The sequence below is a fragment of the Mytilus trossulus genome, chromosome 4, assembly GCF_036588685.1.
Source record: "Mytilus trossulus isolate FHL-02 chromosome 4, PNRI_Mtr1.1.1.hap1, whole genome shotgun sequence".
Lineage (NCBI taxonomy): Eukaryota > Metazoa > Mollusca > Bivalvia > Mytilida > Mytilidae > Mytilus > Mytilus trossulus.
This window is the reverse complement of record NC_086376.1, coordinates 53,484,884-53,556,972: the sequence shown is the minus strand read 5'-3', so window position 1 is coordinate 53,556,972 and position 72,089 is coordinate 53,484,884. Positions and strand designations below refer to the sequence as shown.

The following is a 72,089-nucleotide window of genomic DNA, read 5'->3' as shown; positions in this document are numbered from 1 at the left end:
AGAATCGCAGGTATGTTTTCTGTTAAGACCTTTGTGTATGTCTAATGATGCCTTTTTCTTTTTTTTCCTTTAGGTCGTGTGGCCTTCAGGACATTTGAGGGTATGTTTTCTGTTAAGACCTTTGTGTATGTCTAATGATGCCTTTTTCTTTTTTTCTGGCAGGGCGCGTCGCTGATGGAATCGCAGGTATGTTTTCTGTTAAGACCTTTGTGTATGTCTAATGATGCTTTTTTCTTTTTTTCTGGCAGGGCGCGTCGCTGATGGAATCGCAGGTATGTTTTCTGTTAAGACCTTTGTGTATGTCTAATGATGCTTTTTTCTTTTTTTCTGGCAGGGCGCGTCGCTGATGGAATCGCAGGTATGTTTTCTGTTAAGACCTTTGTGTATGTCTAATGATGCCTTTTTCTTTTTTTCTGGCAGGGCGCGTCGCTGATGGAATCGCAGGTATGTTTTCTGTTAAGACCTTTGTGTATGTCTAATGATGCCTTTTTCTTTTTTTCTGGCAGGGCGCGTCGCTGATGGAATCGCAGGTATGTTTTCTGTAAGAACTTTGTGTATGTCTAATGATGCCTTTTTCTTTTTTTCTGGCAGGGCGCGATGCTGATGGAATCGCAGGTATGTTTTCTGTTAAGACCTTTGTGTATGTCTAATGATGCCTTTTTCTTTTTTTCTGGCAGGGCGCGTCGCTGATGGAATCGCAGGTATGTTTTCTGTTAAGACCTTTGTGTATGTCTTATGATGCCTTTTTCTTTTTTTCTGGCAGGGCGCGTCGCTGATGGAATCGCAGGTATGTTTTCTGTTAAGACCTTTGTGTATGTCTAATGATGCCTTTTTCTTTTTTTCTGGCAGGGCGCGTCGCTGATGGAATCGCAGGTATGTTTTCTGTTAAGACCTTTGTGTATGTCTAATGATGCCTTTTTCTTTTTTTCTGGCAGGGCGCGTCGCTGATGGAATCGCAGGTATGTTTTCTGTTAAGACCTTTGTGTATGTCTAATGATGCCTTTTTCTTTTTTTCTGGCAGGGCGCGTCGCTGATGGAATCGCAGGTATGTTTTCTGTTAAGACCTTTGTGTATGTCTAATGTCATGTTTTCTTTTTTTCTGGCAGGGCGCGTCGCTGATGGAATCGCAGGTATGTTTTCTGTTAAGACCTTTGTGTATGTCTAATGATGCCTTTTTCTTTTTTCTGGCAGGGCGCGTCGCTGATGGAATCGCAGGTATGTTTTCTGTTAAGACCTTTGTGTATGTCTAATGATGCCTTTTTCTTTTTTTCTGGCAGGGCGCGTCGCTGATGGAATCGCAGGTATGTTTTCTGTTAAGACCTTTGTGTATGTCTAATGATGCCTTTTTCTTTATTTTACTTTAGGTCGTGTGGCCTACAGGACATTTGAGGGTATGTTTTCTGTTAAGACCTTTGTGTATGTCTAATGATGTCTTTTTCTTTTTTTCTGGCAAGGCGCGTCGCTGATGGAATCGCAGGTATGTTTTCTGTTAAGACCTTTGTGTATGTCTAATGATGCTTTTTTCTTTTTTTCTGGCAGGGCGCGTCGCTGATGGAATCGCAGGTATGTTTTCTGTTAAGACCTTTGTGTATGTCTAATGATGCTTTTTTCTTTTTTTCTGGCAGGGCGCGTCGCTGATGGAATCGCAGGTATGTTTTCTGTTAAGACCTTTGTGTATGTCTAATGATGCCTTTTTCTTTTTTTCTGGCAGGGCGCGTCGCTGATGGAATCGCAGGTATGTTTTCTGTTAAGACCTTTGTGTATGTCTAATGATGCCTTTTTCTTTTTTTCTGGCAGGGCGCGTCGCTGATGGAATCGCAGGTATGTTTTCTGTAAGAACTTTGTGTATGTCTAATGATGCCTTTTTCTTTTTTTCTGGCAGGGCGCAATGCTGATGGAATCGCAGGTATGTTTTCTGTTAAGACCTTTGTGTATGTCTAATGATGCCTTTTTCTTTTTTTCTGGCAGGGCGCGTCGCTGATGGAATCGCAGGTATGTTTTCTGTTAAGACCTTTGTGTATGTCTTATGATGCCTTTTTCTTTTTTTCTGGCAGGGCGCGTCGCTGATGGAATCGCAGGTATGTTTTCTGTTAAGACCTTTGTGTATGTCTAATGATGCCTTTTTCTTTTTTTCTGGCAGGGCGCGTCGCTGATGGAATCGCAGGTATGTTTTCTGTTAAGACCTTTGTGTATGTCTAATGATGCCTTTTTCTTTTTTTCTGGCAGGGCGCGTCGCTGATGGAATCGCAGGTATGTTTTCTGTTAAGACCTTTGTGTATGTCTAATGATGCCTTTTTCTTTTTTTCTGGCAGGGCGCGTCGCTGATGGAATCGCAGGTATGTTTTCTGTTAAGACCTTTGTGTATGTCTAATGTCATGTTTTCTTTTTTTCTGGCAGGGCGCGTCGCTGATGGAATCGCAGGTATGTTTTCTGTTAAGACCTTTGTGTATGTCTAATGATGCCTTTTTCTTTTTTCTGGCAGGGCGCGTCGCTGATGGAATCGCAGGTATGTTTTCTGTTAAGACCTTTGTGTATGTCTAATGATGCCTTTTTCTTTTTTTCTGGCAGGGCGCGTCGCTGATGGAATCGCAGGTATGTTTTCTGTTAAGACCTTTGTGTATGTCTAATGATGCCTTTTTCTTTATTTTACTTTAGGTCGTGTGGCCTACAGGACATTTGAGGGTATGTTTTCTGTTAAGACCTTTGTGTATGTCTAATGATGTCTTTTTCTTTTTTTCTGGCAAGGCGCGTCGCTGATGGAATCGCAGGTATGTTTTCTGTTAAGACCTTTGTGTATGTCTAATGATGCCTTTTTCTTTTTTTCTGGCAGGGCGCGTCGCTGATGGAATCGCAGGTATGTTTTCTGTTAAGACCTTTGTGTATGTCTAATGTCATGTTTTCTTTTTTTCTGGCAGGGCGCGTCGCTGATGGAATCGCAGGTATGTTTTCTGTTAAGACCTTTGTGTATGTCTAATGATGCCTTTTTCTTTTTTTCTGGCAGGGCGCGTCGCTGATGGAATCGCAGGTATGTTTTCTGTTAAGACCTTTGTGTATGTCTAATGATGCCTTTTTCTTTTTTTCTGGCAGGGCGCGTCGCTGATGGAATCGCAGGTATGTTTTCTGTTAAGACCTTTGTGTATGTCTAATGATGCCTTTTTCTTTTTTTCTGGCAGGGCGCGTCGCTGATGGAATCGCAGGTATGTTTTCTGTTAAGACCTTTGTGTATGTCTAATGATGCCTTTTTCTTTTTTTCTGGCAGGGCGCGTCGCTGATGGAATCGCAGGTATGTTTTCTGTTAAGACCTTTGTGTATGTCTAATGATGCCTTTTTCTTTTTTTCTGGCAGGTCGCGTCGCTGATGGAATCGCAGGTATGTTTTCTGTTAAGACCTTTGTGTATGTCTAATGATGCCTTTTTCTTTTTTTCTGGCAGGGCGCGTCGCTGATGGAATCGCAGGTATGTTTTCTGTTAAGATCTTTGTGTATGTCTAATGATGCCTTTTTCTTTTTTTCTGGCAGGGCGCGTCGCTGATGGAATCGCAGGTATGTTTTCTGTTAAGACCTTTGTGTATGTCTAATGATGCCTTTTTCTTTTTTTCTGGCAGGGCGCCTCGCTGATGGAATCGCAGGTATGTTTTCTGTTAAGACCTTTGTGTATGTCTAATGATGCCTTTTTCTTTTTTTCTGGCAGGGCGCGTCGCTGATGGAATCGCAGGTATGTTTTCTGTTAAGACCTTTGTGTATGTCTAATGTCATGTTTTCTTTTTTTCTGGCAGGGCGCGTCGCTGATGGAATCGCAGGTATGTTTTCTGTTAAGACCTTTGTGTATGTCTAATGATGCCTTTTTCTTTTTTTCTGGCAGGGCGCGTTGCTGATGGAATCGCAGGTATGTTTTCTGTTAAGACCTTTGTGTATGTCTAATGATGCCTTTTTCTTTTTTTCTGGCAGGGCGCGTCGCTGATGGAATCGCAGGTATGTTTTCTGTTAAGACCTTTGTGTATGTCTAATGATGCCTTTTTCTTTTTTTCTGGCAGGGCGCGTCGCTGATGGAATCGCAGGTATGTTTTCTGATAAGACCTTTGTGTATGTCTAATGATGCCTTTTTCTTTTTTTTACTTTAGGTCGTGTGGCCTACAGGACATTTGAGGGTATGTTTTCTGTTAAGACCTTTGTGTATGTCTAATGATGTCTTTTTCTTTTTTTCTGGCAGGGCGCGTCGCTGATGGAATGGCAGGTATGTTTTCTGTTAAGACCTTTGTGTATGTCTAATGATGCCTTTTTCTTTTTTTCTGGCAGGGCGCGTCGCTGATGGAATCGCAGGTATGTTTTCTGTTAAGACCTTTGTGTATGTCTAATGATGCCTTTTTCTTTTTTTTCTGGCAGGGCGCGTCGCTGATGGAATCGCAGGTATGTTTTCTGTTAAGACCTTTGTGTATGTCTAATGATGCCTTTTTCTTTTTTTCTGGCAGGGCGCGTCGCTGATGGAATCGCAGGTATGTTTTCTGTTAAGACCTTTGTGTGTGTCTAATGATGCCTTTTTCTTTTTTTCTGGCAGGGCGCGTCGCTGATGGAATCGCAGGTATGTTTTCTGTTAAGACCTTTGTGTATGTCTAATGATGCCTTTTTCTTTTTTTCTGGCAGGGCGCGTCGCTGATGGAATCGCAGGTATGTTTTCTGTTAAGACCTTTGTGTATGTCTAATGTCATGTTTTCTTTTTTTCTGGCAGGGCGCGTCGCTGATGGAATCGCAGGTATGTTTTCTGTTAAGACCTTTGTGTATGTCTAATGATGCCTTTTTCTTTTTTTCTGGCAGGGCGCGTTGCTGATGGAATCGCAGGTATGTTTTCTGTTAAGACCTTTGTGTATGTCTAATGATGCCTTTTTCTTTTTTTCTGGCAGGGCGCGTCGCTGATGGAATCGCAGGTATGTTTTCTGTTAAGACCTTTGTGTATGTCTAATGATGCCTTTTTCTTTTTTTCTGGCAGGGCGCGTCGCTGATGGAATCGCAGGTATGTTTTCTGTTAAGACCTTTGTGTATGTCTAATGATGCCTTTTTCTTTTTTTTACTTTAGGTCGTGTGGCCTACAGGACATTTGAGGGTATGTTTTCTGTTAAGACCTTTGTGTATGTCTAATGATGTCTTTTTCTTTTTTTCTGGCAGGGCGCGTCGCTGATGGAATGGCAGGTATGTTTTCTGTTAAGACCTTTGTGTATGTCTAATGATGCCTTTTTCTTTTTTTCTGGCAGGGCGCGTCGCTGATGGAATCGCAGGTATGTTTTCTGTTAAGACCTTTGTGTATGTCTAATGATGCCTTTTTCTTTTTTTTCTGGCAGGGCGCGTCGCTGATGGAATCGCAGGTATGTTTTCTGTTAAGACCTTTGTGTATGTCTAATGATGCCTTTTTCTTTTTTTTCTGGCAGGGCGCGTCGCTGATGGAATCGCAGGTATGTTTTCTGTTAAGACCTTTGTGTATGTCTAATGATGCCTTTTTCTTTTTTTCTGGCAGGGCGCGTCGCTGATGGAATCGCAGGTATGTTTTCTGTTAAGACCTTTGTGTATGTCTAATGATGCCTTTTTCTTTTTTTCTGGCAGGGCGCGTCGCTGATGGAATCGCAGGTATGTTTTCTGTTAAGACCTTTGTGTATGTCTAATGATGCCTTTTTCTTTTTTTCTGGCAGGGCGTGTCGCTGATGGAATCGCAGGTATGTTTTCTGTTAAGACCTTTGTGTATGTCTAATGATGCCTTTTTCTTTTTTTCTGGCAGGGCGCGTCGCTGATGGAATCGCAGGTATGTTTTCTGTTAAGACCTTTGTGTATGTCTAATGTCATGTTTTCTTTTTTTCTGGCAGGGCGCGTCGCTGATGGAATCGCAGGTATGTTTTCTGTTAAGACCTTTGTGTATGTCTAATGTCATGTTTTCTTTTTTTCTGGCAGGGCGCGTCGCTGATGGAATCGCAGGTATGTTTTCTGTTAAGACCTTTGTGTATGTCTAATGATGCCTTTTTCTTTTTTTCTGGCAGGGCGCGTCGCTGATGGAATGGCAGGTATGTTTTCTGTTAAGACCTTTGTGTATGTCTAATGATGCCTTTTTCTTTTTTTCTGGCAGGGCGCGTCGCTGATGGAATGGCAGGTATGTTTTCTGTTAAGACCTTTGTGTATGTCTAATGATGCCTTTTTCTTTTTTTCTGGCAGGGCGCGTCGCTGATGGAATCGCAGGTATGTTTTCTGTTAAGACCTTTGTGTATGTCTAATGATGCCTTTTTCTTTTTTTCTGGCAGGGCGCGTCGCTGATGGAATCGCAGGTATGTTTTCTGTTAAGACCTTTGTGTATGTCTAATGATGCCTTTTTCTTTTTTTCTGGCAGGGCGAGTCGCTGATGGAATCGCAGGTATGTTTTCTGTTAAGACCTTTGTGTATGTCTAATGTCATGTTTTCTTTTTTCTGGCAGGGCGCGTCGCTGATGGAATCGCAGGTATGTTTTCTGTTAAGACCTTTGTGTATGTCTAATGATGCCTTTTTCTTTTTTTCTGGCAGGGCGAGTCGCTGATGGAATCGCAGGTATGTTTTCTGTTAAGACCTTTGTGTATGTCTAATGTCATGTTTTCTTTTTTCTGGCAGGGCGCGTCGCTGATGGAATCGCAGGTATGTTTTCTGTTAAGACCTTTGTGTATGTCTAATGATGCCTTTTTCTTTTTTTCTGGCAGGGCGCGTTGCTGATGGAATCGCAGGTATGTTTTCTGTTAAGACCTTTGTGTATGTCTAATGATGCCTTTTTCTTTTTTTCTGGCAGGGCGCGTCGCTGATGGAATCGCAGGTATGTTTTCTGTTAAGACCTTTGTGTATGTCTAATGATGCCTTTTTCTTTTTTTCTGGCAGGGCGTGTCGCTGATGGAATCGCAGGTATGTTTTCTGTTAAGACCTTTGTGTATGTCTAATGATGCCTTTTTCTTTTTTTCTGGCAGGGCGCGTCGCTGATGGAATCGCAGGTATGTTTTCTGTTAAGACCTTTGTGTATGTCTAATGATGCCTTTTTCTTTTTTTCTGGCAGGGCGCGTCGCTGATGGAATCGCAGGTATGTTTTCTGTTAAGACCTTTGTGTATGTCTAATGATGCCTTTTTCTTTTTTTTCCTTTAGGTCGTGTGGCCTTCAGGACATTTGAGGGTATGTTTTCTGTTAAGACTTTTGTGTATGTCTAATGATGCCTTTTTCTTTTTTTCTGGCAGGGCGCGTCGCTGATGGAATCGCAGGTATGTTTTCTGTTAAGACCTTTGTGTATGTCTAATGATGCTTTTTTCTTTTTTTCTGGCAGGGCGCGTCGCTGATGGAATCGAAGGTATGTTTTCTGTTAAGACCTTTGTGTATGTCTAATGATGCTTTTTTCTTTTTTTCTGGCAGGGCGCGTCGCTGATGGAATCGCAGGTATGTTTTCTGTTAAGACCTTTGTGTATGTCTAATGATGCCTTTTTCTTTTTTTCTGGCAGGGCGCGTCGCTGATGGAATCGCAGGTATGTTTTCTGTTAAGACCTTTGTGTATGTCTAATGATGCCTTTTTCTTTTTTTCTGGCAGGGCGCGTCGCTGATGGAATCGCAGGTATGTTTTCTGTAAGAACTTTGTGTATGTCTAATGATGCCTTTTTCTTTTTTTCTGGCATGGCGCGATGCTGATGGAATCGCAGGTATGTTTTCTGTTAAGACCTTTGTGTATGTCTAATGATGCCTTTTTCTTTTTTTCTGGCAGGGCGCGTCGCTGATGGAATCGCAGGTATGTTTTCTGTTAAGACCTTTGTGTATGTCTAATGATGCCTTTTTCTTTTTTTCTGGCAGGGCGCGTCGCTGATGGAATCGCAGGTATGTTTTCTGTTAAGACCTTTGTGTATGTCTTATGATGCCTTTTTCTTTTTTTCTGGCAGGGCGCGTCGCTGATGGAATCGCAGGTATGTTTTCTATTAAGACCTTTGTGTATGTCTAATGATGCCTTTTTCTTTTTTTCTGGCAGGGCGCGTCGCTGATGGAATCGCAGGTATGTTTTCTGTTAAGACCTTTGTGTATGTCTAATGATGCCTTTTTCTTTTTTTCTGGCAGGGCGCGTCGCTGATGGAATCGCAGGTATGTTTTCTGTTAAGACCTTTGTGTATGTCTAATGATGCCTTTTTCTTTTTTTCTGGCAGGGCGCGTCGCTGATGGAATCGCAGGTATGTTTTCTGTTAAGACCTTTGTGTATGTCTAATGATGCCTTTTTCTTTTTTTCTGGCAGGGCGCGTCGCTGATGGAATCGCAGGTATGTTTTCTGTTAAGACCTTTGTGTATGTCTAATGTCATGTTTTCTTTTTTTCTGGCAGGGCGCGTCGCTGATGGAATCGCAGGTATGTTTTCTGTTAAGACCTTTGTGTATGTCTAATGATGCCTTTTTCTTTTTTTCTGGCAGGGCGCGTCGCTGATGGAATCGCAGGTATGTTTTCTGTTAAGACCTTTGTGTATGTCTAATGATGCCTTTTTCTTTTTTTCTGGCAGGGCGCGTCGCTGATGGAATCGCAGGTATGTTTTCTGTTAAGACCTTTGTGTATGTCTAATGATGCCTTTTTCTTTTTTTCTGGCAGGGCGCGTCGCTGATGGAATCGCAGGTATGTTTTCTGTTAAGACCTTTGTGTATGTCTAATGATGCCTTTTTCTTTTTTTCTGGCAGGGCGCGTCGCTGATGGAATCGCAGGTATGTTTTCTGTTAAGACCTTTGTGTATGTCTAATGATGCCTTTTTCTTTTTTTCTGGCAGGGCGCGTCGCTGATGGAATCGCAGGTATGTTTTCTGTAAGAACTTTGTGTATGTCTAATGATGCCTTTTTCTTTTATTCTGGCAGGGCGCGATGCTGATGGAATCGCAGGTATGTTTTCTGTTAAGACCTTTGTGTATGTCTAATGATGCCTTTTTCTTTTTTTCTGGCAGGGCGCGTCGCTGATGGAATCGCAGGTATGTTTTCTGTTAAGACCTTTGTGTATGTCTAATGATGCCTTTTTCTTTTTTTCTGGCAGGGCGCGTCGCTGATGGAATCGCAGGTATGTTTTCTGTTAAGACCTTTGTGTATGTCTTATGATGCCTTTTTCTTTTTTTCTGGCAGGGCGCGTCGCTGATGGAATCGCAGGTATGTTTTCTATTAAGACCTTTGTGTATGTCTAATGATGCCTTTTTCTTTTTTTCTGGCAGGGCGCGTCGCTGATGGAATCGCAGGTATGTTTTCTGTTAAGACCTTTGTGTATGTCTAATGATGCCTTTTTCTTTTTTTCTGGCAGGGCGCGTCGCTGATGGAATCGCAGGTATGTTTTCTGTTAAGACCTTTGTGTATGTCTAATGATGCCTTTTTCTTTTTTTCTGGCAGGGCGCGTCGCTGATGGAATCGCAGGTATGTTTTCTGTTAAGACCTTTGTGTATGTCTAATGATGCCTTTTTCTTTTTTTCTGGCAGGGCGCGTCGCTGATGGAATCGCAGGTATGTTTTCTGTTAAGACCTTTGTGTATGTCTAATGTCATGTTTTCTTTTTTTCTGGCAGGGCGCGTCGCTGATGGAATCGCAGGTATGTTTTCTGTTAAGACCTTTGTGTATGTCTAATGATGCCTTTTTCTTTTTTTCTGGCAGGGCGCGTCGCTGATGGAATCGCAGGTATGTTTTCTGTTAAGACCTTTGTGTATGTCTAATGATGCCTTTTTCTTTTTTTCTGGCAGGGCGCGTCGCTGATGGAATCGCAGGTATGTTTTCTGTTAAGACCTTTGTGTATGTCTAATGATGCCTTTTTCTTTATTTTACTTTAGGTCGTGTGGCCTACAGGATATTTGAGGGTATGTTTTCTGTTAAGACCTTTGTGTATGTCTAATGATGTCTTTTTCTTTTTTTCTGGCAAGGCGCGTCGCTGATGGAATCGCAGGTATGTTTTCTGTTAAGACCTTTGTGTATGTCTAATGATGCCTTTTTCTTTTTTTTACTTTAGGTCGTGTGGCCTACAGGACATTTGAGGGTATGTTTTCTGTTAAGACCTTTGTGTATGTCTAATGATGTCTTTTTCTTTTTTTCTGGCAGGGCGCGTCGCTGATGGAATGGCAGGTATGTTTTCTGTTAAGACCTTTGTGTATGTCTAATGATGCCTTTTTCTTTTTTTCTGGCAGGGCGCGTCGCTGATGGAATCGCAGGTATGTTTTCTGTTAAGACCTTTGTGTATGTCTAATGATGCCTTTTTCTTTTTTTTCTGGCAGGGCGCGTCGCTGATGGAATCGCAGGTATGTTTTCTGTTAAGACCTTTGTGTATGTCTAATGATGCCTTTTTCTTTTTTTTCTGGCAGGGCGCGTCGCTGATGGAATCGCAGGTATGTTTTCTGTTAAGACCTTTGTGTATGTCTAATGATGCCTTTTTCTTTTTTTCTGGCAGGGCGCGTCGCTGATGGAATCGCAGGTATGTTTTCTGTTAAGACCTTTGTGTATGTCTAATGATGCCTTTTTCTTTTTTTCTGGCAGGGCGTGTCGCTGATGGAATCGCAGGTATGTTTTCTGTTAAGACCTTTGTGTATGTCTAATGATGCCTTTTTCTTTTTTTCTGGCAGGGCGCGTCGCTGATGGAATCGCAGGTATGTTTTCTGTTAAGACCTTTGTGTATGTCTAATGTCATGTTTTCTTTTTTTCTGGCAGGGCGCGTCGCTGATGGAATCGCAGGTATGTTTTCTGTTAAGACCTTTGTGTATGTCTAATGTCATGTTTTCTTTTTTTCTGGCAGGGCGCGTCGCTGATGGAATCGCAGGTATGTTTTCTGTTAAGACCTTTGTGTATGTCTAATGATGCCTTTTTCTTTTTTTCTGGCAGGGCGCGTTGCTGATGGAATGGCAGGTATGTTTTCTGTTAAGACCTTTGTGTATGTCTAATGATGCCTTTTTCTTTTTTTCTGGCAGGGCGCGTCGCTGATGGAATGGCAGGTATGTTTTCTGTTAAGACCTTTGTGTATGTCTAATGATGCCTTTTTCTTTTTTTCTGGCAGGGCGCGTCGCTGATGGAATCGCAGGTATGTTTTCTGTTAAGACCTTTGTGTATGTCTAATGATGCCTTTTTCTTTTTTTCTGGCAGGGCGCGTCGCTGATGGAATCGCAGGTATGTTTTCTGTTAAGACCTTTGTGTATGTCTAATGATGCCTTTTTCTTTTTTTCTGGCAGGGCGCGTCGCTGATGGAATCGCAGGTATGTTTTCTGTTAAGACCTTTGTGTATGTCTAATGATGCCTTTTTCTTTTTTTCTGGCAGGGCGCGTCGCTGATGGAATCGCAGGTATGTTTTCTGTTAAGACCTTTGTGTATGTCTAATGATGCCTTTTTCTTTTTTTCTGGCAGGGCGCGTCGCTGATGGAATCGCAGGTATGTTTTCTGTTAAGACCTTTGTGTATGTCTAATGATGCCTTTTTCTTTTTTTCTGGCAGGGCGCGTCGCTGATGGAATCGCAGGTATGTTTTCTGTTAAGACCTTTGTGTATGTCTAATGATGCCTTTTTCTTTTTTTCTGGCAGGGCGCGTCGCTGATGGAATCGCAGGTATGTTTTCTGTTAAGACCTTTGTGTATGTCTAATGATGCCTTTTTCTTTTTTTCTGGCAGGGCGAGTCGCTGATGGAATCGCAGGTATGTTTTCTGTTAAGACCTTTGTGTATGTCTAATGTCATGTTTTCTTTTTTCTGGCAGGGCGCGTCGCTGATGGAATCGCAGGTATGTTTTCTGTTAAGACCTTTGTGTATGTCTAATGATGCCTTTTTCTTTTTTTCTGGCAGGGCGAGTCGCTGATGGAATCGCAGGTATGTTTTCTGTTAAGACCTTTGTGTATGTCTAATGTCATGTTTTCTTTTTTCTGGCAGGGCGCGTCGCTGATGGAATCGCAGGTATGTTTTCTGTTAAGACCTTTGTGTATGTCTAATGATGCCTTTTTCTTTTTTTCTGGCAGGGCGAGTCGCTGATGGAATCGCAGGTATGTTTTCTGTTAAGACCTTTGTGTATGTCTAATGTCATGTTTTCTTTTTTCTGGCAGGGCGCGTCGCTGATGGAATCGCAGGTATGTTTTCTGTTAAGACCTTTGTGTATGTCTAATGATGCCTTTTTCTTTTTTTCTGGCAGGGCGCGTTGCTGATGGAATCGCAGGTATGTTTTCTGTTAAGACCTTTGTGTATGTCTAATGATGCCTTTTTCTTTTTTTCTGGCAGGGCGCGTCGCTGATGGAATCGCAGGTATGTTTTCTGTTAAGACCTTTGTGTATGTCTAATGATGCCTTTTTCTTTTTTTCTGGCAGGGCGCGTCGCTGATGGAATCGCAGGTATGTTTTCTGTTAAGACCTTTGTGTATGTCTAATGATGCCTTTTTCTTTTTTTCTGGCAGGGCGCGTCGCTGATGGAATCGCAGGTATGTTTTCTGTTAAGACCTTTGTGTATGTCTAATGATGCCTTTTTCTTTTTTTCTGGCAGGGCGCGTCGCTGATGGAATCGCAGGTATGTTTTCTGTTAAGACCTTTGTGTATGTCTAATGATGCCTTTTTCTTTTTTTTCCTTTAGGTCGTGTGGCCTTCAGGACATTTGAGGGTATGTTTTCTGTTAAGACCTTTGTGTATGTCTAATGATGCCTTTTTCTTTTTTTCTGGCAGGGCGCGTCGCTGATGGAATCGCAGGTATGTTTTCTGTTAAGACCTTTGTGTATGTCTAATGATGCCTTTTTCTTTTTTTCTGGCAGGGCGCGTCGCTGATGGAATCGCAGGTATGTTTTCTGTTAAGACCTTTGTGTATGTCTAATGTCATGTTTTCTTTTTTTCTGGCAGGGCGCGTCGCTGATGGAATCGCAGGTATGTTTTCTGTTAAGACCTTTGTGTATGTCTAATGTCATGTTTTCTTTTTTTCTGGCAGGGCGCGTCGCTGATGGAATCGCAGGTATGTTTTCTGTTAAGATCTTTGTGTATGTCTAATGATGCCTTATTCTTTTTTTCTGGCAGGGCGCGTTGCTGATGGAATCGCAGGTATGTTTTCTGTTAAGACCTTTGTGTATGTCTAATGATGCCTTTTTCTTTTTTTCTGGCAGGGCGCTTCGCTGATGGAATCGCAGGTATGTTTTCTGTTAAGACCTTTGTGTATGTCTAATGATGCCTTTTTCTTTTTTTTACTTTAGGTCGTGTGGCCTACAGGACATTTGAGGGTATGTTTTCTGTTAAGACCTTTGTGTATGTCTAATGATGTCTTTTTCTTTTTTTCTGGCAGGGCGCGTCGCTGATGGAATCGCAGGTATGTTTTCTGTTAAGACCTTTGTGTATGTCTAATGATGCCTTTTTCTTTTTTTCTGGCAGGGCGCGTCGCTGATGGAATCGCAGGTATGTTTTCTGTTAAGACCTTTGTGTATGTCTAATGATGCCTTTTTCTTTTTTTTCTGGCAGGGCGCGTCGCTGATGGAATCGCAGGTATGTTTTCTGTTAAGACCTTTGTGTATGTCTAATGATGCCTTTTTCTTTTTTTCTGGCAGGGCGCGTCGCTGATGGAATCGCAGGTATGTTTTCTGTTAAGACCTTTGTGTATGTCTAATGATGCCTTTTTCTTTTTTTTACTTTAGGTCGTGTGGCCTACAGGACATTTGAGGGTATGTTTTCTGTTAAGACCTTTGTGTATGTCTAATGATGTCTTTTTCTTTTTTTCTGGCAGGGCGCGTCGCTGATGGAATCGCAGGTATGTTTTCTGTTAAGACCTTTGTGTATGTCTAATGATGCCTTTTTCTTTTTTTCTGGCAGGGCGCGTCGCTGATGGAATCGCAGGTATGTTTTCTGTTAAGACCTTTGTGTATGTCTAATGATGCTTTTTTCTTTTTTTCTGGCAGGGCGCGTCGCTGATGGAATCGCAGGTATGTTTTCTGTTAAGACCTTTGTGTATGTCTAATGATGCCTTTTTCTTTTTTTCTGGCAGGGCGCGTCGCTGATGGAATCGCAGGTATGTTTTCTGTTAAGACCTTTGTGTATGTCTAATGATGCCTTTTTCTTTTTTTCTGGCAGGGCACGTCGCTGATGGAATCGCAGGTATGTTTTCTGTTAAGACCTTTGTGTATGTCTAATGATGCCTTTTTCTTTTTTTCTGGCAGGGCGCGTCGCTGATGGAATCGCAGGTATGTTTTCTGTTAAGACCTTTGTGTATGTCTAATGATGCCTTTTTCTTTTTTTCTGGCAGGGCGCGTCGCTGATGGAATCGCAGGTATGTTTTCTGTTAAGACCTTTGTGTATGTCTAATGATGCCTTTTTCTTTTTTTCTGGCAGGGCGCGTCGCTGATGGAATCGCAGGTATGTTTTCTGTTAAGACCTTTGTGTATGTCTAATGATGCCTTTTTCTTTTTTTCTGGCAGGGCGCGTCGCTGATGGAATTGCAGGTATGTTTTCTGTTAAGACCTTTGTGTATGTCTAATGATGCCTTTTTCTTTTTTTTCCTTTAGGTCGTGTGGCCTTCAGGACATTTGAGGGTATGTTTTCTGTTAAGACCTTTGTGTATGTCTAATGATGCCTTTTTCTTTTTTTCTGGCAGGGCGCGTCGCTGATGGAATCGCAGGTATGTTTTCTGTTAAGACCTTTGTGTATGTCTAATGATGCTTTTTTCTTTTTTTCTGGCAGGGCGCGTCGCTGATGGAATCGCAGGTATGTTTTCTGTTAAGACCTTTGTGTATGTCTAATGATGCTTTTTTCTTTTTTTCTGGCAGGGCGCGTCGCTGATGGAATCGCAGGTATGTTTTCTGTTAAGACCTTTGTGTATGTCTAATGATGCCTTTTTCTTTTTTTCTGGCAGGGCGCGTCGCTGATGGAATCGCAGGTATGTTTTCTGTTAAGACCTTTGTGTATGTCTAATGATGCCTTTTTCTTTTTTTCTGGCAGGGCGCGTCGCTGATGGAATCGCAGGTATGTTTTCTGTTAAGACCTTTGTGTATGTCTAATGATGCCTTTTTCTTTTTTTCTGGCAGGGCGCGTCGCTGATGGAATCGCAGGTATGTTTTCTGTTAAGACCTTTGTGTATGTCTTATGATGCCTTTTTCTTTTTTTCTGGCAGGGCGCGTCGCTGATGGAATCGCAGGTATGTTTTCTATTAAGACCTTTGTGTATGTCTAATGATGCCTTTTTCTTTTTTTCTGGCAGGGCGCGTCGCTGATGGAATCGCAGGTATGTTTTCTGTTAAGACCTTTGTGTATGTCTAATGATGCCTTTTTCTTTTTTTCTGGCAGGGCGCGTCGCTGATGGAATCGCAGGTATGTTTTCTGTTAAGACCTTTGTGTATGTCTAATGATGCCTTTTTCTTTTTTTCTGGCAGGGCGCGTCGCTGATGGAATCGCAGGTATGTTTTCTGTTAAGACCTTTGTGTATGTCTAATGATGCCTTTTTCTTTTTTTCTGGCAGGGCGCGTCGCTGATGGAATCGCAGGTATGTTTTCTGTTAAGACCTTTGTGTATGTCTAATGATGCCTTTTTCTTTTTTTCTGGCAGGGCGCGTTGCTGATGGAATCGCAGGTATGTTTTCTGTTAAGACCTTTGTGTATGTCTAATGATGCCTTTTTCTTTTTTTCTGGCAGAGCGCGTTGCTGATGGAATCGCAGGTATGTTTTCTGTTAAGACCTTTGTGTATGTCTAATGATGCCTTTTTCTTTTTTTTACTTTAGGTCGTGTGGCCTACAGGACATTTGAGGGTATGTTTTCTGTTAAGACCTTTGTGTATGTCTAATGATGTCTTTTTCTTTTTTTCTGGCAGGGCGCGTTGCTGATGGAATCGCAGGTATGTTTTCTGTTAAGACCTTTGTGTATGTCTAATGATGCCTTTTTCTTTTTTTCTGGCAGGGCGCGTCACTGATGGAATCGCAGGTATGTTTTCTGTTAAGACCTTTGTGTATGTCTAATGATGCCTTTTTCTTTTTTTTCTGGCAGGGCGCGTCGCTGATGGAATCGCAGGTATGTTTTCTGTTAAGACCTTTGTGTATGTCTAATGATGCCTTTTTCTTTTTTTCTGGCAGGGCGCGTCGCTGATGGAATCGCAGGTATGTTTTCTGTTAAGACCTTTGTGTATGTCTAATGATGCCTTTTTCTTTTTTTTACTTTAGGTCGTGTGGCCTACAGGACATTTGAGGGTATGTTTTCTGTTAAGACCTTTGTGTATGTCTAATGATGTCTTTTTCTTTTTTTCTGGCAGGGCGCGTCGCTAATGGAATCGCAGGTATGTTTTCTGTTAAGACCTTTGTGTATGTCTAATGATGCCTTTTTCTTTTTTTCTGGCAGGGCGCGTCGCTGATGGAATCGCAGGTATGTTTTCTGTTAAGACCTTTGTGTATGTCTAATGATGCCTTTTTCTTTTTTTTCTGGCAGGGCGCGTCGCTGATGGAATCGCAGGTATGTTTTCTGTTAAGACCTTTGTGTATGTCTAATGATGCCTTTTTCTTTTTTTCTGGCAGGGCGCGTCGCTGATGGAATCGCAGGTATGTTTTCTGTTAAGACCTTTGTGTATGTCTAATGATGCCTTTTTCTTTTTTCTGGCAGGGCGTGTCGCTGATGGAATCGCAGGTATGTTTTCTGTTAAGACCTTTGTGTATGTCTAATGATGCCTTTTTCTTTTTTTCTGGCAGGGTGCGTCGCTGATGGAATCGCAGGTATGTTTTCTGTTAAGACCTTTGTGTATGTCTAATGATGCTTTTTTCTTTTTTTCTGGCAGGGCGCGTCGCTGATGGAATCGCAGGTATGTTTTCTGTTAAGACCTTTGTGTATGTCTAATGATGCCTTTTTCTTTTTTTCGGGCAGGGCGCGTCGCTGATGGAATCGCAGGTATGTTTTCTGTTAAGACCTTTGTGTATGTCTAATGATGCCTTTTTCTTTTTTTTACTTTAGGTCGTGTGGCCTACAGGACATTTGATGGTATGTTTTCTGTTAAGACCTTTGTGTATGTCTAATGATGTCTTTTTCTTTTTTTCTGGCAGGGCGCGTCGCTAATGGAATCGCAGGTATGTTTTCTGTTAAGACCTTTGTGTATGTCTAATGATGCCTTTTTCTTTTTTTCTGGCAGGGCGCGTCGCTGATGGAATCGCAGGTATGTTTTCTGTTAAGACCTTTGTGTATGTCTAATGATGCCTTTTTCTTTTTTTTCTGGCAGGGCGCGTCGCTGATGGAATCGCAGGTATGTTTTCTGTTAAGACCTTTGTGTATGTCTAATGATGCCTTTTTCTTTTTTTCTGGCAGGGCGCGTCGCTGATGGAATCGCAGGTATGTTTTCTGTTAAGACCTTTGTGTATGTCTAATGATGCCTTTTTCTTTTTTTCTGGCAGGGCGTGTCGCTGATGGAATCGCAGGTATGTTTTCTGTTAAGACCTTTGTGTATGTCTAATGATGCCTTTTTCTTTTTTTCTGGCAGGGTGCGTCGCTGATGGAATCGCAGGTATGTTTTCTGTTAAGACCTTTGTGTATGTCTAATGATGCTTTTTTCTTTTTTTCTGGCAGGGCGCGTCGCTGATGGAATCGCAGGTATGTTTTCTGTTAAGACCTTTGTGTATGTCTAATGTCATGTTTTCTTTTTTTTGGCAGGGCGCGTTGCCGATGGAATCGTAGGTTTGTTTTCTGTTAAGACCTTTGTGTATGTCTAATGTCATGTTTTCTTTTTTTCTGGCAGGGCGCGTCGCTGATGGAATCGCAGGTATGTTTTCTGTTAAGACCTTTGTGTATGTCTAATGATGCCTTTTTCTTTTTTTCTGGCAGGGCGCGTCGCTGATGGAATCGCAGGTATGTTTTCTGTTAAGACCTTTGTGTATGTCTAATGATGCCTTTTTCTTTTTTTTTCCTTTAGGTCGTGTGGCCTACAGGACATTTGAGGGTATGTTTTCTGTTAAGACCTTTGTGTATGGTTATGTCATGTTTTCTTTTTTTCTGGCAGGGCGCGTCGCTGATGGAATCGCAGGTATGTTTTCTGTTAAGACCTTAGTGTATGTCTTATGTCATGTTTTCTTTTTTCCTGGCAGGGCGCGTCGCTGATGGAATCGCAGGTATGTTTTCTGTTAAGACCTTTGTGTATGTCTAATGATGCCTTTTTCTTTTTTCTGGCAGGGCGTGTCGCTGATGGAATCGCAGGTATGTTTTCTGTTAAGACCTTTGTGTATGTCTAATGATGCCTTTTTCTTTTTTTCTGGCAGGGTGCGTCGCTGATGGAATCGCAGGTATGTTTTCTGTTAAGACCTTTGTGTATGTCTAATGATGCTTTTTTCTTTTTTTCTGGCAGGGCGCGTCGCTGATGGAATCGCAGGTATGTTTTCTGTTAAGACCTTTGTGTATGTCTAATGTCATGTTTTCTTTTTTTTGGCAGGGCGCGTTGCCGATGGAATCGTAGGTTTGTTTTCTGTTAAGACCTTTGTGTATGTCTAATGTCATGTTTTCTTTTTTTCTGGCAGGGCGCGTCGCTGATGGAATCGCAGGTATGTTTTCTGTTAAGACCTTTGTGTATGTCTAATGATGCCTTTTTCTTTTTTTCTGGCAGGGCGCGTCGCTGATGGAATCGCAGGTATGTTTTCTGTTAAGACCTTTGTGTATGTCTAATGATGCCTTTTTCTTTTTTTTTCCTTTAGGTCGTGTGGCCTACAGGACATTTGAGGGTATGTTTTCTGTTAAGACCTTTGTGTATGGTTATGTCATGTTTTCTTTTTTTCTGGCAGGGCGCGTCGCTGATGGAATCGCAGGTATGTTTTCTGTTAAGACCTTAGTGTATGTCTTATGTCATGTTTTCTTTTTTCCTGGCAGGGCGCGTCGCTGATGGAATCGCAGGTATGTTTTCTGTTAAGACCTTTGTGTATGTCTAATGTCATGTTTTCTTTTTTTTGGCAGGGCGCGTCGCCGATGGAATCGTAGGTTTGTTTTCTGTTAAGACCTTTGTGTATGTCTAATGTCATGTTTTCTTTTTTTCTGGCAGGGCGCGTCGCTGATGGAATCGCAGGTATGTTTTCTGTTAAGACCTTTGTGAATGTCTAATGTCATGTTTTCTTTTTTTCTGGCAGGGCGCGTCGATGATGGAATCGCAGGTATGTTTTCTGTTAAGACCTTTGTGTATGTCTAATGTCGCCTTCTCTTTTTTTCTGGAAGGGCGCGTCGCAGAGGGGATTGCAGGTATGTTTTCTGTTAAGGACTTTGTGTATGTCTAATGTCGCCTTTTTTTTCCCTTTAGGTCGTGTGGCCTATGGGACATTTTAGGGTATGTTATCTGTTAAGGCCTTTGTGTATGTCTAATGTCGCCTTCTCTTTTTTTATAAGTCATGGCAGAAATCTATTGAGTGGCAGTTAGTTTGAGTGTGAAGACAACCAGCTGATAAAGTAAGCAGTACTTGTATCGAGAACACCTTTCTTACTTTTGGTACAACGTTTGATCATCTTGAACCCTGAATCACATGTTTAACGTGATTCTGTGAGATCTACAATGGTGGACTAAACCTGGTACAACGATGGACTTCAAGAACCCGAAAACACATGTTAAAAGTATTTTTTGTGAGATCAACAATTGGTGGACTATACCTGGTACAACTTGAACCATGCAGATTAGCCGTATTTACATTCCGTTTCCGTTTGAAGGACTATTTATGGATTGCTGTACATATGCTGTGTCCATTTACCGTTGGATATATATGCTATGGATTATTGTACTTTATAAACTGTGTTTACCGCCTATTCCTAGACGTTTATACCGTGTGGAACTTTCCAGATGGTTGGGCCGTGTGTTTATTTGACATTTTTGTGACATTAATTGACATTTTGTTTGCATTGTTTTATATTATTTATTGTTTTCAACACATCTATTTTAAATATTTTTTTCCCAAATATTAATTTCTTTAATATTTGTCCTAAGGGGGGAGGAATGTAATAGATGTGCCTTTATTTGCCTAGGTTAATTCCCCTTATTTTGGACAAATTAATTATTTAGTATTTAAATGTTTATTTTAAGTAAAATTTGATTTAAACATAGTAAGATAAAAGTAAGGATTGTTAATTTAACTGCTTTAGTATTTAACTTTCGATGTTTTTATAATGTTTTATGAATATTTATTTATTCAACTTTTCTTCAGTACCGTTTCAATTAAAGTTACCCTGTTTAATGACAAGTTTAGAATATCATTTGATATTCAGTCGGAGTCGACCTTGCACAGGCCTCCAAATACTCGCCGAACTGTATCAGTTCACTTGAGTTAAGAGTTAGCCACCACTTCGGTGCAGTTCGCCAGAGTTAGTCACCCCTTTATGGTGCAAATTTCTTTACTTTAAAACACAACGCGAAGCTAATTTACTTACTTTTAAGACTAACTCTGGGAACACTCTATTTTTCATTTTACCTTTGAAATTACTCTTTTTTTTAACTTCAGTTTAGAAAGATTTCTGACTCCTATTTACATCCGACTTTGTTTAATACATGCAATTATTGTACATTTGTGAATAAAATATAGTTTCGTTTGATTCATTGTCTGTTGTTTAGCCATAATCTGATATCAGGTATCCCAATGGTCGAATAGGGGCGAAGTACTGGCCGCTACACGTCCCGGAAGTGTCGTCACCGACCCCCTCCGTTACAGCGTATTAAATTATAAGCCTGGTACCTTTAATAACTATATTTATAACCTTAACTTCTTTCCCTCAAATATATAGTCTTAACAAAACAAATGCTTGAATTGTTTTACATTTGTCATTTCAAGGCCTTTTATAGCTGACTATGCGGTATGGGTTATGCTCACTGTTGAAGGCCGTACTGTGACCTATGGTTGCTACTTTCAGTATCGTTTGGTCTCTTGTTGAGAGTTGAGTCTGAATGGCAATCATACCACATCTTATTTTTATCAACAACTCAGACAGCTTGAGGGATATAGGATCTTCATATTAGTCTTCTTTCCACTAAATACATTTAACCGTTAACTCCTTAAAGAAAAACAGGACACAAACTTATGTTTGTTGACTAGCTCGAGTACAGCATATTGTGAGACAAATAATAATTATAAACATACACTATACAAAATGAATTCAATAACTTGTACCGGTACTAGAAAAATAATCTCATGTGAACCTTATGCATTTGAATAACAGTACAATACAATACAAAAAAAATTATTGCCACTATCTCATTAACAATAAATGATTAAGACCTATGGCAAAACATATAAATAAAGGCAACAGTAGTATACCGCTGTTCAAAACTCATAAATCCATGGACAAAAAACAAAATCGGGGTAACAAACCAAAACCGAGGGAAACGCATTAAATATAAGAGGAGAACAACGACACAACACCGAAACGCAACACACACAGAAACGGACCAAGCATCAGACAAAACACCACGAGAATAACAAATATAACATGAAAACCAAATACATGAATTTGGGATAGACAAGTACCGTGCCACGTCTTATCTCAATATCTCAAAAATAAGAGAAAACACAAACGACTCAACGTTGAAATGCAACACACACAGAAACGAACAATAATATAACAATGGCCATCTTCCTGACTTGGAACAGGACACTTTTAAAGGGGAATAAAAGTGGTGGGTTGAACCTGGTTTTATGGCATGCCAAACCTCGCACTTTAATGGCAAAGTTAAATATAACATTGAAATGACAACATAATATTACAGGACTACAATACAAATAAATAGGAGAACATATTAGACAAAGAAAAACATGATTAATAGATAACAAAAAGGATCAGGTTTAAAATTCAATACGCCAAAAACGCGCCTTGTCCTCACAAGACTCACCAGTGACGCCCATATATAAAAGATATAAAAAAGTACAAAGTTGTACAGCACTCAAGATCAAAAGTTGAAAAGGTTTCGCCAAATACGGCATTGTTTTTATGCCCGGGATAAGAACATTCTTATTATATAGAACAATTCATGCTATTGCACACAGTAAATTTGATCAAATGAATATGAAAGAGATATACACAAAGAAACTGAAGTATTAACTAATTACAGAAAACTAAACCCGAATACATAACGCTCAGATATAAAAGATCGAACGTGAAAAAGGTACAAAGTTGTACAGCACTGAAGATCAAAAGTTGAAAAGGTTTTGACAAAAACGGCATTGTTTTTATGGACGGGATAAGAACATCCTTATTATATAGAACACTTAATGCTATTGCAAACAGTAAATTTTAACAAATGAATATGAAAGAGATATACATAATGAAACTGAAGTATTAACAAATTACAGAAAACTTAACCCGAGTTTATCACAAAATAGACACACCCGAATCAGTCCAGGCGTCAACGTAATTAAACATGCAATTAAATAGATCAATTGAAGTTCTTATACACATGTTGTCATTCTGTAGTCTGACCATCAAACGATGTACTTGTTAATAACTTAGTTATAGAAACTGGATTGTATTATTACATAGCAAAGATATTACACATTTTGGCGACGAGGAAAAAACTGAATATTAAAATAAATGTGAATTTCTACAAGTGAAAATGCCGACTTACGGGAAATTAGACTCTTTTGATGAATCCGAAGATTGGACACAATATGTAGAACGTATGGAACATTATTTTAATGCTAATGAGATAGACGAAGAAGACCAGAAAAGGGATATTTTCTTAAGTGTATGTGGAAAAAATACTTACAAATGAATAAGGGATTTATTAGCACCAGCCAAACCAGGAACGAAATCATTGGCCGATTTAACAAAACTAGTGAAAGACCACCGAGATCCAGTACCATCAGAAATCATTCAGAGATTTAAATTTAACAGTAGAACAAGACACAGCGATGAGTCAGTGAGGACATTTATTGCAGCACTAAGAAGTCTGACAGAACACTGTAATTATGGCGACACGTTAAACGCGATGTTACGGGACAGGTTAGTCGTCGGGATAAAGAGTGACCGCATACAGAGGAGGCTGTTAGCAGAGCCGAATTTAACATTTGATAAAGCATTGGAAATTGCTACCGCTATGGAGACTGCAGAGAAGAATGCACAGGACATCCAAGCGAGTGGGACAAATGGAACATTTCAGAAACAAATCAATAAAGTTTCAAAATCATATACAAGAAACAACTCTGGAAATTCGAAACAAGGAGATTGTTACCGGTGTGGAGGAAATCACTTAGCCGCTGAATGCAGGTTTAAGGATGCAAAATGCCACAGCTGTAAAAAGAAAGGACATATCGCAAAGAAATGCCGTAGCAAATCTGACAATGGGAATTTAAGTGAAAATCACAGAGAGTTTAAATCACGTTTTAAACCACGTGCTCATTTCATGGAGCAGGATGAAACTACCGAAAGTGAAAGTGAAAATGAAGTTTACTCAGTTTTTCATTTTGGAAATAAATCTAATGAGGCATATAAAGTGCAAATCAATGTGAATGAATGTGAAATAGCCATGGAAATAGATACCGGAGCGTCCGTTTCTATCATGAGCGAGGATACTTACAAGGAATACAAGTCGAAATTCAGAATCGAACCGTCAAGTGCTAAACTCCGAACATACATGGGAGAGCAGATTCCTGTAATAGGACGTGCAATCGTCAATGTCAACTACAAGAAGGAAAGTGCAAAATTACCATTACTGATAGTGAAGCGTAAAGGTCCGAATTTACTAGGCCGAGACTGGTTGAACAAACTCCAACTGGATTGGAAGGATATTTTCTCCGTCGTTGGAAGTGACAATCAATCGAGGGATTTAAATGTGATCTTGGAAGCAAATAAAGAGGTTTTCAAAGATGAACTTGGAACTGAAAAAGGCATGAAAGCAAAAATTTATGTCGATGAGAGTGCCGTACCAAAATATTTCAAGGCTCGACCTTTGCCGTATGCGTTGAAGGATAAAGTGGAGAAGGAACTTGAACGTCTTGAGAAGGAGGGTCAGATTCAGCAAGTGGAATTTTCCGACTGGGCCGCTCCGATAGTACCCGTAGTTAAAGAGAACGGATCTATTAGAATTTGTGGTGACTACAAGGTAACCGTTAATGCCGTTTCAAAGTTAGACAATTATCCGATTCCTAAAACAGAGGATTTATACGCAACGCTTGGAGGAGGACAAGAATATACAAAATTGGATTTAAACCAAGCATATCAACAAATTGAACTTGATGAGGACAGTAAAAGGTATGTGACTTTAAACACGCACAAGGGTTTATTCAGATACAATAGACTTCCTTATGGTGTAGCGTCCAGTCCAGGTATTTTTCAAAGAACACTTGAAAATGTTGTTCAAGGTATAGCCAATGTTTTGGTTCGAGTAGATGATATACTAATAACGGGTAAAACAAGGGAGGAACATCTAAATACTCTTTCTGAGGTTTTGTCTAGATTTAAGAGAATAGGAATTCGGTTGAAGAAACAAAAGTGTGTATTCATGGCCGAAGAAGTTGTTTATTTGGGATTTAAAATAAACAAACACGGAATCTACCCAGTGGAGAGTAAAGTTGAGGCGATCGATAAAGCACCAAGTCCGACAAACGTGACAGAACTGAAAGCTTATCTTGGAATGCTGAACTATTACAATAGATTCTTAGCGAATTTGTCTCACTTGTTAAAGCCGCTACATGTACTTCTACAGAAAGACACAAAATGGAATTGGGGAAAAGAACAGGAAAAAGCATTCGCAGAGTCAAAACAGCTGTTGAAATCCGCATCAGTACTTGTACATTTCGATCCGAAAAAGAAATTAATCTTAGCATGTGATGCATCTCCGTATGGATTAGGCGCCGTACTTTCACATAAAATGGACGACGGCAGTGACAAACCAATAGCTTATACATCTCGAACACTTACTTCAGCAGAGAAGAATTATTCCGTTCTTGAGAAGGAGAGTCTGGCCATAATATTTGGTATCAAGAAATTTCATCAATATTTGTATGGACACCCCGTTACAATCATAACCGATCACAAGCCGCTCATAGGTTTATTTCGAGAAGATAAACCTATACCTACAATGGCCGCATCTCGAATTCAAAGGTGGGCACTGACGTTAGCTGCATATGAGTATACGATTGTATACAAAGAAGGGAGTTTGAATGGTAATGCGGATGGACTAAGTAGACTACCGCTGAAAACAAACATTGAAAAGACACCAACGCCAGGTGATACTATATTATTAATGGAACATTTAGCCACTACGCCAGTTGATGCTAAACAAATTCAAAAGTGGACACGCAAGGACACAATACTATCTATGGTGCTTAGATACATTTTGAATGGATGGCCGTCAAAATGTCCAAATGAAGAAATAAGACCGTATCATAGTAGGAAAAATGAACTCAGTAGTCAGGACGGATGCATATTGTGGGGAGGAAGAGTAATTATACCACAACCAGGACGTGAAGCCATGTTAAATGAATTACACCAAGGACATCCAGGGATTACTAGAATGAAAAGTCTAGCAAGAAGCTACATATGGTGGCCGGGAATGGACAATGACTTGGAATTGACTGTAGTTAATTGTTACAGTTGTCAGGAAAACCGCAAGTTACCAGCAGAAGCACCGTTACATCCGTGGGAATATCCGAGCCATCCGTGGTCAAGAATACACATAGACTTTGCAGGACCATTCATGAACAAATCATTTCTAATTATGGTTGATGCGTATTCAAAATGGATAGACATACACGTAATGCATTCTACAACATCCGAAGCTACGATTGCAAAACTTGAACAAACGTTTGCAACACATGGATTATGTGATCTCATTATTAGTGATAATGGAGCCGCATTTACTAGCAAGGAATTCGCCGATTATGTGAAATCAAATGGAATTGAACATCGTACTTCCGCGCCGTGGCATCAAGCTAGTAATGGTTGTGCTGAACGAGCAGTTCAGAGTTTCAAAGAAGGTATGAAGAAAATCAAAGAAGGAACTGTCCAGGAAAAGTTGAACCGTTTTCTTTTCAACTACCGTATAACGCCACAAACAACGACAGGATTGGCACCATCAGAATTGCTTATGAAAAGGAAACTCAAGTCGCGTCTAGATTTAGTTTTTCCAAATATCGAGAAGCGAGTTCAGGAGAGACAACAAAAACAAAAACATTATCACGATAAAAAATCTGTGAACAGACAAATTAATGTAGGACAGGGAGTATTTGCCCGGAATTTCGCCATTGGTTCGAAGATTAAATGGATTCCGGGAGAAGTTATAAAACAATCAGGACCACTTTCATTTCATATTAAATTGCAAGATGGACGTGTCATTCGGAGACATATTGACCACATCAGAGTACGAAACGTCGATTGCACAAACAACGAAAATGAAGAAAAAGATGACAATGACAGTGATTTGTTTGAGCTAGAAATAACTATACCGATAAGTACTCCTGAGACCGAACAACCGCAAATCGAGAAACCGTCAAACATGACTGAACAAATGGAACCACGCTATCCGAAGAGAATAAGAAAAGAACCATCGCATTTAAAGGATTTTGTGTTAAAATAAATGGTTGATTTATAAAGAGGCATAATAATCCTCACAACCGTTTGAAGTGCATTAAGTACTTCGCAGTGCATGTGTGTACATATCAATTAGTGTAAGAAATAACAACAAGACCAGTGCGAACATTTTTATTTTTATTTTCATAGTAGGACATTATAGTTTCAGTGCAGACAAACTTTAACGAATGAATCTTTGTGATCTGACATTTTTATTTGTTTTCAAACTGATATGGACTTATCAATCAGTAGCCGTGAAAAGACATTAATTTTCTGTAATTGAGTTAATTTGTTTTTAATTTGTTTTTATCTAAGGCCGGAGAAGTGTTATAAAGTTCACCTCACTTTATTACCGTATCATCTGTTACAGTAATTATAATTGACAGATCAGCAACTCTCACATGTCTGCACGTTCTTAAATAAACATGCAATTAAATAGATCAATTGAAGTTCTTATACACATGTTGTCATTCTGTAGTCTGACCATCAAACGCTGTACTTGTTAATAAATTAGTTATAGAAACTGGATTGTATTATTACATAGCAAAGATATTACAAATGTGACGTCACATACGATGGCGAAAAGGCACAAACGTTATGCCACATTTGAATTTATGAAATTTAGAAACAGCGTGACGTCACATATGAAAAACAATCATTCAAAAGTGAGATAAAATTAGGATTGAATTAAGATTGTATTAGAACTGAATACTGATAATTTATTTAAACAAAATGCATATTGCAATACTTATTAATAGCAATTAACTGTAATATATAACGTGACGGTACCCAAATTGCACCTATTTTGTCAGTTTTTACACCTACGTTTTTTTATGATCAAGAAAAAAATGTCCATACTGTGTTTATTTTGTAGCTCTATCCTTCTTGATTGTATAGGTACACCAATTTAGATTTTAATCCATATTGAGTCATTGAAAAATGGGTTTGAATCAACCTCCAAACTATCCATGATTCTGTAATGAGGAGTACCCAAATTGCATCCATGCTTAGATTCACATCGTCAAAAGTCTAATAACCGGGCTTTTGTTTAATTTCTTCAAATATTTCGAACAATTGGATATTTGTCCATGCTTACTCTTCATATTTTACGAAATGGATAGTTGTAATATATTGTATTTGCTAATTTTAAAAAGATGACGTTTTGATGACGTCGCATGGTGACGTTTTCGGACATTTTGTTTTTTCAGTAAACAGTCTATCTGTTGATAAATACTGTGAACGTTTTGTGTATATCTAAATATGTTTACCTATGTTGGGAGACGTGCATAGTATCAAATCATAAAAATACAAATTGTTTAGTCTCTAGGAAATCTTGTAAGATTTTTGTTGCTATTGTTTTCTAAATAGGTGCAATTTGGGTACTCGGTGCAATTTGGGTACCCTTACGTTATATGTCCAGTTTGTTATGAATCCAACTTCAAACGTAAATGAACGTACAAAATTTAATATAATTAAAAAATTATTATACTAAGTATTGTGCAATAGCAAGAAATTTTCAATTGCGCAGTATTCTGCAATAGCAAGAAATCTTCAATTGCACAGTATTGTTCAATAGCAAGAAATGTTCAATTGCACAGTACTGCACAAAAGCAAGACATCTCCAATTGCACAGTATTGTGCAATAGCAAGAAATTTTTAATTGCACAGTATTGCACAATAGCAAGAAATATCTAATTGCACAATATTGCGCAATAGCAAGAAATTTTCAATTGCACAGTATTGCCAATAGCCAGAAATATTCAATTGCACAGGATTGTCCCGTTTTCAAATTTGTCTACATCAAGATCCAAAGGGTCAAAATTTGAACTTTGTTTCATTTCAACAAAAATTGAATTCTTAGGATTCAAACGCATTGATCTCAGCAATTTCTTCACTGTCGTTCCCTCAATAACTGCATTAAACAGTTTCTAATCATTATTCATTCAAAACCATTTTATTATACCAATGTCTCACACACAACATATTATAGTATACTGTTGTCTATCAGTCCATCATCCACACTTCAGACAATAACTAGAAAACACTTCCCCCTACTTTCAAGAAACTTTGTTGAAATGTTTATATCTATTGACATTAGCTCCACATCGATTTTATAAATTTTAGAATTTTCATTTCCATGTTATGAAGAGAGATTTTATCCTTAAAAAAGAGAGAATTTTCCAATTTTGAACAATAACACAAAAATGCCATCACCTTTAATTAAACTTTGGGGAATTGTTTACACTATTGACCTAGGGTCCCTTTTGATTGTAATAAATTTCAGATTATACATTTCTGTGTTATGAATTTTTATATATGCTAACAAAAAGAAGGGATTTTATAGTTTTTGGACACCTATAAGTGCAGGAGTTTCTGGCTACATTGAAAACCCATTGGAGGCCTTCAGCTGTTGTCTACTCTATGGTTGGGTTGTTGTCACTTTGACACTTTCCTTATTTCCCATCTCAATTATTCACATAAACACTTTCACATCATTTTATAAAACTTGGGTGAATTGTCTATGTCTGTTGACTTCAGCTACATTTCAAAATTTAAAACAAGATTAACAACTACAGGTGCCCAAATAGCCTTCAACAATGACAAAAGCTCATACAGCACAGTCAGCTATAAAAGATCTTAAAATGACAAATATAAAACAAATGAAATGAGAAAACAAATAGACTAATAATTGTACAAAACAAAATAGTTCAACCTTTAAGCAAGCTTAAAAGGAATCAAGACATATCATGCGCTTACAGTGCAGCTATTTATTAACAAACTCCATATTCAAACACTCAAACAACTAATTCATAGAGAGGGGTGGAAGTTGAAGCCCCCTTTTTTTATCAGTCAATGCATTTGAATGAAGACATGTACACATCAACTCAATTTGTTAATACACATTTCCAGTCTAGCTTTCAATACATTTGTAACGACCATTAACCCCACTGACAATTTGCGTCTGTGTCCATACTTGTATAATTAATAAAGATCAATAATCAAGTTCACTGGGATATATGAGATATTAGTATTGGCTGAAGTATGGGTTGTTCAATGATAAAACATCATCAATATATCGGAAAGTAAAATTAAAGAATTTCGCAAGGTGTTTTTCCAAACTCAACAAATTTGTTTTTCATTTATGTTCTTAAAGAAATGCACTACGAAATAATTGTGGCCTCGGACCAACTACTGCTCATCAGATTCCTGACTTAGGACAGGTGCAAACATTAACAGCGGGATTAAAACGTTTTAATGGTACCAAACTTTCTCCCTTTTTCTGAAACAATAGCATAACATCACAACATAGAAAACCACACGATAAAATATCAATTGGAAGGCTTAACTCAATCAAAAAACGTAAATTAACACACTATGAACGAATAAATTTGATCTGCGATACCTGAATGCAAATGCACAGTTAACAAAATATTAGGCACAAACATAAAAGGCCAAAAAGCAAACAAAAAAGTCCTAACAAAACCATGGCAAAACACCACCGCGAAATATTTAACACTTCGGAAATAATCACTTTTGAAAAAAGCACGGTTTTCATAATATCTACAGGTACATGACTATGAAAAATAACTTTGTCGTTTTAGGTATACTACTTATGTGTATAAAATTCTTCCAATAATTAGGAATACTATACAATTAGAGCTAGCTCAAACTTCCCTGTACAGATTTAAGGAGAATAATTTTGATGTTCATACAAATGTAGTACGAAGAAGTGAAAATTAGAAGATATTCCAAATAATCAAAGCTGGTATATAGACAAGATCCATATTAATAAAAAAAAGTAACAATTTTTTTTTATTAAAAGTATCAACAGGTCGAATTAACAAGAAAATACGATTTGAGAGTACTCGCAGTTACTGACAGCTAGTTAAAAGCCCAAAACAATTAATAATAAAAAAATCATGCATCAGAAACTAAAATTATCTAAAACACATCCCAGGGATTTTGTATTTTAACATGAATCTCTCAATCAGTAGAACGTAGTACTTATCCGAGGAATAGACCATCTTCCGATCGCGTCGATAGGAGGGGCAGAACACGAGTTTTGCACGATGGGAAAGAGGTCTGCAATAACTATAACACGGCAAGGGGGTGTGCCAGACCGGGTTGTTCTTTAGCTCATATTTGCAGTTCTTGTTTCGCTTTTCATTCCGCCTTTAACTGCAACAAAGATACTCAAAGGAACAAATCTTCTAAAGGGTCGACTACAATCAACGAAAATACAAAATGACTAGTAACAATTCCTGTCATCGAAAATTCCCCTATCAATGTTAACTTGTTACGTGATTTATTGCAAACGCATCCAGATATAAATTTTGTTAATTATCTTTGTAGTGGTATTAACGAGGGTTTTGACACTATGATTAAATGTACTGATTTACCGACACTTGAATGTAAGAACAACTTTTCTGCTCGCTCTCAACCTTTATCTGTGCGGGAACTTATTAACAAAGAATGTGAAAAAGGTTTCTTGTCAGGTCCGTATAAAATTCCACCGTTTAACTATTATCGAGTCAGCCCTTGTCGGAAAGTACTCCGGGAAAAAGCGTCTTATATTGGATTTATCAGCCCCACATGACGATGATGATAATTGTAGTATTTACGACTTGATCAGTAAGGAAGATTGTTCAATGACGTATGTCAGAATAGATGATGCGATCAAAGTTATACGAAAATTAGGTCGTTTTTCATTGTGTTCAAAGTTCGATATAGAGGCCGCTTTCAAACAATTAGGTATAAGAAAGGACCAGCGGCATTTATTTTGCATTAAATGGTGTAAAGAATACTTTTTCTTTAATAGACTAGCGTTTGGATGTAGAAGCTCGCCAATTATTTTCGATAACTTATCCAGAGCGATTTGTTGGATTGCTACTAATATCTACAAAATTGAATATATATTTCATCTTTTAGACGATTTCTTGACTATAGATAAACCTGATTCTTGCGCAGAGAGAACTATGGCATTAATGACTACTCTTTTTAAAAGACTTAATATTCCACTGGCTAAACACAAGGTTGTAGGCCCTTGTACAGTTATCGAATATTTGGGTATTATACTTGATACGGAAAAGATGGAGACCCGCTTGCCTTTAGATAAAACAAGTCGCATACATGTAAGTGAATTTATCAAGAAGTTTTTAAACAGACAATCTTGTACTAAACGTGAACTTCTACAATTGTTAGGGCATTTAAATTTTGCTATGCGGGTTATAATTCCGGGTCGTTCTTTTGTCTCATACCAAATATCTTTATCAACAACTGTCAAGGATCTCAAAGACAAAATATATTTGACCGATGAATGTCGTACCGATTTGCGTTTTTGGTACTCGTTTTTGGTAAACTGGAATGGCATTAATATGTTTTATGATTCTGACTATACTAGTGTTAAGGATATCGAACTATATACAGATGCGACTTCTACCATTGGTTATGGTGGCTATTTCAAGGGAAAATGGTTTTGTTCTCCTTGGCCGGATGATTTAAATTCTCCATGCGAAAAGAAATTTTCCATGGCTTTTCTAGAACTCTATCCTATAGTCGTTGCAGCCATCTTATGGGGTCATTCATGGACAACTAAAAGAATCTTATTTCGATGTGACAATGAAGCCACCGGACATATTGTTAATAAAGGTCGTTCCAGATGTTTATTGATAATGAAACTTATGAGAACTCTTACTTTCTATGCCTGTATAAATATTTTTTGTTTTCGCGCCGAACACGTTCCTGGAGTTCAGAATAATATCAGTGACTCTCTTTCTCGTTTACAGCTAGAGCGGTTCAAGATACTTGCACCTTTAGCGGACAAAGTACCTCACAAGTGCCCGCCAGTCTCACGAGTAATGTGGCATTAAAGTCTACAGTATCGGATTTATGGCGACATGTGTTATCAACTAGAACATCTCAGACGTATAAAGTTGGATATCGAGCTTATACTGCATTTCTGGCTCGTAACGGGGTTGTCTGGTTAGGTAAACCTATGCCTCCGATTTCTGAGGATATTTTGATTTATTTTGTCGCACATTGTTACAAAAACTTGAGACTTTTACATACAACCATTAAATTGTATTTATGTGGAATTCGGTTTTATTATATCCAAAGTAACTGTGACCATCCATTTGATTATACAAATGAATCGACACTCCTTAGACTCAATATGATAATGCGCGCCGTCAAACGTATACAAGGAGAGCATAATTCAAAACCACGTCTTCCTATTACTTTTCAGGTACCTGGGAGAATTTGCAATTCTCTTAGAGCAGATGTTTTCTCTACCTTTACTGATTGTATGTTAGAAACGGCCTGTACAGTAGCCTTCTTTGGATTTCTTAGATGTGGTGAATTTACAGTTTCAAAACATTTTGATTCTACTGTAAATCTAAGTGTAACGGATGTTGAGATTCTCGATTCTTATGCTATTTTACACCTTAAAACCTCAAAAACAGATCCTTTTCGTAAAGGTGTCAGTATACAGCTTCACAAATCCGATCATTCCATTTGTCCTTTCTCTGCTGTCCAAAAGTATATTGCAATCAGGAAGGGTAGAGAAGCATCTTTTTGTTTTTCAGATCCATTGTTTGTCAAAGAGAATGATAACGCATTAGACCGGGACTTTTTCATCAGAAGTCTAAGACATGTACTAGATATTTGTGGGTACAACTCAAGCTTATACAATGGTCATTCCTTTAGAATTGGTGCCAGTACATCGGCAGGATCCGTTAATATTCAAGATCATCTTATCAAAACACTTGGTCGGTGGACATCAGACAGTTATTGTCGTTATATTCGTATTTCCAATGACACTATTCGAAAAACACAGAAGTCTTTGACATTGTCTAAAAATACCTGAGTGATATTTGATATGTGGACATTATCGAACTTGAATGGATTACCAAGGACAATGAACTTTAATGTGAACTTGAACTTTAATGCGAATTACTATACTTGTTATGAAGTATTCAGCCATACGAAGAGTTGCTGTTTGTCTTGCGATACACTTGGACTTATATTTGTACATTATCGTTTAGCAGAAGAAACAATGTATTTTAACTTGAAGTCTTATCTATATAGTGACAATTATTTGAATTCGAATTTACCGATTTCATAGAATATTCAGCCGTTCGAAGAGTTGCTGTTTTCATCTGATACATGTTGGATTTATATTTCACTGTGTTTACAGAACTTGTGTCATTGAGTTTTTTGCCAAAAAACGCGTATTTCAATTTAGAGCCTGCTTGGAATGTGAAAAGAAACACATGTGAACCTTATAATTTTCTTAATATTCAGCCATGTGACGAGTTGCTGTTTTATTTTTCTAGATACATTCAAACTTTACAGTTATGTTTTGTGCATCATATTTGTATATATTTATTTTGTTTCTCTCTCTCTCTCTCTAATAAATGTTTAGCACATGCGACTTGAAGGCTCCCTTTATACCCCCTTTTGAATTCCACCTCACTTAAAATCTTTTTGGGGGGATTTCTCAGCTCATATATATTTTCTTATCATTTTTCATATAATCTGAGCAATGGCCATTCATTGCATTTTTTATCACTGGTCAGGCTTTTAAATGACAATTTTTTATCCCCCAAGTTCTATCAACTTACAACTCACATTTCATTAGTTATACTACAGTTGAAAGGACAAGTCACGTCGAATTTCCTGTCAACCACTGTTTCGCAAGCATCAATAGTTCGCGCAAACTACGCTTTACAACAGCTCAGGATTCAGGGAGTTCGACGGGAAAATATTTTCATAATTAGCAAAAATATTTTCAAAATTAGCTGAGATGATTTCCCAAGGGCAATACTTATATAATTTTATTTTTTGTAATAAATTTATATATCTTTTATATTTGTCAGTTTTTCTCTGTTGAAATGTATTCGTTTCAGTCAGGTTTTTTGTCTCTGTTATAGCACCACCAGCCACTTAATTACAGACTTGGTACAGGTCATTAAGGTCAATTACAAGTGTATACCAGTTGTAACCTACAGACGGTAATCAATGAGTCCTTAAGGTTCCACTAAAGTCAAAATATAGGACACTTCATAAACATCTAAACTTTGCCTGTATTTTTCAACCTATAATGAATAAAGTCATAAACTATGAAAACATATGTTCATTAAAACATACTTTACATATACACACTGTGTAAATTGTAAATAAACTTGAAATTGTTATGTTGTGGCCAAACCGGTTCTTGGGGTGAACACTAAATTTTCAAAAAAATCTGCAGGCCTGCAAGACGACTTAATTTGCTTAAAATTGGTATGGATGAATACTATTACATGTAATGCAGGGCAAGCCATTGTTGATTTTTTATAAAATGTATTGATTTTCGAGTTTCAGTTAATTTCATGTATCTAAGTGAACGAATATGGAAGGTACAATACAGAAATTGGACAAATATGCCATTAAAACATATGTATGTGACATATCAGCATGAGCTTGCCCTGCATTACATGTTACAGTATTCATCCATACCAATTTTAAGCAAATTAAGTCGTCTTGCAGGCCTGCAGAATTTTTTGAAAATTTAGTGTTCACCCCAAGAACCGGTTTGGCCACAACATAACAATTTCAAGTTTATTTACAATTTACACAGTGTGTATATGTAAAGTATGTTTAAATGAACATATGTTTTCATAGTTTATGACTTTATTCATTATAGGTTGACAAATACAGGCAAAGTTTAGATGTTTCATCTTCGCTAGCCAAGGGTTACGATCCACTCCCGCTCTCTTCACCCTTGGCGGATTGAGATAAAATTTCGGAGACACAAGGTAAGGATTTTTATTGGTTGCAGTCAAAACTCGCTGCATCCAATCAAAATGCGCCTGTAACATGATCACGTGTAAATGTAGAAAGTGTTTGTAAACAATTGCCACGTGTTTTTTGTGCAACAAGCCTTTACTTCCCTAAACATACGACTATATTTAGTGAAAACTTGAATGTTTTTAATCAACAAATGGAAGTTCCTGTGTATGTTACATGCACAAATGCATGAATGTTGACGTATGCTTTCATTTCCGGCTTTACCAAGTGTGTAGCATCTAGACGCTACCGTGTTTTTACCTCCAAGCTGAAGAGTTCAAGTGCTACCATTGGTCAAGACTAATGTATTCGGAATTGGCGTGGTTTTTATCTTCCGATAGATGGCGCAACATTGTTATCACAAATGTTGGCTCAATCCGCCAAGGGTGAAGAGAGCGGGAGTGGATCGTAACCCTTGGCTAGCGAAGATGAGATGTTTAAGAAGTGTCCTATATTTTGACTTTAGTGGAACCTTAACTATGTCACAACGTAGTTATTTATAGTATACCTTCATGGAGAAACTTAAGAAATAATTCATGGGGGCTTGAATATATCGTGATTTTACCACGGGTTGGCCCTTTATGACAAATATTTTACCCTGAGCGATAGCGAGGGGTAAAATATCGGCATAAAGGGACAACCCGTGGTAAAATTTAGATATATTCAAGCCCCCATGAATTATTTCGATTCTTATAAGACAAATACGGCAATTCTTTTGGATCGAAGCGCTCTAGGTGTAGGCAAATATTTGCCGTTCCCATAAATTAACGCACTTTTAGATTGGCGCAAAAGAACGGAGCAAACAGAATTGGTGACATGCTCAAACTATTTACAATAACATATTCAGATAAATTTTAATGAATTTTAATGATAGTTGACGTATATATCTTGTATATATATTAAAAAAGGTCTTATACCACATTTTAGAATGTTTGTTCACATTTACCTGTTGTGATGATTTTCGGAGTCAGAAGCGTGTATTTTCCCGTAAAATGCTTAAATTATTACGTCATCATTCTATGACGTCGTGTAATTCATTCATAAACAATCATATGACGTTGGAGTACAATCGGAACAGCCCAACCAATATATTCATATTTTACCACGGGTGTGTACTCAAAGCGTTTGAAGGACGTCATGTTAGAATGTGTGGTATAAACGTCATGAACAGTCAGAGAAAACATGACTTGTGCAAGGCCAAAAAAATGTATCGATAGGTATAGTAGCATAGTGAGAAGCGACTTCTTTAGAAATAAAAAAAAATAACGTGTTTGTGTCTATATACATCTCGCCTCAAAAGAAGATACAATTTAGTTATGTTTTAATTTGCTAATGACAAAATTGATGTAAGGGCCAATGTAAACTATATTCAGAGATCTGATTACAATATTGGTACGATAACCCTTACTTATAAAAGTTTGTTTAAAGGTTCGATGAGTTTACATGGATCACATAGCGATTTCCTCGCTTTAAGTACAATATGTGAAATACCATTTTTAATAAGTTTTCTACAGTACAGCCAAATTTACTAATCAAATCTTTGTATCTGTGAAAGAATTTAGTAAAAGTGTTAAGTAATTTATGGTTTCGAAATCCCTGACACAATAATTTCCAGTGATGCATTGATTACGTTCGTTAAAATCTATGACATCAGAACACACTATATACTTACTCTATATATAGAATCATATACATGTATCTTATCTCATACTATCCCAAGTTTGTTTACTCTTTGTCAGAATAAAAGCGAGTTTAATATTTTGTAACTGCGACTGTATGTATGATGGTGCTTACAGGAAAGCTTAATTCCCTTTTGCAACAAAACTGTTATTAGCGATGCTGCTACCGAATTGCTGATGGAGAAGGAATTGGAAGAAGACATTGATCATTTTGTTTATGATGGTGTGCTTCCTTTGGAAACACAGACTGCCCTGAAACGACTGAAAATTTGGAAAAGAGCGTAAATGAGTGGCGAGAGATTGTGCGGTCTTGCAATGCTCCATATTCATCGCGATAAGGATATTAGCAGACCAAATTATCATGATTCTGAAACGATTTGACTGAACCGGCTATAGAAAAATTTGACAAACTCTACTGAATTGATGTTTGTTCTATGTACTGGCAGGAGACTCAAATCAGTGATATTTGGATGATTATCTTACATATAAATTTGAATAAAGTTGTTAAAAATTTGGTGTTTTAAATGTCTTAAAATATGAAATATTCATATATAAAGTGTCCAAATTCAAAACATTCTCAAACTCTCTATAAAGGCCTAGAATGCAGGACTTTGCATCATTCATTTTATATCCTCCCAAATTATTATTTTTCGCTCGGCTCAATTATTTTGCCTCACTAAAATAAGATGCCTAGTTACGGCCTTGCATGTATTTAGATTTTTAATATTTGGGCCCGGTTATCAAATTGGTCGACATTGAGGTCTAAAGGGTCTAAAATTGAACATTATTTGATTTCATCAAAAATTGAATTTCTTTGAGTTCTATGATATGCTGAATCTAACCATGAATTTAGATTTTTGATATTGGACCATGATAGGTAAATGCCCAATTTAAAATTTTGAAGTTTTGAAGTTCAAGTTCTTAGACCACATTCATTTTGTGTCAGATAGTTATCAAAGTTACCAGGATTATAATTTAGTACGCCAGACGCGCGTTTCGTCTACATAAGACTCAACAGTGACGCGCATATCAAAATATTTATAAAGCCAAACAAGTAAAAAGTTTAAGAGCATTGAGGATCCAAATTTCCAAAAAGTTGTGCCAAATACGGCTAATGTATTCTATGCCTGGGATAAGAAAATCCTTAGTTTTTAGAAAATTCAAAGTTTTGTAACAGGAAATTTATTAAAATGACCACATTATTGATATTTATGTCAACACCGAAGTGTTGACTACTGGGCTGGTGATACCCTCGGGAACGAAACCTATGTTGTGTCAACTATTTAATCACAATCCAAATTCAGAGCTGTATCAAGCTTAAATGTTGTGTCCATACTTGCCCAACTGTTCAGGGTTCGATCTCTGCGGTCGTGTAAAGCTGCGCCCTGTGGAGCATCTGGTTGTATATGTAATCAGAATAAATAAAATTAGTATTCAAACCATTCAAGTATCCTCATTTCCAGTTTGAGGACAAAGAGAATAGCACTAAATGTTAGGTTGAATATTGATTTGAATTTAAGACATTAAACTAATACATTTTAGAAGATAAACTTTTATCACCTTGTGCAAGAAGGTATGTGTCAAAAAACTTATACCTTGTACAAAAACCCTGTACATATTATGTGTACAACTTACAATCCTGGTACCTTTGATAACTACTTACATCTTGTACACATATTTAAGGATGTAAAGACTTGTTGCACAATAAACACGTGTCAATTGTTTACAAACACTTTCTACTTTTACACGTGATCATATTATAGGCGCTTTTTGACTGCAACCAATAAAAAGCCTTACTTTGTGTCTCCGAAATTTTATCTCAATCCGCCAAGGGTTGAGAGAACGGGAGTGGATCGTAACCCTTGGCTAGCGAAGATAGCAAATCTTTGGTATTTCCAAAGCTAATTTGGTATTATTGTTATGTGTTTGGTGTAAAATAAGATACAGGTACGGAGTAAAAATGAAGATTTTCACTGAAAAATATTTATTTTTAACAGTTTGATAGTCGTTTGGAATCTTCTGTCTTTGTTTGACAAGTCTTAGAGACGATTGAGAACCGGGATACTTGTTCAACACAAAACATTTAAAAAGGATGCGAACGAGAAAGGGAGCGAACGTGACTTTCGGTGAACTGACCTAATTTTATGAGCACCAAACTGATACCACATTGGGATGACACAATTATGCTGTTTAATCTGACAATATTACTCAAATGTCAACGTGGCTGACTGTTTAACTTAAATAGCAGTACATTTTGAGCGTCGAGAATTGTTGGAAAAAGTTAACTACGGTAAGAACTATTTATTAATCCGTTTGATTGTACAGGGGACCCTCAGGTTTTGTTTGTCACGGTAACCTTGATTTGTCTTTTTAATCGATTTATTTGCTTTAAATATTGGTTAAGTACTGTTGCCTTTTTTTTACACCAAAGCTTCCCTATCACCAGGCTTTGACGGCATAACCGTATATGGCACAATGTAAAGGAGTTTCTTGTTTACAAACCATTCAACTTTGTATTTAATTTGGCGGCCTTCCAATTCTTTTGATTAAAGCGCCACTGACAAGTCGTGTATAGACAAAACTCGCGTCCGTCTAACCGGTATCGTTGTTGAGTTTTTCAATGTGCCTGAGTAACTGGTTTTCTACAGGCGGTGTTGTCATTGATTCCAAAGGCATATGATTCAGAGTGTAATTGGAGGTTGTTGGAGATCCACCGAGGATAGCAGTGATTATACATAATCCATTATTATACAAAATTACCGTAACATATAAACTGCGGTCCTACTAAAAAGCGCCCGGGAGCGCCCGGGTGAAGAAAAGCGCCCGGAGAAAAGAATAAGTGGTCGGGAAAGAAAAACCAGCGCCCGGGAGAATAAGATAATAATATTTTATAACAATAAATGTTTTCCTGACCAAAAACAAAACAATAATTATTGCTTTTTTGTCCTTAATATAAATGGGGATATGTACGATACGTAGTATCAACTTAGATGTGAAAAGCTGGAACTGGCAGACTTTGAGATGTTCCTCACAGACAAAAATGTGTATTATTCATGCAAAGGGGGTGTTTTCCAATGACCAGTCAGATGAATACACATACACATCAGCTTTATTATGATTGACAACAAGAGATGAGATTTGCAATATAACTTATAAACCATAGAGAAGAAATAAAAAAAGTGTTCAGCCAATGCAAAAGGTACGCTCATGGTATTTCAATATTTCATAATTCTGCATCCATTTTCATTTTTAACAATCTGTTGTTTTTGCATTTTTCATCAGTTTTGATATCGTTTTTGAAAAACTTGTCTTTTACTGTCTAACATTTTATTTAGCATAAACTGTGGTCCATTATTAATTGTTTTTCGAAATTGTGTTCATATATTATTGTTAGAATTGAAACATTCATACTTGTTTTTGCGCTTTATTACAAATGTATTTAATTATCTAAATTTGCAAAGTACTTGAATTGTCTGAAATAAAAAAAAAAAAACAATGTACATAACCTATTTCATCGACACAAAGTTGTCTCATGCCAATACAATATCTATATATATTTTCTCCGTGCTCTGTTTTTTCTTCCCCGGGCGCTTTTTCTTCTCCCGAGGCGCTGTTTTTTCTTCACCCGGGCGCTTTTTAGTAGGTTTATGGGTCCTCGATAAACATAATGAATATGCTAATATTGAAAAAAAAGAAGATAAATTTGAAACCATTACTATTTTCCTAATTTTTATTTCAAATAAAATAGAACAAGATATTTCCAGGTCCATGATTCAGTTTACTTTTAACCTCTTTATTAAATATCTGTTCATATTGACATTTGCTGTTATCTCAAATGGTTTTTACATTGTGATTTACGAATTTAATTCCGACTGACATATCTGGATATTACTTGTGGCAGCAGCAGTAGTTTGGTCCACAAAATTTGCCGGGACATCCACCGGTACCATACAAATACGCCATTGGAGATGTCTCTTTTTCACTTCGGTGATATAAATGCAAAGCATTGAAACATTTCAAACTGAAACATAAATTAAACATAAAATTGCACTTCGCTTATAGAAAATTCCAGCATTAGAGCATGCCAAACTGAAACATATGTAATAACAACAGCTAATGCAATCAGCATGACAGTCTGATTCATGAGGAATAAAAAAAAATGCTATGTTTTAATGTACGTCTATTTACTATAGTGTGAAATAGGACATTCAGTTGCTACGAGTATTCTTTGATCGGTACGTTGTACGTGGCGCCGAATGGGACTTTTTATAATCAATTTTGTGTATGTTCCAGACCATACGAGTATTTGGACCGTACGCGTACGTTCCGAACCGTATACGTATACTCGTAAGCGTACGCGTATGGTCGGACCGTATGAGTATATGCGTACGGTACAGCTGACCATACATGTTTTGAGATCATATTAGGTTAAATTTAAACAAACATTTATCGAAATCTTTGTTTTTCGTTATACAAATTGATATTATTACAGTAAGATGGATAAAGTGAATGAGCAAACAGTTGAAATTAAATATTTATCCGTGAGTTCTATTTTGTTTCTCAATGTGACACTGGCTTTTTTTAAATAGTTGTAATAAGAAAAGTTTTTATTTCAATTACTATCATGACTTTTTAACTTTTTATATTCAATTCAGATATAAGTTATGTTGATCTGCTTAACATTTGTATCTAATAAACTTGACCAACTTCTTAAAATATTAGTCAGACCGTACGCGTACGATCCATTATGAAAAAGTCCATACGGTCCAGACCGTACGCGTAATGTTCAAATACTCATACGGTCTGGAACATGTACACTAAATTCAATTCTGTCATAATAAAATCAATTTCGCGGTACAAAACTATGTGATACAGACTTGTTTTAAATTAGCATCCTGTGATTTTGTAATTAAAATTAATTTTTGTGTAGACAACATTGACTTTTGTGACAAAAATTACTTTTGTGACACAAAATTGACTTTTTTTGTGTTAAATTTTCACTTCTGTTTAACAAAACTCAATTTTGTCTACACAAAAATAAACACAACATTGAAATTTGTGGCAAAATCTCAGTGTTGTATGCAAATAAGTTCACAGAATCCAAACTAAACTAATTTGCATACAAAATTGACTTTTGTCGCCCAATTTTCAGATTAGGTAACAAAAGTAAATTCTGTGTTACAAAAAATGAATTTTGTCATGACAAAAATTACTTTTTTTCACTGAAAGATAATTTTGTATGACAACATTTAAATTTGTAGTATGCTACAAATTTTGTTAAACTGAATTCTTTTTTGTTGAACAAAACTCACTTTTGTCCGTACAAAATTGAATTTCGAGTACAAAAACACAAGAGTCCTATTCGGCGCCCCGTATACGGTGTATCTGCTGTCTGTCTTTGTCTCCCTGCTTTAGAAGCAAACAATTAACACAAATGTTTATTACCGGAAACACACAGATACCAATACCTATATGCATCAAAGACAGACAGTGAAATATTGCAACACGTGATGTTATTATAGAGACATTAAGTAATCTATTATAACAATTAAGTTTTTTAATGCCCCTGCAACTGGCAGTTAGGGGCATATTGTGTTACCCCTGTCCGCCCTTCCATCCGTCCCACGATGGGTATATAGTTATTCCAGATAACTCCTCTTACAGTTATATGCTAGATTTTTTCACCGTTCTGGCTGTTTGTACATGTAGTGAAAGTGTGTATGTGGTCAGGGTTTTGATTTTTATTAACATTTGCTGTTTTGGGAGATACATGTAGTTGAACTATATTTTAAAATAACTCTTTAATTCTGCGGAGGCATCATTTGTGTCTCCCAGACCCTAACAACTGTCAAAGAACGTTTTACATTGACTTTGTTATGATACAGTTACCTCTGAGTGGAGTGTGGGGGCATCACTTTGTCTAGTTTTTATTCAAGTTGCTTTCAAAGCTCTGAAAATCATGTTTAAATCATAATGCTACTATGTTTATTGATAATAATCCAAGAGAAAAAATATGTTTTTACAACTCAATTTGAGAAATATTCCCGTATGATTCCGTAACAACCAATTCCAATATTCGTTGATATTGAGGACATTTACCTTAATACAGTTATTCTTGTTATATTTCAGTAATGTACATAAAAAACACTTTATAAAATGTGTGTATAGGTAATGAAAAACAGTTAATTTGTTCGCCTCTACAGCTGCAGTTTTACGACATCTTTGTGCTATTTAAGAAACTGAAGAAGATGTGGTATGAGTGCCAATGAAACAGGTCTCCGTCCATGTCACAATGTAATCAAAGTTAACAATTATAGGTCAACTCAAGTACGGCCTTCAACACGGAGCCTTGGCTCACACTGAACAGCAAGCTATAAAGAGACCCAAAATGACTACGTCTGTATAAGGCAGTAACCATTTGATTTTTGTTTCATGTTTTTGGAGAAAAAAATAATTTGTTTTTGACCCTGAGAAAAAAAAATGTTTGTTTTGCGTAGAAACCCATTATTTCAGATAGGGAGGCATTTGAAAAAAATGTCTCACTCCCGGTAAAATCCAAAATGGCGGACGTCATACTTAAATCAGCCCAATATCGAAGGCTAGCGTGTAAAAATGTGTTATTATCATGCTACTATCATAATATTTGGTACAGAACTTTGTGTTTTACTACTTTTGGATAAATTAAATAGATTAGATGTCTTCAGAAACCCCACTTCCGGTTAAAATCCAATATGGCTGACATTGTACTTAAATAAGCTTATTTTTTAGGGAGGGTAACTGAAATGTGTTTTAACGTATTGCTACTATCATTACATTGTGTATGAACCTTTCATTGGTGTTACTGATGGAAACAATGCATAAGACATATGTCTTAAAAAACCCTTTCTTCCGGTTATATCCATAATGGCGGACAGAGAAATATCAATTTTTTATTCAAATTTTCATTTTTTTCAATATGTAAAGAAATGATTTTATTTTGTGCTGGTCATTAAACTTTTGGCTTAAAGTTATCCTGGAAACCACTTATTCTAGCATGTTGTAAATATTTAATATAAAGTTGACACTTCCGGTTAAAAATATGACGTAAATTTCAAAGATGAGTCCTCAATCTATTTCTTCGATTTAGAGTTTTGGATAGATTGATTAAAACAAAATAAAATCACTATCATATATATATAGTACTAAAAATTATTTAAAATTATTACTATTTGGCCAAGAATACATGTTTATTCACAGTCACCATGACATGCACACATCGCAGTGCACGGGATACCTGATTTTCCACATTAAAAATGACCGCGGAATCCTTTCTTACATCCACAATGTATAAGCTTTTGACAAAATGATGAGGCCTCAAAAAGAGTTTTTCAAAAGTTATCCTCTCTGTCCCCGCCTGGAGTGGGTAGCATAAGAGCCAATCCCAAGCTCGTCTCCCTAAACACCTGCCTAAGTATATTGCTATAACTACCATACGCATCCAAGTCTTCATCCACTCGTATTTCAGTTTCAAGGTATTTTATTTAGGTAAGGACATATTAATACCCAATCAGCATACTCAGTAAGTCGCAATTCACAATCGGAGAGCTGATTTCCAACATTTACAAAGACTGTGGTATTGTTTCTCACATCTTAATAAATAAAAAAACACATATTTTCTTGCCTTGTTAACCTAATCTGTTTCTTTTTTTTTTATCTTCCAACAAAACCACGTATCGTTTTCAATGACATTAAACATCAAATCCATATGGTGATGTTGGCCGGTCAATCATCATTCTAAATGCTATAGTCACATCTTCAAACTCCATTAATGTCACCAACGCAGTTCCTTTTCCAGCGAACGTGTTATCTTTTAATGCCTAGTGCATTTGAAAGGTCATTGATTGATATATATCTTATACTTTTCCCCTTCTAAATGCAAACCAAAGTTTGTTTGCCCTATGTCACGGAATAGCGAAACAGCAATGACATCAGTATCGACTGTTTGAGTCATGACTCAGTTAAGTCTATGTTTCACTGCATCAGACACATCTATCTTGATTCTAGTGTCAGTCTCTTCGTGTAAACATGGTGCTAAACTTGAAACATCATCAAGTGGTGGATGACCCTAAACATCCTGACTCCTGAGCATTTGTTGTTCAACTACCTTGTACTCAAAATTGTATTGAGCAAGTTCCTGTGAATGAAAACTTAAAAGTTCTTTCTTACTGTCGTCATCTCTCAGTAAACTTTCCCATCTTTGAGGATGTTTTAATCCTGGGTTCGTCTGTGTATTCCCTTTCCCCTAAATGTTGCCCTTGCTTCTTTTAGCAGCTTTCAAACTACCAGTATTTCGCTATTCCGTGACAAAGGGGCAGACGAACTATTGATTGTATTTGGGGAGGCAAAAATCTTCGGATTAATATCTATCAATGGCCTTTCAAATGCACTAGGCAATGAATGATCACACACTTTTATTTCTGACCAATACCTTATGACGGGTTGTGATACTGTTCTCTCTTTGCTTGAAAAGGAAAAAAAAGACTGCGTGGGAGACATTGACGGTATTTGAAGATGTGACTTTAACATAAAGAATGATGATTGATCAGCCTAAATCACCGGGGTTGTACTGTACAAACTTATCAGATCTAACATGATTAACGAACCAAGAAAGTCAATTTTTGCACAAAAGGAAAATCTCATTTCAAGTGAAGCTATTCCCACGACTTGTTCTTGTCTTTTCAAGCATGTAAAACGTGTAATATACTAATGCAGGTGTTTAGCTAGACGAGCTTTGGATTGACTTTTATGCTACCTAGTCTTGTCACTAATGGATTGCGAAGGGACAAAGAAGGTCCCTTTAAAAAAAACTCTTTCTGAGACCTCATCATTTTTTCAGAAGCTTGTACATTATAGATGTAAGAAAGGATGCCGCGGTTATTTTTAATGTGTAAAATCGGGTCTCCCGTGCACTGCCTTGTGTGCATGTGGTGGTGACTGTGAATAAGCATGTATTTTTGGCCAAATAGAAGTAGTTTTAAATCTTTTTTAGTACTAATATAGTGATTTCATTTTGTTTAAATCAATCTATCCAAAACTCTACATCGAAGAAATAGATTGAGGACTCATCTTATAATTTTTACCGGAAGTGTCAACTTTATATCTTAGCATTTACAACATCCTAGAATAAGTGGTTTTGGGGATAACTTAAAGCCAAAAGTTTAATGACCAGCACAAAATAAAATCATTTTCTTTACATTTTGAAAAAAGTTGAAAATTTGAATTAAAAATTAATATTTCTCTCTCCGCCATTTTGGATACTTCCGGAAGAAAGGGTTTTTAAGACATATGTCTTATACATTGTCTCCATCAGAAGCACAAAAGAAAGGTTCATACACAATGCAATTATAGTAGCAATACGTTAAAACACATTTCAATTACCCTCCCTAAAAAATAAGCTTATTTAAGTACAATGTCAGCCATATTGGATTTTAACCGGAAGTGGGGTTTCTGAAGACATCTAATCTATTTAATTTATCCAAAACTAGTAAAACACAAAGGTCTTTACCAAATATTATGATAGTAGCATGATAATAGGACATTTTTACACGCTAGCCTTCGATATTGGGCTGATTTAAGTATGACGTCCGCCATTTTAGATTTTACCGGAAGTGAGACATTTTTTTCAAATGCCTCCCTATCTGAAATAAAAGAGTAATAGTTGAGGAAGGTCTATGCCAAATTTCATGCTTGTAACAGGATGTGCACATTTTTTTACAAAGCCGCCGGACTAGGTGTATGTTGTTGGTAGAATTATTTCGAGGTTCTTGGATTAATAATGTGTAATTAATCCTTGTCTAATGTATTTTAGATTAAAAATAGTCCAAATAATGACTCAATTTAAACACAATGTATCTGTTTCTAATTATTACATGAAGCACTTGTGTAAACCTTGCATAAGAATGAATAGAAATACTGACGCAAGAATGTTTAGGGTCCAGTACAAAACTGAATTTTACAATTACATCACCAGTTCAGAAATTGTACATTAAAATATATTATTCAATATAAAATTAGGACATGTATAATTGCGACAATTATCAAATATTGTCCAAATGATGAGGGTTTATGAGAATATAAGACACCGCACGGTCTTCATCAATGGGCAAAACCCATAAATATAGCCATCTATAAAAGGTCCCGATATGAGAAAAGATAGGCGAAAGATACATGTACCAATGAGACATTCGTAGCTGTCGTCAGTGTTCATTTTGCATAATCAATGATTTACCAGATGGCAATGTCATAAGGCTTTTGTTCTTCAATACAATCATTAGAGTCCTGAAATATTTTCTGAAAATACCTTAATGTTATCACATGATTCTCCGGTACCGCAAACTCTTCTTACAGATTTGATATGAGTGCTTATAGCGGTAATACCAATACACATAGACAAAGCACGATCGTCTCTTCGACGTGATTCTGAAACATAGATATGAAATAAGCTTGCTTGAAATGAGTTTATAAGGTGACAATCAAATTATAGGCACACTACTTTTTACTACTATTAATTCGTATGTTTCAATGTGTTAACATGAACATAAATTCCATTTTCATTTTTATATTTACTGTTGGCAAAAGTAAGAATTATTTCAAATACTAAGGATTTTCTTATCCCAGGCATAGACAACCTAAGCCATATTTGACACAACCTTTTCAGAATTTTGGGTCATCAATGCTTTTCAACTTGGTACTTATTTTGGCGTTTTTACTATCATGATCTGAGCACTTATTTTGGCTTTTTTACTATCATGATTTTGGCTTTTTGACTATCATGATCTAAGCTTCACTGGTGAGTCTTATGAAGACGAAACGCACATATAGTGTATTACATTATAATCCTGGTACCTTTGCTAACTATAAACATGCCCAAATGTCCTTTTGTTATGTTTATTTGTGTATTTCACTGTCCCGAATATTCTTGCCTTTATTTGTACTGTAGACCTGTCATGAAGTGTTGTCAATTTAGTGTTATTTCTAACATTGCCATAAAAGCACAACTTGAGAGGTTCGGCTAGCCGCAAAACAAGGTGCAATCCACCATTTTTTCTTAAAATGTCCTGTACCAAGTTAGGAAAATGGCAGTTGTTATCTTATAGTTCGTTCCTGTGTGTATTGCATTAACTATTTTTTTTAGTTGCACTTCAGTGTTTATGTTGTTTTCCTCTTTTAGTTGTTGTGTTTACCTCAGTTTTAGTTTGAAACTTAATTACATTATTTGGAAAACTACAATAAATATTAGTTTTTAACGATTTCGAGGACTAATGAGAAAAGTGTTGAAATTGAAAACGTTTTGATAATCAATTTCTGTGACTGCAAGAACTGATGCTAATATAAACGGAGAGAGGAAAAAGCAACTATTTACCTAGCTTAAATTTGAAAGCCAAAGTGTGTAACAGTAGTCTCAGATATTATTCATAATTGAAATCGATGTTTTTTTTAATTTTGCTCCAATATTTATCTCATTAAGACTTCACATAAATTGATTACCTTTTTCTGCTATCCTTTCCTCACAAATGCATGGTATTTCAGCAGTCATACTGACTTGCAGCTTTTCAACAACATTTTCTATGTTTTTCACTAGAAAACATGAGAAATTAATTTATTTAGAAGTGAAACCCAGTATTATGAAAATTTGTCAGATGTAATAAAACCGGCAAATAATACCAACGAGAGCAAACTTATAAATCGAAAATTGCTGACCACGCTAAAGCTATAAATGAAAAAATAGGACAAACAAACATACAGCAAAACACAAAACACAATATAGAAAACTAAGTATAAAGATTGAGCAACAAATGGGAGTTATCTCAGATGCTCCGTAAAATTAAGTAGATCTTGCTCCACATGCGGTCCCTATAGTGTTGCTCATGTAAGTACAAACCATGCTAATTCTAATTGCACGAGTTGCTTAATCTGTTTATATCTATATTTATGTTTATGTTTATATCACTTATATGGTCATGGTAGGTGTTCGAGGTCAACTCGATAGTTAATTCGATGGTGTTTACACTAAGTTACACACGAAACGAAGCTCATATTAACTCACTAAATACAATTGTCGTAATAAAAACCTATTGACCTAAATAATCTTGAGTATCCATAGTTTATTCTCGTCAAAGTTCACGCATCAAATCAAAGTCCTTTACTCTTTATTTTATCTGCAAACTTGGGGTTTGGGTGAAAATTGTCAAGTCTCCTGATCGAAAAATCTAAATACCTACGAGGAAACTAAAAATGATGGGCTGAATTTAATTTTAATAAAGCATCTCATTAAGACAAACACTCGATATGAATATCTCGGCAAAAGAATGTTGGATACGCAAACGTCAAATTGATTTCAAAACGAAGCGGTGGTTTTTATGCCGATTTGTGCAAGTGATTATCTCCCCTTACTATCGCCAGTCAAATAAAAAACCCAGGAAAATGCATAAAAATTAAGAAAGGAGTTTACTCTACAAAAATTAGAAAGAAAATAAACGAAAATCGATTTATAACTATGTTATGATAATATAAAGAAGAGATACTTCCCTATTTTTCAGAGAAGGACTAAATGTAAAAAATTAAAAGACAAAATATATTAAAAAATGTATTAAATGTAATAATATTAAAAAAAAAAAACAATTCAGAAATGTGGATAATGACACCTACATGTAAATAAAAAACTAGCTATATTGAAAGAAATTAGATCTGGCGGATGAAATATACTACATGTAATTTTTATATGTGGGATCATTCCTAGCAGAATTGTTTTAAACACTTCTGATAATATTTAATGCAATAAAACATGATAGTTTTTTACAATTTGAATAATCTTTCTGAAAATTGATATAATTATTAAATAAATAGTACTGACCATATATTTATATTCTATAAAGTGTGACCAAGAGTCAAAACAAATTTCTTCAAATCAAGAGAGCCTTTAAACTCAAGCCTATGTTTCTTCGTAAAATACAGAAAAGGGATTTATAAGTTTTATACCAAAAATATTGTCAGAAATTCCTTTTCTGTATTTTACTAAGAAACATAGGCTTGAGTTAAATTATAAGTGAAAGTGACACAATTTTGAATTTCAGAATCATTATTATTATAAAATTAACTTATTACGTTAGCTAGATTAGCTTGTACAGTAGCCCTTTGTCTTATTTCTCAGGGTATTTTATAGATTATGAAAGTAAACTTTTTTGAAAAAAATGGGGCTTCTTCTCTTGAACAGGTTGCTGTATCAGCTGCTTTTATTACATATTTATAAACAAAGTATTGTATATATTCTTTACCTGAATACTAGTAATAGGAAATGAAATGAAACTGGTGGGACAAATGTTGTGCATTTTACTTCAATAATGATCAATGATGCTTAAATTTGACAAGAATTTGCCATATATTCCATTTTGTAAGAACATATCTCTATGAATTAACTTCTTGTTTTGCTGACTTGGCTTGATAAGCTAGTTTTTGCTCTTATTACTATAGCTTACTAAGCAAAGAGATAATAATCTAAGCAAGATTTTATTAACTGACCTTCATTTCCTTTTTTCATATGTTTTTTTCCTACAGAATTTTCTTTGCAATATATTTTCTATTGCTATTGTTGTGCTTTTGTCCATCCATACAGTATAGTAGGCTATCAATAATTTGTCAGATCTGTCAGAATTTTCCAAGACGTTTAGTTTCAAACGCAATAAAGAAGATCTTTGTTTGTTGTTTCACTTTTCCAATGTGTAAATTTTTACTATGCACATGACCCTGACACATATTTTGTTTTAAGGTAGATTCATGGTATACCGCCATCTTGGATAGTACAATCACAGTACAAAATCGGTCTAATTATTTGCCTAAATCTGCAAATTTGGAGACAGATTTGCAATTCAATGGATAGACTGTTTCTCCATTGAAAGAAAATTTGTTAATTAATCGTATTATACCAAATATTTTAACAAATATAATGTTTTTTTGTTTCACAATCATTTTTTTCAAATGTGCCATTTAAGGGGAGATAACTCTTTTAGTACAAAATTTATACTGGGCTAATAGGGATTTTTTTTCTTTTTACTTGTAGCAAGACAACAAGTTCGGTGACACTATGTTTTCTTTTTATTTTCTTAAAATATATAATGAAACCTTTCTTCTCACAATTTATTTCAAAATTCTATCTCATAGATTTTTTTTTATGCACACTAATGTGTATTTTCATGAACAAACTAACCAATTTTTGGCAATTTTCAACGACTCATAGCTTGAAAAATAGCACGGTGACCCATACTTTTTATTAAATTTTCGGAAAGAGCATAGTAAAGTCTTCATTTTGGCAAATTATAAAAAAAACCTGTCTCAAAAAATATATACTGGTGATCTACCTTAAACGTTACATGACGTATGTTGAAAAAAGAAAACAATGTCACCGTCAATTTATGTAGGGGGTCAATAGGGGTTTTAGTTACTTTAAAATACAAGTATCGTATGGAATTGTGAAAATCCACAACTTTTAATCAAAATTTCATTCGTGTCTTTAATAAAATCAGTATTTAAGAGCACTTTGAAACAGGTACAATGAAAAGAAGCTTAACTTCACTGTTTTGAAGTAGAAACGTAGCTAAAACCAGATACAAATTGACATGCATGGCTGGTGGTCACCAAAATTGATGTATACAAGTAAAAAATTATGGCTTCAAAATGGTGTAGAAATTTGAAATAGGTTTCCTGGTTTCATTTAAGGTTATAACCGTTCTTTTCTGTATTTGGATACGCAAACGTCAAATTAGGAAAAATCGATTTTTTTGGCGAACAAAAAAGATGGCTATTTTTTTCAGAACGGACAGGATAAAGGAATAGCAATAAAAAGCTATTGTTTGTAATGTTTTGTATGTCGTAAAGAAATTATATTGATCACAAAACCTACAAATTTTAAAATTTAATTATAATAAAAGCATGACAAGTTGAAGAAAATACTTTTAACGTCAATCTTTTAGCCGATTGATTTGGCGGACTTTTTGACGTTACGGACGACTGTAGCGCCACCTAATTAATCCCCCTGCTATTGTTGCTGATAGAGCTTGACGACAACGGCCGTATCGAAGGACTTGCTTCCCAACTGTTAAGGGCATACGATACAGTTTTGATCCTGTATTTACAAGTTCATGAAAATTTGCATATAGGCTATTTTTTACCTGATTAAATCAAATATGTAATAAAAAATATACCTTCATATGCTACTTTTTGAGTAAAATGTGGTGGCAATTTTGTATATTTGCTCGAAATTTAGATTTGTGGCCGTAATTTCTTTTTCGAAAGAAAGACATAACTTTTTTGTTATAAAAGATAAAAACAAATTGTTTTTTGTTAAATAATCGGTAATTTCTGTATTTTATAAATATCTTTAAAAAATATGCAATTTTTTATTCAGAAATAACTCATATTTATCAAATGTTCATGAATTGAGGAAAAAACGTAATTTTTTACTGCATGTTTATCACAATTAAAAACATCCTCTATTTACAGTTTTATAAAATTTGGTTCACATAATCTCCCTTCTAAATGAAACCAAATGCCGTTTTGAAAACTAGGGGTCCATGAACTCGTTTTCAAATTAAATCAGTTTGAATGATAAAAATCAGTCGAAAAATGCATCTTTTCCCGAAATGTCACAGTTTGACGTCACGAAAATAACAAATTACGTTAGCAACGTCATTACCTTCCCTGTAACTGTATCGTATGCCCTTAAGACTTTCAATAGTTTGGATAAATGTTTTATATTGTTATAAATAAGATATGAGAATTTGAGACATATCGGTGGACATGAATTTGACAGCTTGTGCCCCTTTAAGATGAATTTTGAACTTACTTGTAAATTTAAAGCAAATGTTCCAAATAGTATAAAGAGGTTTTGAGAAATTCTGTAATCGCTTAAAACATACATATAATTTAATTGCGCATATTTCATATTATGTTGTATTCTGTTTCCTTAGTTTACCGGATATTGTTAACTTGAGTAGAATGAAAGCTAATTTGTAAAGTCAGGTAAAAACAAATCTGTGGAAACCATTGGTGTATAAAGGATTTACATTCCGTATCAACAGAACACTCAAGTCAGAGCATATTCCATGGCGATGCACCGTAAATGATTGCAAAGGTATTTCAGCAGATTCCCAATTTCCTAGAAGTCTTTGTACATTACTTAGTCAGCGGAATCTAGGCGTACTACAGAACATTTTAGGACATTCAGCAAACTCATGTGTTAATAGTATTTTGTTTTTGTGATTTCTTAGAGCACTGAATTTTAAATATAAATATTTCATTTTTTTCGATTAAGTTTAGTTATATGAATGTCCTAAAGTGTTCTGTAGTATTGCGGAAAGTCCCTTATCAAAAGACAAAATCAAAAGCTCTAACACACCAAACGAATCGATAACAACTGACATATTCTTGACAATGGTGGATTAAACCTGGTGTTATAGCTAGCCAAACCTCTCACTTGTAGACAATAGTATAAAATTCCTTACTATTGACAACAATGTGTAGACCAAACAAACAGAGATAATAGGCATAATTGCCGAATGAGTTGGGAATAAAAAATTCCCGAGGCACATAAGTATAACGGGAATTGATTGTCTTCTTGCGCATGTGTAATACATGTATTTGTAGGCGTAGGAATTTTTGGCGCCAAAAAATTAGGTGGTCAAGTGACTTTTATATAGTTAATTCTAGCCTGTACTTCGTACTGTGAACATCGTATTTTTAAGGGTTGTTTAAGGAAAAAAGATTTGCATAATTTTGTGTTTTGGTAAATATTTTAATTTGTATGTAGGTTGATTGGCTATACAAACGTAATCGTATTTTGACTTTTGTACTAAAAATTTGCATAGCTCTTGAGTCCTTATGACTCGCTTTCTTTTCTATTTCGATATTTACAAACAATCTCATTTGATAAGTGAGGTCCAACACTTAGAGTTTCGTTGGCATGGACAAACGGACACATGTTTCCTAAAAGGGTTTTTCCTGGGCGGCCAAGAAACATTCATTTATTCAGTTGTTCTAATACAAAAGGTCAACATTGAAGAGTTTATATTTTTGTTGAACAATGATGTTATTGTTTTCACATTGTATAGTGTATAATATGTTTATATTGATAATTTGTCTTATCAAATCGGCAGCTCACAATATGCAGTACTCGAGCTAGTCAACAACATAAGTTTGTGTTGTGATTTTCTTTAAATAGTTTAGATGTATTAAGTGGAAAGAAGACATATATATCCCATATGCAGGTGTAGTTGATATGTTGCTACTAAGGTTGCGGAAATTGACGATTTAAATCTTCATTTTTCATAGATTCTGGTACTGAAAGAGGCGCACATTTCGTTTCCATAGAAATACCGAAAATTTGTTGAAAAAGTCTATTGCAAATTCAACAAATATTTTGTCAAAAAGAAACTCTATTCACTTGTTTCTCTGTGTAACACTTTACCTTATTGTTTAATAATAAAGTCCTGATTTAAGACTTAATAGTTTAAAGTATTCACAATTTAGACCTCAATTACAATGTTACCTTTCTCAGAAATTCGTCTTATTTCAGCAGTTATACTGGTGTTCATATTCTTCACAACATTATCTATTGTTTGCACTGGAAAATATAAAAAAATGATTTATTATGAATTAAATACTCAATGCTCTTCAACTTTGTACTTGTTTGGCTTTATAAATATTTTGATATGAGCGTCACTGATGAGCCTTATGTAGACAAAACGCGCGTCTGGCGTACTAAATTATAACCCTGGTACCCTGGTACCTATTAAAACCATTATTATGAAAAATGGTCAGATGTTCAGAAGGGATCCTCTATGTTTAATAATTTTATTTGCTGAAATATTCAATTTGAATCAAATCATAGCCCTCTAATTGTAACATTGTGGTAATACAAACAGGTAAATTTTATCTTGAAGTTTCAATATTTATTATCGGAGACTGTCTTATAAGTAGAACGATGGACAGTCTTCGAACTGGAAGCTTCCTTACTCCCTAATTGGAAGATATTACAGACTCTTTCAGAGTAAAAGTATGTTGATTGGTTGGGGAAATTCGAAGATTAGTAAATGTCCTTCAATCCCACAGAGTTTCGGGTTTGAGGTCTTTATTTTAGTTATCAAAGTTGCATCGTAAAAAATTACCAGGCTTCTCACAAAAGAACTAAAAGTTACTCAATTTTATTACGGCACAATATATAAACACAAGACAAATAAATATATTTCACAGCACAGGACAAACACTCGACTATACCACTGAAAGTCACATAAAACATGTAAAGTTAATGTTAAAGAGCAAATATAGCGTCTAGCCATTAGAAATGTTCAATATATTAGTCCAAACAGTCGAATAAACACATGAGCTAGCCACAGTATACATAAGCATATGTTATATATAAGCACATAAAATACAATAAAATTCATAACTAACACAGTTGTATGTGGCGGGTGGGAGGGTAAATAATTTCAAAGAAAAATTTCAAATGTACCGCGAATCCCGAAACAAAGAAATATATAAGAGCGTCCTGTATCCAGGTAACAAATTAACCAGTCAAAATAAAGAATACTCGGAACAATTTCTTCCGAGTAAATGTAAACAGTGATTCACGTGGTAATTATCCATTTTTATAAAATCAAAAATTACACAATTACCAGGCTTCTCACAAAAGAACTCAAAGTTACTCAATTTTATTACGGCACAATATATATACACAAGACAAATAAATATATTTCACAGCACAGGACAAACACTCGACTATACCACTGACAGTCACATGTAACATGTAAAGTTAATGTTAAAGAGCAAATATAGCGTCTAGCCATTAGAAATGTTCAATATATTAGTCCAAACAGTCGAATAAACACATGAGCCAACGGCCGCCAAAAAATAAACAAACAACTGTGTTGCACAAGAATTAAGCAAATTAATTTAAACTTACATATAAACAAAACACAATTTAAGCTTGTTAATCTAGCAAGCAAGAAATTATATCAAGCAAAAACTAAATAATTAAAGCAAGCAAGGAAGAAACAATATCAACCCTGAACATAAACTTTTCTCCATACAAGAAACCATATCTCATATGAAAAGAAACATCACCCAACAGTGTGAACAATACTCACTGAAAAGAGTCCCTTACCTGCGATATAAAATAAAAATTATTAGTACATAATATATAAATAAACATTACTATATCATAACCCAACAAAACAAATAAAACCCCTACATATTAAGGAAAATAAAATACAAAATATCCAAATTTTAGTATGGAAGAAATAATATCAACCATCAACTAAAAGAAACTAAAGGAAGTATGGCAGAAATATAAAATTCAACCATTACTAATCCTTTAACTCCATCTGAGAAAATCATCTCAAATGACAAGTTAACGTATCTAAATCAAATGAGCAACCCGTCTTTTAAAATATAACCCTAACTGCCTTGTACCTTCACAATTCAGATGTAAACCACCATCTTTATAGGCAAATAACTCCACCTTTGGCTTTCCACATTTCAAAAAATATCTATACGAATGAATGAACTCTACATTATAACATAAATTTAACAAAGCCATATCAACTGCCTTAATTTTTTGACCCGTTTCCTCAAAATCTACAGGACGAGGAAGAATACCAGACAAAGCAATAACCATAAAAGGAAACAACAACTTAGTAGTTGAAATCAAATTACAATAAGCAGACTTAAACTGATCAATAGATAAAATATGAATATCATTGGTACCACAATGAATTATTAAACATTTATAAAAGAGGGACGAAAGATACCATTATAACCTTCATAAATACTCCCCTTGTTCTTGTTAAGCTGATAAGTTATTTCTCCTATGGAAGCCCCCCGAAACGCAAACACATCAGCATTCTCAAGCTTCACATATTTTGCAATTGAGTCTGACACTATCAGAAAAGTTCCTGGTTCTGCAAAGAAACAATTTAAATTAGTAACCTAACAAGGAAACACTCTTCGACATCATTTGCGAAACTTGTAGTGTTTGTTCCAAAGTAAATTCTAAATATTTTTTATAAGCATCACTATGCCAATCTCCATGAAGTTGAATTAGTTCAGTAGAAACATCAGCATCAAAAGCTAAAGATGCACCCCCTCTTCTAAAACTATGAGTAGAGTAAAATAAAGAGTTACGACCTGTTTTATGTATTAAATATCTAAGCTTATTTTGATACTCTTTATAAATAATGGGTAGAATGCGTCCCTTTTTAACTTTACAAAAAGCAGGATCCTTTTTAACAGGAATAGCTTCGATCATATTCTTGTAAACATTAACCGGACATAAAATACTCACATGAATACTAGAACTTGGAATTCTCAACTTTCTTTGACCAAACTGAATTGTTTTAGACCATTTCAAAATAATAATTAAAACATCATTTTCAATAATAATGACCCCTCTACATAATTGCTTATTTTCATCATATTCCTTTTCTGAATTAGGAACAAGATTAGATTTTCTACTCATCATAAAAAAGGCTAACAAAAACAAACTACAGAAAGTCTTATCTTTGGGGTCATTCAAATTCATAAACTCATAAATCTGTTTTAAAATCAAAGGAGTTATAGGAAGCGCTTTCCTTGGTAAATGAGGATTTAATCTCTGTAAACCTTTCAAAATAAAGTTTTAATGAAAAACTTTGTAGATAAGGAAACTCCAAATCATTGTATAAATGCAATAATCTTACTCCATTAATATAATTTTTAATAGAATGCACTGATTTAAAAGACCTGCTCAAAAATTTAGCATACAAACACACAGTATTCAAAGATACTGGTAAAAATTTAAAACCGATATAAATACAAAATGTTAAAAAAGTCCTCCACTGAACTTTAATGTTTTCAAAAGTGCCACGAGCAAAGGCTGACTTGCACGATGTCTGTTGATCCACTTTCAACAAATTCAGCTGTAAATCTGCAATAAATTACCAATCATGCGTAAACTGAAAAAGACCTGAATAGACAAATTTCTCAAAACATTTACCTATTCTTACAACAGGCAATTCATAAAATAAGTCTTCAAATCTTGAATCAGAATGCCATCTTGACAAAATATCTGCTGTTCTGTTTTCAACTCCAGGAAAATGAACAGCCTTAATTTCAAAATTATACTTTGCAGCATAAAATAAAATGTCTCTTCAACAACATTGCATATAAGCATCTCTAGTACAACCAGAATTCAAAACCATCACAGTAGATTGATTATCACATCTCACTAAAATATTTCTATTTACAAAATGTACACTCCATACTTAAACACTAATCATCAAAGCAACCAATTCAAATTGATTTATATGCAAATTCAAATCCATTAAAAAGGAAGGAAATTCAACATGAAAAAACTCTCTTTTTTCAAAAAACCAACCTCCACATCCACTCAAAGTGGCATATGTCTCCAATATTTCATTTGGCTGAGACCAATCCTTTAAAGCCATCATAGAAACACCATTGTAAGACTTTAAAAAATGATACCACCATAATAAATCTTTCCTTATATACAAAGGAATAATATGGTCACATTTGTCATCTGGTAAACTACGAAGCCAAGTAAGCAATCTAGATACAAATAGCCTTCCTGGTATTACACAGTTCGATACAAAATGTAATTTACCTAACAATGACTGTAACTGTCTAATTGTTGCAACCAGTAAATTTAACCAAGTCTTTACCAACAATAAAATCTCTTCCACTCTCTCAGTTGTTACTGAAATTGTAAGTTCCAAAGTGTCAAACTTCACTCCTAAAAATGTCGTAACTGTACTTGGAGAGCTAGCCTTCTCCACTGATTCTTCAAGACCACAACTGTTTAAAAGTCTACCTAATAAATCAAATACAACATTTGCATCTTCTGATTTGTCAGCTCCAGCAAAATCATCTAAATAGTTTAATAATAAATGTCCAGACTGCTTCATCATGTAAACTACCGATGAAGTCACTCTCTGACAAATATGAGCTGATGACCTAAGTCCCATACTTAAAACTCTGTCTACAAAAATGTGATTTTTCCAATGAAATCCTACAAAATTGATATCTCCAGGATCAATTGGAATTTGGCGAAAAGCCCGTTTCAAGTCCCTCTTAAAAATACCACAATTTCTGCCTTTTAACTTAATAAGATTAACAAAATCATCTACAGATGGATAAGTCAAATTAACTGATTCACTCAAATAAATATCTTTATCAATACCTGCATTAATGCAATTTTCAGAAGGAAAACTTAAATCTAGTATTACCCTTCTTTCACCTGGTGTACTCTTTGGAACTGAATTTAAAGGAGATAACACTAACGAAGAATATATAAAAGGGTTCACTTTTAAAGGCCCAATAACAGCTTTATATTCTAACTCCTTTTTCAAATACTTCAAAATGAAATCTGGAAAATCTCTAGCACCGCTATGATTACGAGGCTTTTTGATATCTACTATATCACCTGCTGTATAACCAATGGGAAAACCAAATTCTAATAAGTCACACAAAATGTGATCATTATAGTCAACCTAGATAATTCGGTAAACCTGATAATTTAATTACTCTCTGAATATCAACAAAATAATGTAAATCTATAAGGAATTAACATTCAAATCACAAATTAAACACTTTTTGTGTTTATGACAAAATTCATCAATTTTTAAATTCAAAGATAACTGGTACTGGTAAAGATTTATTTACTTCCCTTTTACTTGAAATTCTATAATTGTCATTATTAACTGTACAAGTATCACTTTTAAAAACCTCCATTGACTTAGAGATTTCCCCTTTATCAATCAGCATTTTGTCCTTATTTGAATCTACAAGTAACCATTCAGGATAAAAAGTATCTATCTCTTTTGAATTAAAATTCCCAATGCTATTAACAGCTTTTTCTAATTCTAGTCACGACATATGAGGACAAGCTGATGAACTCTCTGGATGTTTCATTTTAGCCTTATCCTCCCGTAAACATGTGGCACAAACATGTTGTACAAATCTACTTTTGCCTGCAATATCCAAAGTATGACCATCCTTCGAAATATTACATTTATTTCTCTGATACAAAGGACAATACCCAATTTTTTTTATCAAAATTCTTTTCAGAAGATTTATCTGAATATTTACTAGCAGTTTTAATCAACACTTTCTTTCCTATCAACATTCTAACCTCCAGCAGAGAAGTATCATCAGACTAGACATTCTCACCTTTTTCAATTAATTTTACCCATGCTGCATAAAAATTTAACAGCACAGACCATTCAAATTCACTTGCATAATAACAAATTTTGTTCAATAAAAATAATCTACCCTCTCTTTCTTTTTACCAATTTTGCAATGCCTTATACTTTCTAATTCACCAGCACAAAACTGACTCATGGTTAGCTGTCTAAACTCCACAGCCTTTCTATTTGTAAACTCATATTTGAGCTCAGATTGCGGCCAGTTCATCTTAATTTTAACCTTATCATGAGGTATATCCTTAATACCAGATCTGACCTTCTTTTTCTTATGCTTATTTTTCTTTTTATGTGTACATGTGTAGTTTGAAAATAATTTCAAAGAAAAATTTCAAATGTACCGCGAATCCCGAAACAAAGAAATATATAGACCGTCCTGTATCCAGGTAACAAATTAACCAATCAAAATAAAGAATACTCGGAACAATTTCTTCCGAGTAAATGTAAACAGTGATTCACGTGGTAATTATCCATTTTTATAAAATCAAAAATTACACGAGATTTTTCCATCACCTCCCGTTATGGCTTACCGCAGACCCAAAAACCTCAAAGATATTCTAGTAAAATCCAAAGTATTTAAACAGGAGTTTAAAATCATGTATAAACGTACAAACATTATGATTATAAAATAGATATATATCTTCTACATGCCAATATATACTTGCTCTTCGAATCAAAATATGTTTATTTAGTATGTTTAGCTTTGACGTATAAGTACGATTAAAAAGCTTTTTTTTCTGTCAATATCATGTCCATCATGCGACAAAGTTAAATAGAACGAGTTGTGTCGAACGCTTCGAAAGTTACGTTGGAGTGAGTGTCTACTCGAAATAGACATACAAAAGTAATGACCCTCTCTTCTTTCGGTGTTTATGCATTTCCCAAATTTTCTTTGAAAAAGTGTCATATATGTCTTAATGTTATATAAAGGTTATGTTTACTAGGATATGGAAAAATCAGAGACACGTGCCTGTAATTCCCCACATTAAGGTATTAGAAGATCTAAGAATTAGAATTTGCAGTTTACTTTTTGTTATACACTATGCAATGCTTTTCTGATTGGAAAAAAAATTCATCAGGTATGCGACAGCTAGCTTTTCAAAAAGAGCTATTGATAGTATTATTTGAATAGAAATGAATGAAAGTTGTATGTTATGAAATGGTAATAAAGTTTTTATTCCAATTATTTTGTTATTTGTCAGTTTTTTTTTGTTTCTAATTGTAGTGTTTTATGATTTTGGTAATTAGAAAATAATTTATCAAACTGTAAAGGATTCAATGAAAAGTCACTGGAGCACGTGCATTATGGTTTATATTTAGATCAAGTTCATAATTTTGCTCGAATACATTCAAGAAGAATAAAATTTGCATTTTTAAAATATATGTAACTTTGTGTTTTGAAATCTATACAACGAAAATAACGAGGTCCAATTTGTTAGCCGGAATGACGTAAAAACGACGAATAACATAAAATAACTCAACCTTAAATATAACTAATATGGTTAGTAAAGTATAATACAGGGCAATGGTATTGATTTAAAATTACACTATCCCTGGTCCTTTGTTTTCCACATAATTGATATTACAAACAATTACCAAGTTCCGTGTCGAATCCGATACAGATACCAATAGTATATGTCACATGCAGATTCCAACTGTATTACAAGACCTGAACAGGTTCATAAATCAATTGCAACCACTCAGTCATTAGCGAGAATTGCCGAAATATGGCAGAGTAGTTACGATTGGTTCAGAAAGATTTAAATTGCAAGAACTGTATTAGCACCTCATTTGACTGCAGTTTAACACATATATTAGGCATTAGCATATACATGATAGAGTAATGTGTATTTATTTAGAATTTAATATAGATAATTATATAAATAAACTAAAGATAAGGAAATGTCGTATAAACGGATTGCCATTGAGACAACTATCAGCCTCAAACAAAATGAAGTGGAGCTAAGCAAGCAACATGTACCCTCTGAACCTAAATATTAAAACAAAACAACAAAAAACCCGCAAAACCTCTAGATTCGCCCCTGATTTTAAAAGTTTTAATAGTTGAAAGTAATCACCATCGAGACATTAAATACATTGATTACCTCTCTCTTTTACACTTTCACCAGAAACTCGTCTTATTTCATCAGTTAAACCGACAGCCAGTTTCTTAGCGACTTTATCAATGTATTGCACTGAAAACATTAGAAATTCAAATATTAGAAGTGATGCCTTTTATTATATATCATTGATGTTAAATAATTTTATCAGCTGGAAAACTCCATGAGTGTCAAAAGTACAACCCTCCAATGGTAAAATATGGTATTTCAGCCTTTTTTTATTGTCATACATTATTCATACAACTTCAACCATTTGAGCAATCCTCATAATATTGTTAGTTACCTAATACAATATATATGGGGCCACATAAATTCCCCTTTTCAAACCAAAAATTTTGAATACATTTTCTCTTTGGACTACTATATGTTTATCAAATGAACATTTTATGATTAAAAAGTTGATAAATAGGCAAGAACATTATTATTTTTTCCCCCAAGGATTATATTTTTGGTAGCTTTCAACTTATTTAAGACATGATAGCAATCACAATTAATACATTAAATACAATGGTTACCTTCCTTTAGTTCTTCAGAAATTCGTCTTATTTCAGCAGTCAGATTTTCTTTAAACTGGAAAACATTAGAAATACAATTATTGACCTCCAATTGTAACAATATAGCATTTCAGTCTCTGTTTTTCATGCATTATACAAAACTTTTCGAAATATTTTGATCTTAATGTTCTGCATTTGATTTGACCTTCCCTCTATTTTGATTCTAGCGCCCCTTATAAGTCTTATGTACATGAAACGCGCTTCTTGCGTTCTAAATTAAAAGCCTTGTATTTTTTGTGTGGTTTTACAACTAATGGGTTGATGCAATTGATTCTGGATGTTTCGTCGCCGAGGATATCATCAGCCCAGAAGTCAGCACTTTTTGTGTTGACATATTAATTAGTCCATTTCTTGCTAAATTCATGGTTTATAAAATGTTGAAATATTCGAAACACTTATGTTTTTTCTACTTATGCATAAAGTGTCCTACCTGTATATTATGCAACATTTATTAATAAGTATCTGGCGTTCCAGGCGCTTTTCTGGATTTAAAAAGGATAGCCGAATTCATCAAAGGTCAACTTTGCCGTAGGGAGTTGGAGTTGATAAACCATACCATGAGCTGATGACACCCTTGGGAAGTGACAGTCTATCAGCAGTGGTGTGAGATATATTAATTTATCCATGCGATACCACAATAGAATAGTTTATTTTTAAAATTCCTTTTCAAACTATACTAGCAGAAAGAGTGAATGGGGCAATATTTGATGCATATTTTCTGTTTGTTGTACTATTCAATGAACTTGTTACTATCAATATACCTTTTCAAAGTAGACGGATCGATTGCAAAGTATTATTCCCAAATAATAACGCCGTGTTAAAAAAAATATTTGGATGTTTTAGATAAACTACGTGTCTTGATGGTCCATTTGATTCTGTTGATAGTTTTGACTATTCAACTCTTACACTACACTTCCGCACAATCTTATTACAAAACTATTTCCTTTATAATGAAATAGTCCTTTGGTAAATCGGAATACACATATACTTTCTGCAACTCATTTTAAGCCTTCTTCTCTAATGAGAAAGGTTGATATGCTAGATAAACTTACTGGAGGTGTGATGAGGTGATTGAAGCTATTATTTGTCTGCTTGATAATATTTATGTACGTTTCGGCAACACAGTATATCGACAGATTGTAGGTATTCCCATGGGCACATATTGCGCCCCTTTAATAACAGACTTGATTTTTCTACTTTTATAAATCACAGTTTATGACCAAATTCAGTAAAAACCCGCGATTATAATTAAATTGATAAATTCAAGAACACTAACCGTTATCTTGATGATATTTGTTCATTAAAAATAATCAAGAATTTTCTAAATATACTGCCGAAATTTACCTGTCCTATAGGTGTCATACCACCAATTACTTCCTCAAATTTAGAACGTATGTGAAAGTAGGCCTACTCGGACAAAAAATAGTGCATTTGATGTCATTTTTTACTTAAACTAACCGACAAATTGGCAGAAATGAAACTTTTGGTGAAAGAGAAATATATTAAGACCATTTTGAGCTAAAATTTACTTGGTTATGAGTTTGCGTTCAAAATTGAGGATTAATGCACTCTTTTGTATACTAATTTAAGATTTCCAGAAAACCAGGGGTTATTTTTAGTGGTACCTCTATTCGGAACACCTTTTCTTTTTTATATGATTTTAAACACCTATTGAAAATTGGCATGTAGAAAGCTGATACATGTAGGATTCAGGATATACCTGGTTTCTTTGAAGTTAAACTTAAGGTGAAATATTTAGCAGGCTGTGAAAATTGTAAAATTTGGTTGAACAGATAGGGACTTTTAATTGGTGGTATGACACCTATATCATAAACAGTTTTACACGGAGAAACTCCACACTAAAATTTACAAAACAAAAGGGACGATTATACGTTCGTTATTGTTAATTTTCTTTTTCGCATGGTGATGTACCTTAAGCACCATCTTACGGTGTTTATAATTCACAACATGTTCGCTATACTCGTATCTGTTGTGACGTATTTTATGTTAACGAACGTAATCTATGTATTACTGGTAAATTACTAACTTCTTCCATATATATATATAATTAGTCTAAACACCAGCCTAACAATGTTATATCTATTAATTTGCGTCATCAATTATTTTCCTTGGCCGGGATTCGATATCTAGCTACTGAGATATCGTGTTGTCATGGAATATAAGTTCCTTTATAATACAAGTTCCAAAAGGAAAAGATATTCTGGAATATTATTTCCATAGGAATAAATATATCAGTAAATGTTCCTAACGGAATAAATAGTATAGAATATTTGTTCCAACAGGAATAGGTATTATGAGATTGTTTATAACAAAGTTTCCAGTGGAACTTCTGTTAGGCGGAACAAATATACGTTGACAGTGGCACCAAGATCGCATTGCACTGTGACCGACGTGCTAGACCACCCGACCACCTAGGCTCTTAAATAAGAGCTCTCGGTAGCCGAGTGTTACCATTCCTCGTCTGTTTTAATCTAGCATCGTAACACAGTACATGATATATAAGGCATGAAGATGGAGTTGTTACAGATCAGCTGAACTATCTATTGTAAAGGATCCTACAAATTAATGCAAGATGCAGTCAAAGAAATAATTATATTCTAAGTACAAGTCTGAAAATTACAAGTTTTCCGCTGACAAATTTTTGTCCGTCCCTTATATATATGTCAAGATTTGGTTTTGAAGTTTGGTTGTATCTGTAAAAAACGTATTTCAAACGGGATAGCACATCCTCATTTTAACCGAGGTGTTGCTAACTAAGCACGGAAATTTAGACACTAAACTGGCAAATTTATAGATCCTTGAAATAAACATATTCTAAAGTTTACCAATTCAATACTGTAATTAGATCATTGAGTTTTTTTTGTATTAATGTTGATTTTGTTTTCAGTAAGTTAAAATCTAACTAAATATTATTGTTATATACATGTGCACTTTCATGGATCTACACACTGTCGATTCCTGTATCTTGGCATTGCACAGGGTCATGTTTTTCTCGGACTATTTATGAAATCTTTACACTAAATCCATTGGATATTGGGTGTGTACTTATTAATAATTTACTCTATTATGCATGATTTCTTAATTGGATTTGTAAAAAGCTGTCAGTAACTGCGAGTACTCTCGAATATGTTCTTAACTGTCTTTTTGTTGTTGGGATGTACAAGTACCCGCCAACGTCAACTTTCTGTTTTATCAAAATGTGTATTTTTATCTGTATCTATCAGATGAGTTTCAACTTATTTTGATAGTTTGTATTTATGGTGTACTGTTAAACCCATGCCCCTAACATGTTTAACCCTGTCACATTCTGTATGTATGTGCCTGTCCCAAATCAGGCGCCTGTAATTCAATGCTTGTCGTTTGCTGCTGCATTAAATTTTGTTTTTCGTTCCTATTTTTGTACATAAATTGTGCCATTAGTTTTCTCGTTTGATTTGTTATTTTACATTTGTCATTTGTCATTTTGAAGCCTTTTTGTAGCCGACTATGCGGTATTGGTTTTGCTCATTGTTGTAGGACGTATGGTGGCATAAAGCTGTTAATTTATGTGTCATTTGGTTCTTGCGAAGAGCTATCTCATTGGCAATCATACCATATATTCTTTTTTTTATATAGAGATTCATGTTTGTAAGTTTGACATAATTTCATTGTTTGGTGTTGAACTATATTACTTCTCATTACCTGTTCGATCATGCGTTTCCTGAAATCTGTCTTTTTCATTTACGAATAAGTATACAGCCATCAGTGCAACAACAATAGCATTGATGATGAGATTAAGGTTGCCCATGTCGTATAAGTGTTTACTTATATTAGGTGATAATGTTCTTGAAAAATAAACCAAGTAGCACAGCTATTGTAATTGTTGTCAGTAGCTATGAATAACACAGAGAGCAAAGGGGGATAAATAAGTAATCATACATGACGGTTAACATTCGTGCTACATTTAGATAAGTGTGTGCAGACGACAGATTAAGGACATCTTACACTTTACAAATGTAAATAAAAGATGTGTATGTACATTTTCAGAAAACATAAAATTTGTTTGAAAGAGTTTCGAAACCAGACAAAACAAAGTTTATTCTCCTCTTTCGTAACAAGTTTAAACTTTATAAATTATCAATTTTTTATATTATTTCATAATATAATTATTAATTCTATATTTTATGTTCAAGTAACCCTCGAAACTGTTGTATCTACTTTTTAAATTTGACAAGGTTTGATCGTGGAATGGCGATGAAGACCCAAATTACTGTTTCGAAAGAAATATTTTCAATATTACCTTTAGTTCTAAGCTTCAACAGTTAATTAAGATATTCACCTATATATAAAATAATTTCATATGTTTCTAAACCTGGTTCTTCCCTGAATTATAGTCTCCTGACTTGGGACAGACACATACAGAATGTTGCTGGAAATACAGGTTTGCTGGCGCCAAACCCTCCCACTAACAGTAGACAATTGTGTAACAGCAAGATGAGATATGAAAATAAATAAACTTAACTCAAGTTGTCGTTTATCTTCTTTTACTTCTTTTAAAGGATTTTTTGTCCCCTAAATGCAATGTTTACCATAATTTTAAATGCTTTGATATTCAATCGGCATAGATAAACAAGAAGCAGCAAACGAAGATAAGTTGGATTCTTGTAGTACTATCAAAGGTTATCAAATGACCATTCTCAACCGATTTAATTTTTCGGCTTTATGGTTGGAATAGTTATCAAATTTACCAGGATTATAATTTAATACGTCAGACGCGCGTTTCGTCTACACATCGAAACTATATTAAAATTTTAAAAAAACCTGTAGGAAGCAAAATGTCATTTGAAGAGCAAACATTTCATACTGAGACACTTTTCAATTTAAAACTGTTCAGAAAGACTGCACCAGCAAGGGAATCAAGTGATGTAAATTTTAATTGACTCTATAGAGATTTGAAGAAATATACAAAATATGCAAATGATTCTCGGTATGGATCTAGATGAATTATGGTCACAATCTTACTTAATGTGAGAAAGACGCCCATCACCGTTGCTTAGGATTAACATATTTCATATTTTTGCAAGCTCAGCGATTTTGACTCATTTTGTTTTTAAATCATCGATGTTTGTGTCATTCCACATATTTTTAATTTACGTCTTTGGATTTGTATCTTTTTAATTCCATCCTACATGATTGTATACAATGTAGTACGTCATTCTTAATAACTAACAATGTTATAACGACATCGCTATGTCGTAATTTCGACATATCAAGTCGTTTTAACGACATCGCTATATATATAGAGATTAATACATGGCCTTTTCCATATCAGCCTGGGTATCATCCCGAGACCCCCATATCAGCCCGAGACGGCGTCGAGGCGCTGATATGGGTCGAGGGATGATACCCAGGCTGATATGGAAAAGGCCATGTATTAATCGCTTTATCATATACTTCCGACAATAGTTTTATGTAAGGCAAAAAAAACAAATGCAACAACTAAAACAGTCAAAACCTTTATAAAGAAGTTAAGTTATAAATTCAATATACTATAATTGTCAACCAACAGCATCACTACCTTCATATATATGTACATTGTATGGTAACATTTCCTATAGAGGCATTTTGAAACATTGAATATTTGGAAGAGTTTCATGATCATTATTACTCCATGTTTGTTGTACTATAAAATGATTCATAATTGCCAATGGCATTTGTTAGCAAGTACTAAACTATCCCCACAAAAGTTCCCGTAAATTTTGACGTCGTCATCAATATCTGACGTCACAATGGAAAAATAAACAACCGATACCGGAAACACCGGAAGTAACTTGCACGAGAAGCACTGTTATGGGCTTTTGCACGAGACGCCCCTGATATGGGTTATCAGACCGGGCTGATATGGGTTATCAGCCTGGGTGGGAAATTATGGTTCGTGTACTTCCGTTCGTTACACATATGCAAAAGCTATCATATTAATGCTAAGTATATGATAAAAAAGAATATGTATTATGATTGCCAAGAGACTAAATGACACAGAAATTAACAACTATAGGTCATCATAATGCCCCTAATAATTAGAAAAGCCCTCACATTATGCTATAAAAGAGGGAGGAAAGATACCACAGAAAGAGACCCCGAAATGCTGTTATTAATTAATTATTAGCTCCCTTGGCAATACTTCAAATTTCACATTTAATGTATTTCATTGTTAGATAGTTTACACGAAGCTTAATGAGTATACATTTGTTATTTGCATAGCTTTTGCTATTTGAATTCATTGGTTAGAGATATTTAATTATATTGTAAAGTTTAATATTTGCAGCGTCGCAAACTCTTTGGCTACCTTCTTTGGATACCTTCAGTGAGAAACTTATATATTTTATAGAACCCCTCGAAGGGCAAAGAAATACCCGTTGGGGAAGGGAACGTATTATCATACAAGGTGGGTAGGCTATAGCAGTGTGACCAGTATATTAGAAAAGAGTATAAATAGTAGGTAGCTTCTCGGTTCCGGTTTTGGATTTGGATGACGAAGACGTGCCTTCTAAACCAGAGGAAAATCTGATAAGTTTGTGTTGTATAACTAGCCATCCGTTGATGGTTAGTCAATATTATTCCTTATATTGTTTAAGTAGAACTATTTGTGGCCATATTTTGTGCTTTTTTGACACTTATTAAGACTTTCTCACCTCCCTTCACCATGTCTGGTGGAAGGGGGGATGGTCGTTCCATTAAAGAGAAAACTGTATTAGTGATGTAGGTGATAACCGGAATATAAAAGCTGCCGATGTCATCGCTAATGTGGAAAAAGAAGTTGGTGAGGGAACTGTCCTTGCATGTGTTCCAAAAAGCGGTAATAGTTATGAGCTGACGTTGACTGATAAAGATGCTTTGGATTTGATTGTAGACACAGGTTTCAAGGTGAATGACTCAAATTTTATACCCAGAGCTATTTTTTCGCGTGATAAAGTTGTCAGTTTTTTCAACGTGTCACATTATGTGCCTGATACAGAAATACGTGAGAAATTACTGGAGTTTGGTGTTATACTTAAGTCGCCTATTAAGCGGAAAATGCACCCTGGTACGGACGTCGCAAATGGTACGAGGTATGTAGTAGTTCGATTTCCCCCTGAACGACAAAGTCTACCATATACTTTGAAACTTTCAACTGGCGTGAGTTCTTTCGAATATATAAGAGTAGTTCATGACGAACAGAAGAGAGTCTGTACCCAGTGTTTTGAGACAAGTCATGTTTATGCAAACTGTCCTGATAATATTTGCTACAAGTGTAAACGCTTCGGACATCTAGCAAGAGCTTGTGAAACTCCGCCGTGTGAAACATGTCATAAAGTGTTATCATACTGTCGGTGTGAGCCGGTATGGAACAGGGGTGAAAATGAAAATGAAACAACTAATAATGACACAGAAAACGATATCAATGCTAACAACTCGAGAAACGAAACAAATTCCGACATTCCTGAACGTGAAACAAACACTGAACAACAAGAAAATGATGGTATGAAAGAGAATGAAGCTGGAGACGAACACACGGATGGAGCTAATGGTGATGTTGATAACATGGAGCAGAGTGATGATGACGATGATAACACGGCGAAAAGTGACGGTGAAGACGATGATGATACCATGGAGGAAAGTAATGCTGACGACGATGCCAAAGATGAACAATTTGATGAAAACGCTAAAAAAGACAATGATGTAACAGTTTCCGATGAAAAACAAATGTCTGGTGTTGATAATGATGAACTAGATTTTATGACTGATGATGAACATTCAAACAAACAAGAGACAGTAAATGTTGATAATAAAATGCATAAAAAAGGGGGGTCTAGCCCATCAAAATTAGAACCACAGCCAGTTCCTCGTGGGCCTAATTTGACCGATACTGCTGGTAAAAAAACAAAAGTAAATGTATCTAAGGAAGCTGATATTGAAATGACCGACGAGGAATTGGCTGCGAATATGAGTAAAGTTAGGAGGAAACGTTTAGTTTCATCTCCGAAAGTTACTTCAGATGAGCTTAAAAAATTAAGGAGGGAACCCAAGAGTAAAAAATCAAATTCAAGTTCATAGGTATAAAATTACTTTCTTTCTTACTTTTTGTACTGATGGTTAATATTGTATCTATTAATGCTAATGGTTTGAGGGATCAGTCAAAATTCCAAAAGTTTTGTTCTTTTTGTTCGGAAAATTATTATGATGTTGTAGCTATCCAAGAAACTTTTTGGTCAGATGATTTAGTTACTAGTTTTGCTAAGTTTTGGAACGGTAAAATATTTTACTCGTGTGCTGAAACACATAGACAAGGTGTTGCTTTCTTGATAAGTAAAAAGGTTGAACAAGAAGTACATTATATACAAAGTTTTGACGGTAGATGTGTACATATTCAATTACAACAAGATGACAAATTAATAAATATTGTTAATTGTTACGCACCTAATTCTGTTCTTGAAAGAACTACTTTTTTCGAAAATTTGAGCGGAAAATTGATAAATACAGAAAATATTATTTTGTTGGGTGATATGAACACATCTATGTCAAAACTTGACAGGTGCGGAAAAACACAACACACAGAAGACAAATCATACAAAACAATAAATCAGTTGTGCGAAAATTTTAATATTTATGATATATGGCGAGCAAGAAATCCAACATCACGAATATTCTCTTGGCGTCGAGTTGTACAAAATAATTTAATCCAGAGTAGATTGGATTTTATATTTATTCCAAAGTCCTTTTCTGTATTTGTGAAGAACGTTTATTATAAACATAATGCGTTCAGCGATCATTCTTTTGTAAATCTGAATACAGATTTTAGTGAAATTGAAAGAGGCCCGGGCTTATGGATATTCAACAACAAATTGTTAGATGACGAAGAGTTTGTAAACAAAATAAATAAATTAATTGAAACCGAAAAACAATGTCCTCTTTATGACGACGAACCTTTGGTTTGGTATGATAATTTAAAATATAAAATAAAGCAACTAGCAAAAGTTATTGCGCAAGATAAATCCCGTGCCGAAAAATCGGAATATTTTAAAATTCAAAGAGAATTTGAAAAAATTTCATTAGCTGTAGCTAATAATGAAATTGTTGACCTAAATAAATTTGAGGAAGTTAAATTGAAATTAAAATGTCACGAAGAAAACATTTGTAAAGGCGCAAT

General features: G+C 35.6%; 4 protein-coding genes across 4 annotated transcripts; 3 read left to right on the top strand and 1 right to left on the bottom strand.

Annotated features, from left to right (window-relative positions):
* The first annotated feature begins 22,479 nt into the window (after positions 1 to 22,479).
* LOC134716674 (uncharacterized protein K02A2.6-like) lies at positions 22,480 to 26,442 on the top strand. Its single transcript, XM_063579680.1, has 2 exons — positions 22,480 to 22,543; positions 22,655 to 26,442. The coding sequence occupies exons 1-2, from the start codon at positions 22,480 to 22,482 to the stop codon at positions 26,440 to 26,442; spliced, it is 3,852 nt and encodes a 1,283-aa protein (XP_063435750.1).
* Positions 26,443 to 32,613: 6,171 nt separating this feature from the next.
* LOC134716673 (uncharacterized) lies at positions 32,614 to 33,300 on the top strand. Its single transcript, XM_063579679.1, has one exon. It carries the CDS (start codon positions 32,614 to 32,616, stop codon positions 33,298 to 33,300), a length of 687 nt encoding a protein of 228 aa, XP_063435749.1.
* Positions 33,301 to 40,708: 7,408 nt separating this feature from the next.
* On the bottom strand, positions 40,709 to 64,846 carry LOC134716672 (uncharacterized). The gene is made up of 7 exons (XM_063579678.1): positions 64,835 to 64,846; positions 62,864 to 62,918; positions 62,334 to 62,423; positions 54,522 to 54,596; positions 48,470 to 48,559; positions 47,283 to 47,401; positions 40,709 to 40,964 (listed from the first exon to the last, which is right to left on the bottom strand). Exons 1-7 carry the CDS (start codon positions 64,844 to 64,846, stop codon positions 40,923 to 40,925), a joined length of 483 nt encoding a protein of 160 aa, XP_063435748.1. The 3' UTR covers positions 40,709 to 40,922.
* Positions 64,847 to 69,976: 5,130 nt separating this feature from the next.
* Positions 69,977 to 70,996, top strand: LOC134716671 (protein PFC0760c-like). Its single transcript, XM_063579677.1, has one exon. It carries the CDS (start codon positions 69,977 to 69,979, stop codon positions 70,994 to 70,996), a length of 1,020 nt encoding a protein of 339 aa, XP_063435747.1.
* The last annotated feature ends 1,093 nt before the right edge of the window (positions 70,997 to 72,089 follow it).

What these genes read in the sequence shown, in the direction of transcription:
- LOC134716674 (XM_063579680.1), top strand. Translation starts at nt 22,480, where the DNA reads ATGCCGACTTACGGGAAATTAGACTCTTTTGATGAATCCGAAGATTGG. An exon ending in TTGGACACAATATGTAGAAC is followed by an intron (nt 22,544 to 22,654) that starts GTATGGAACATT and finishes GGGATTTATTAG; the next exon opens with CACCAGCCAAACCAGGAACG.
- LOC134716673 (XM_063579679.1), top strand. Translation starts at nt 32,614, where the DNA reads ATGCGCGCCGTCAAACGTATACAAGGAGAGCATAATTCAAAACCACGT.
- LOC134716672 (XM_063579678.1), bottom strand. An exon ending in TGAAAGTGTAAAAGAGAGAG is followed by an intron (nt 54,597 to 62,333) that starts GTAATCAATGTA and finishes TATATTTTCCAG; the next exon opens with TGCAAACAATAGATAATGTT. An exon ending in AAGACGAATTTCTGAGAAAG is followed by an intron (nt 48,560 to 54,521) that starts GTAACATTGTAA and finishes CATGTTTTCTAG; the next exon opens with TGAAAAACATAGAAAATGTT.
- LOC134716671 (XM_063579677.1), top strand. Translation starts at nt 69,977, where the DNA reads ATGCACCCTGGTACGGACGTCGCAAATGGTACGAGGTATGTAGTAGTT.